Genomic DNA, 72,089 nt, shown 5'->3' with positions numbered 1-72,089 from the left:
CAGGGCATGGGCCAGCAAACAGGCCTCAGGGCGGATCCGAACTACTGAGTGTCGGACGATGTCCGATTGAATTTATATGCAGTGCACCGCAGCTTGTGTAACTTTGATGAGCTAATTAAAACGGTAAAAGCCCTACTAACAATTCATGACTGACAGTCGGAGCCGAAACGAAAATTAAAGTTACAGATTCCTTCCAAGGGCTTTATACTAGGCAGGCGCTATCAATGAAACCAATTTTTGGGAATGTGAATGCTATAGAAGGCAAAATTAGGGAGGACATTTTAATATCATATTACATATAAAGTTTAGGCAAAAATTAAATCCAAAACTGTTCCCAGTATTTATATTCTATCTAAGCTCTTTAAGACTCTTAAATATTAGAAATAAAGGTGGGAGCATAGTATATTTAAGGGAAGATATTGAAAAATTTATTGAAGCCAAGGAGGTACTGGGGTATGAAATGAATGGTTTATCTGAAGTTACGTGCACCTTAGAGGCGGAATATAGAAACTTGAGAGATATGTAGATACTACCCTTGTTTACAAATCGATCGGCCCGAAGAGATCGACGGAACATCAGTCGCAAGATGCTCTTTCCACACGTAGTCCTGTTTGACTCCGAACGACCTCTACGTTCGTCATCCGTCTCATGTCGTGGCGGTTCATCCCTGAATTTCTTTTTGGTTCCTTCGGTATTTCGACTTCGCCAGAAGCGACCCCCACTACGATATCCGTCCCTTTCACTCCCCTCCTCCCGCATTCCTGCCTCGCCATCCATCCCCTTCAGATTGAAATGCGCTCATCACTCTCCCTCCCACCTAACCCCTCCCGCCAACCCACGGTCTTTCTTGCTCCCTTCGACTCTTTTTTGCCTCTTTCCCCCGCGGACCACAGGGATACCTCCTTCAGACTCCTCTGCCCCCTCCTCGGTAAGAGTGTCAATCTCACTCCCCCCTTCGTACGCCTTGGGGCCACTCCGGAACTTCGTGGCTCCGAAAGTTAGGGATTGCACGTTCCCAGAATGCCAGAATGACGCGATCGATTCCGTGGAATCATGGTGAGGCGATCCTATCCGATCCTGGAAATGGCATTATGCTCTAGGAATGCATTTTGCGGCTTAAGGAAGGAGAATGTAACAATGATGATATTGCAAGAGCATACAGCGTACACAAAATAAACGATTGAATGTTTTCATGGGCTACACACCATTGCGATATTTTTTGAAGGGGCACTAAGCTGTCGTTACTGGTTTTTAGGTCGTAATAATATTCATGGGGAAGGCCAACAGAGTTTACATGGTGATACAACACCGAATGAATACGCCCTAGCGGAAAAATGATGCAAATTGTGATTATATTTTGAAGCATTAATCACATAAAAAGTTTTTGCTTGTGATTGGTTATTCTTCTCTTGTGCTGTATTGTCTGCGGGGACACGGCTAATTAAAGTTTTGATGCCATCCTTGTAGGATCGTCAACGCGTCTTTAGTAACCTAGCTTGACATTCGATCGCTTAGACCATCAAACCTTGATATCCGCCGAATTCTATTGCATCGCCTGCCCTTTTCCCCCGTTGTCCCTGTTCTCGTACTTTCCCACTTCTTCCCTCCCTAATGCCTTGTCATCTGCCCCCCCCCCAACTTTCCCTTTCCAACTCTCTCGACAGAAGCCTTCCACTCAATATTCATCCGCCCTCCTTCCCCACTCCCCTCCCCTCCACTTCCACACTCCCCGCCGCCCTTCATTTCTCCTCCTTACGCATCAATTTCCTCCTCGGTACTTTTCCCTTTTTTATCTCCCAACTCCTTCAATTCCAGTTCAATGTCTTCTCTCTGCGTCGATATTCGTCGTCTTTGCTCTCTCTCCCTTCCACTCCTGCCATTATAAAAATATGTCAGTGAACATTGGTACATTTATTCAGAAAATATAGGTATAAATCAGGAATATTTATGTTTATTCAGAAAAATTATCACAATAGTCCATATAAATATTGTCACAGGTATAACGATGGAGCAAGACCCAAAAATGTGTGGTTATACACATACATACTATGTACCTGTATGTACATACATACTATTATCTTTGGTATTCTATCGGTTAAGGAGGATAATGGATAAACACGTCAGGTAAAACTGTTCGGCAATATGATTTATATGTATATATATACTATATGTATACATATATGTGTATATATATGTATACATATATGTATATATATGTATATATATATATATATATATATATATATATATATATATATATATATATAAACACAGATGTAGATTTTTAGAATATAGAGACAGAAAGAAAGGACACTCACAATTTGTTATTTGACGTTTCGACAGCACGGCTGTCGTCTTCAGAATCAAATGCTTCTGAAGACGACAGCCGTGCTGTCGAAACGTCAAATAACATATTGTGAGTGTCCTTTCTTTGTGTCTCTATATTCTAAAAATCTACATCTGTGTTTTTATATATTTGTGCGTCGCCGAAGAGCGTTCCATTTCGAAGATATTTCTATATATATATCCGGCCGTCATCATCAGTTGGCGATTTCATCCGTGCCGTCGAAACGTTATAACTACATATGTGAGTGTCCTTTTTTTGTGTTTCTGTGTTTTAAAAATTTATGTAGGTGTTTTTATATATTTGTGCGTCGCCGAAGAGCGATACATATATATTTATATATACGTATATATATACACATATATACATGTATATATATTTATATATAATACATATTTAAAAATATCAGGGGATTAGGTAACGCATGAGAGAACGAACGCAAGGATAGCTGGGAAGGTGTAGAGAAGAGGAGTTCCAAGCAGAAAATAAGTTCCGGAACCGCGAATTGAACTTACGTGAGACCAAAGATTCGCCCATTCCAAATTACTCGACCACCTTTCTTCCCATTCCATCTTCTAAGGCCCCATTCATTCCATTTCCCACCTTATTTTTTGCCCTTTTTTCCGCCGTTATTATTTCCACATTTTGTGCGAGATCGTGTATCACTTCAACTGGCCTCTTCTACCGGAGCAACCCCCCCTCTCCCTTCCAGCTCCCCTCATTCCATTTTTGTTTTCGCCGGCTTTCTCTTTTTTCGTCTGTCAGCTGTTTGCTCAGCAGTGTTTGCTTTCCCTTTTTCCGTGTCTCTCGATAGAATAAGCCATTTCTCAAAGTGCGTATTTGACATGGACTATAGGCTAACTTCGCCTTAAACATTAAATTATGCCGTCAGAAAAATACAGGAAGCAGTTCGGGAACGTCCTCTTATGACTTGATTTTTTCTTGTTTTATTCCTTCAGGTAATAATTAATGACCAAAGATAAAGTCCTGCTTGTCTCTTGGGCAAATAGAAATGTTGGTAAATGATTCGATATATAACGCAATTTTGTTGCGGAATTATGAAACTATTGGTGTTGGACCAAAGTTGGTTTTGTGTATCAAACTCTTTGAACCGAACACGTAACTAACCCTTTGAGAGCATTTAAAATCACTTTAAATGTGATGCTGAAGTCAAAAAGATAGATCTCCTTTGTTCCTGAGAGGATTTGACCTTGTGTGACCTTGCTAAGATCAATTTTAGATGTTTTTCTCATGAAGTTTAAGTCAGATGTGATATAAAAATTCTCAGCTTGCTGTTAGTAATAGAGTAAAATGTCTTATGTAATTTTTATCTAGTCATGTTTCATGCATGCAAATCATCTCTGGGAAGTCATGACTTCCCAGAGATGATTTGCATGTATTAGCTAACCGTGATTACTTATGAGGTCACCCAAAGAAATTTTGAATTAATCGCAGTATTTAAATTTTTTATTTACATTTTATCTTAAGGGAATTTGACTGGAAAAAGTACCGTAGCCTTGTGCGTTTTGAGTATCAGTTAATTGAATTGTGATCTTTCTGTACGTCTGCTTGATTTTGGATGTTTCTTATTTTTAGATGAATAACTACTACTGTTATGTAAACTAAAATGGTTTTGTATTTAGTGTTCCAAACTTTCTCTCAATAACGAGTTTTTTTAAACATGAAAATAAGGTATCTTGAAATTATAAAGGGGATATTTATTTCCGTGAGACAAACAGAGTCTAGACTCTCAAACCTACAAGTCAATGAATAAAAAGGGCGCGAATCTTGATATAATACTTTGTAAACCACATTTCTTGTGATTTATATAAGATGAAGGTGTAATAACAGATTTGTTAATCCTAGAAGACTGTATATGTGAAAACTAAAACAACATACAAGGATCGGTAGCATTGACTAAAAGGGTTGAATTGAAAAAAGGGAAGGTGGATTGAACGATTTATGAGTGAATGCTCATTTCAATGAGTTTCTTCACAATTATCCTTTCATGATCACGTTGGAACGTAACGGCGATCTTTAAGTTTATTTTAAGCTTTCCTATTTGAGCACACAGATGAAATTTTCTATTGTCATGAAGGTTAAATTTGGTCCCAAGAAGTGGGCAGGAAGGAACGTGGACGTGAGCTGAAAAGCGGAGAGCTGTTCGATTACTTTTTTTTAGACCAGATATTTGAAAAGGAATTTCCTTTGAATGCTACCTTAGTAATGCCGTGACTCTTTTACCAAGGCAAATGTAAATGTATTGATGAGCATTTAATAATCATAGCTTCAATATGCATCATTTACTATGTTTCTATCCCAGTGAATCTGGTATTCGACTCATTCTCTAGTTTTATAAGCAGTGTTAACCTTCATGGAAATCCAGTATGCCGCAAAAAGTATCACAATTAATTTCTAGCTATCCAAGTTTTAAAGTCAACTCTCTCAGATTATCATCCCGGTGAAATTAATAATTTTATGCGGTCACTGTCACTTTGACATCTGCAATGATGAAAATAATTATTCATTCACATGACAAGCTAATTCTGAGTTAATTTAGTTAATTCTAATGTTAGTCCTTTGGCATTTCATCTCGTTCAGATGGTAAAACTAGGGTGCCGTTTACATGTATATTGCACTCTACTTGATATCTGGTTCAAACTAAAACAATATGAATCACCTTGTTTAGAATTATTACGTAATATTTAGTGAAAGATATTTTGAATCCTTTGCCAACTTCAAATATGGTTACATTCAATTTAACCTTGATAACATTCCCCGATGTTCTGAACCTAGACATTTTACAGCAAAATTTTGATGTGTATTCTCTTCACTTTCAGGTAAGTTCTGCTTGTTCTTACAGCGTGTTGCAGTCTATGACTGGTGTTATATTGTAACTGAGAGTTGGATCTCTAAACGAACGGTATGTGTTTAATCATAAATTAATAGAATTTAGTTAAACGACGAACACAAACTTAAGAATTCGAAAATTTATTGAAATACGGTTTCCTCTCTTTTGCATACTTTGTTGTTCCTCTGTGTTTGCTTTTGCTCACGACTGAATATTGTTTACATCAAACATCATTTTGACGTATAAGGTACATGCTTACTTCTGATTTTCTATAGGAGTGAACGGGTTTCATTGAAATTGGATTTATTTTAAAACACGAAAGATTGTTGAATATTTTTAAACTCGTGAATATTAAAGTCAGTACGCTATGTTTTGACTACGATTACTCTTGATTGGAGATGGCGTCGTTAAATCCTTTCCTTACATATCATTAAGTTTTGGCTACATTTCATTTCGCAGTTTTTCTCTTCAATTTGATTCAGCTGTTTAAAATTATTACTGGAATTGTTTTAACGACTTAAATTGACGTGTACAAGCTAAATATCAATCATAGAGCGGATGCATTATTATTTATAAACTCTTCACTTTCGCATCTATATTTTTCATTATATTTACACTAAATCACCATTTCCCTTTTTATACCCTCGTTCTTGCAGATATCTATTATTCACCCTTTCCTTGCATATTCATCCTGTTTCTCTTCTTCCCCTTCATGCTGGATTCCGGGACCCTTCTATTCCAAGGACCTTCCCAGCCTGCTCGCAGGTTTACACTCATGCATTAGATATGTCAACCGACTTCCACGGCGTATCGAGCCAGCCGCTCGTTCGATAGTGGCTACCACACATATGTGCCCGTACCTACGTGTTTGTATGCGCATGTATGAGTGTCGTGCAACTCCCGAGCAAGCGACAATGTGTCGCTTTCAAACGGATAACGTTGGATTTCAAAACGGATACCTTAGCGCACACAGCCCGTCAGAAGGAAAATATTTGCAACCAAGATCCATTCCTTCCACGCGTTCCCATCCTTGTGTCCCCTAGCGCTCGACCTGAAAATTATTATTAGAGCTTTACCCTTGAGGAAAACAGGGTGGAAGTTAATTATTATCTCCTCAGAACGAACACGTCTATTTTGCAAGTTTCATAACTGTAAGAGCACCTATTCTTGCGCCGTGCTTTCCTCCGAAAAAGGTCCCTTTTGCTTTCGTTGTCCTCCATTTTCTCTTTCCCCATTCAGCATTCGTCTTCCCGCCCATTATTTAGTTTTTGTATCTACTTGTTTATATATATATATATATATGCATATATACACACACACACAAACACACACACACACACACACACACACACACACACATATATATATATATATATATATATATATATATATATATATATATATATATATATATATATATATATATATATATATATGCATATATGCATTAATGCATACGCAAACATACATATCCATGCATATGTTACATTTATATTATATATATATATATATTTAAATACACCCAAAAGCATATATGTACCTCTCGTGACGAAAACTGCCCCATCTCCTCCCGTGCTTAACCGATTCCCAGATGATTTTTTCCCAGCACTCCTCCTGCTGGATCCCCTGTCTCTCCCTCTTCACTCCCCCGTGGTTCACAATTCCGGGTGTTTTTCTTTTTTCTCTACCTCCCTCATCTGCTTTTCTCCCTCGAGATCCCCTATTTTTCGTTCCACTTCGTCATCACCCTTCCCCGCTCGGGATAAGTTATTGTTTCGGGCTCTATTCTCGGGAGAATTGCGGCATTCGTTTTAAGCCCTCGTATTATTTGCGGTACGACCGTCCTTCCGACGAGTGGAATATATACACTTGCGTCTAAGTTAATTGATTTCTCGGAATACGAAGGTATCCATCCTTTTTAAAAATAAGATGTATTTCTGCACAAGAGACTATTTTATTTATTGCCTTGTATGAAATTTCTTAATTGCATGTTGTTAGGATAAATATATCTATTAAATGTTTAGTTTTATAAGCTGAAGTAAATATAGTATACAGAAAAATGAATCTGAATTTAGAGCAACGTTATTCCGTGAAGTTTTGTGCGAAACTCGGGAAGACGGCAACTGAGACCCTCGATATGATCAAGCCGGATTATGGGGACACTGCCTTAAGCCGTTCCACAGTATTTGAATGGCATAAGTTGTTTAAAGAGGGTAGGGAGCTCGTTGAAGACGACCATCGCTCCGGACGGCCGTCGACGGCAAGAACCGACACGAATGTGGACAGAGTGAGGACACTGCTGAACACAGACCGACGCTTAACCAGTGAAGAAATTGCAGACCAGTTGGGTCTGTCTGCATCCAACGTCCAACGCATTATTTCACAGGATTTGACCATGCGCAAGGTGTGCGCCAAGATGGTGCCGAAAATTCTGAGTGTCGACCGACAGCTCCTGGCCAAATACGGCGTTTCCACGTTGCCGCACCCGCCCTATTCTCCCGATCTGGCACCACCGGACTTCTTCTTCTTCCCCCTGATGAAAAGACAGCTCAAGGGACGACGTTTTGACTCGATAAAGGCCGTTCAAGAGGCTTCGACGAGGGTCATCAACGGCATCTCCAAAGAAAATTTCCAGCGGGCGTACGGGGAATGGGAGCAACGTTATACTAAGTGTGTAGCAGTTCAAGGAGTATACTTTGAAGATTATTGAGTCGATGTAAGTATATCGTCAATAAAATTCTTGTAAAAAAATCAGTGTTACCACTTTTTGGGTGCGACCCTGTATAAGCCTCAGTGGTTGTCCTATTTTTAGTAATTTTTTTATTTTATATTCCAGCGCTGCATTTGAAATGAAGGTAATAACAATAATGCGATTGTTTAACCTACGTACGTAGTAAATAATAATGTGGCCATTAAACGAATTCAATTTTCCTAGTCTTATTCTTGCTTTCAAATTTTTTGTTCTAGAGTGCCGAATTTACACCCAAATGAATTCATATATTAATAAAATTTAGCCACAGTTTCATTTCCTAATGGTTTTGATTCTTTCAGAAAAACATTTTTGCAGTGACAATTTATTGAGTTTCCTAAGTATGAATAGATATTATTTCACTGAACAAGATTATATGAATTAAAATTGCTAGAAAAATAAGTTTATATTATCATATACGTTTTTTCCCCTAAGTAGTTTCTTGGCTGGCAGATAGGCTTGGGGAATTGACCATTCCCGTTCTATCTAACATAGATGCCTGCGTCCGAGCGGCTTTCGTTTATGCATTAATATTTTCTATAGTGTGAAATATATGAAAATCTATTCATTTGGTAAAAATCATATGATTTTTAATGGTACCATTTCCCTTCACCGTGCAAAATGAAAGCTATAAAACTTTGCATTTTTTATTTTGTACTCGTTCGAATTCTGATTGTGAGAAAACTTGATATAATACTGGCTTATTTATTTTATATTTCCCAGAATATGTGCATAGATTTAATTCAATCCAATATTAATATAAAATCAATGAGATCGAAGGTTTTAAAATGAAGAGGCATAAAAACTTGCGTAATATGCCACTTGGCGATGGGTATATGTCGTCCGATTTAAAAAAAAATGTTTGATTAAGCATTTTATGGATGAGGGAAGTATTTCAGTTGGGAATAAAACGTCATATACTTTCCAATAAGAAGAAATGTTCAGTTTGAAAGCTTTTCCGAATCCCAAAATTAATGCTGGTGACGTCTCTAAAATAATCCTCCGATAAAGAGCCAGTCGTGCAGCGAAGACGGTTTAACAAAAGCGAGTCATGTCCCGTCGCTTATTAATTTTTTTCCGCTCCAATCCCCCATCCTCCGAGTTGCAAACCTTGTACTTTCCCTCTTATTAATTTTTCCGATTCTTCCCACACCCCATCCGACCCTCCTCCGAATTGTGTATTTTTTCCTCAATCATTTTTTGGAATGATTTTTAACGCTGGCCGCTCGGCATTCCTCCTACTCATCCTTTCACTCCAACTCCCCGACGTCCCTCGGAAGTTCTGCGTTTGCCATTTTTTTAAAGCGGGGTGGGGATGCAGCGGATTTTATTTCATATCATTTTCTCTCTCTCCTTTCTATCTGAATCCTTTTTCTCTATCTACGATCCACTTATTCATCCTTTCTTCCCCTCTTCTCCCCTATTTACCCTTTCTTCATTTCTCTTTCGTGAATCCATTTCCGCATGTCTCCGCGGCCTTCTCGAGTGCTTCTCCTCGTCTTCCATCTCCCTCTCTCCCTCCTATCCTCTTCCCTCTCCTGGGTTTCATTCCTCGAGTTCCTCGCTATTCTCTTCCTCCGCGTTCTCTCAACTCATTTCTCGTCCTCCTTTTCCCCATATTTCCCGCTCTCCTTGCGGATCTCCTAACTCCATTCCTTCTCGTTGGCGTCCCAAATCGCCTCTCTCTGTTATCCTCCCTCCCCCCGCATGCCATCCGTCCCGGACTTCCCCGAAAACCACTTTTCACATTTTTTCCCCTCTTCGTTCTGCCATTTCATGTCCTGTCTCTCCGTCTTTTCGTGGCCCTCCTATGCTATTTCACACCACAGATACGTATTCCCGTATCTCATCTCCATTTTCCAGTGGTTTTTCTTGCTTTAGGTTGTCCCCCTTTTGTCTTTACACCAGTTGCATTCGTTGTGAAAACCTGTATGGCTCCTTTCTTACTCCTTTTAGTTACCATCTTGTCTCGCCGTGTTTCCAACCTTGGTTTACTTATGACCTAACGGTCTACTCCTTTCCTCATAAGCTTCCCTGTCTTCACCTTTCCTCTCTCTTGAATTTACAAATATCAGTGACGAAAACCTATGAGTATTGGTAAAATATCTGAATAATGATATTTTCAGCTGAAATCTATTGTCATAATTGACTTTAAAAAGCCTTGCATTAATGCCATGAATAAAAATTAGAGCTGTTGCGTGCTATACAGTTTGAATTCATCCTCGATTAATTATCAGGCAACAAATTATTTGAGACGAGTCTTTCTTCAGACGCGTTCTATTTGTGCTATGAATATTGTTTATTTTTGCGTCGAAATTTCATCTAGAATAACAGTATATTTTCATGCATCATATGAATGCTGCCTTCTAAACAATATTTCTTTTTATATTTATCATTCCCAGGACTTTGGGACTTTTCCTTTGGATGAAAATTGAGCAAGTAACGTCTAACTGTTCAATTTGTTTGATATTTTGTTCTTGCTGTAAATATAACACATTAAGATTTCGAAAATGTTAGATGGAGAAATTCCGGTGCTGTTGTACAAATAGTGAGAAGTTACCTCTGCCCTCGTCACCATATAAATGTAAAATCTTATTTTGGTAAGTTTCATCATTAAAATTGTAAAAGTCACAGAAATGCCATTGGTCCTTGGTAATGAATTTTGCGTAGTTATCCCTGGGGGTACACATTTCCTCTTCGGTTCGAAGTATGGTATGACTGTACTCGAGTCATAAAAATAAAAAAAATGAAATAAATATTTATTCCTGTTTAAAATAATAATTTTCCCATAATAATAGAAGGATCAGCGTCCTCTTCTATAGAATTTTACTGTTTGGTTCAACGCATTTAACTGCGATATCCCTTTTTCAGCTATCTGAAAATGCTGTATCACTGTGAAACGCGAGATCTAAATAGTAAAATTCCCCGTGGAAAAGTACGCTTTTCCTTCTGTTATAATGAATGCCTACTACATCCAAAAAGGAAGTCAGAATCTATTAAGGTTAAACCCATTCACGTAGGAACATTAAAGGTTGAATTTATGAAGTTAAATTAGTGAAGGACTTCATGGTGCGAGACTCGTAATTAGGAGTTCCTCAGTTTCTATGCTTTTTGATGGAAATGCTTATTGTCCGTGAGGTAGTAGATACCACTCAAGGGTTTCAGCATTCCTTTGACAAAATTCATTGACTTTAATGCTATTAATGTGTCAAGTTTAATATTGAATACCTGAATAATCTCATTTTAATTCAAGCAGTCCAAATGTATGTTAGGATATGCAAACAGATACTATCTTTTGTATGCATAGTATAAATTAAGACTGTTGAAATTGATTTTCCTCAAACGCCTCTTTTATATGAAATTTCAATGAATATAGTATTTCCCGGAGTTCCAACTGTACTGCAGAGGATTAAAAGATCCAATCTGTTAGCCATTTTAGACATTCTGTAAGAGAAATATTCACAATATGTCTATCGGTGCCGAAGGGTTGATATTTGATTCATGGTGTGAAAGCAGAAGCCTCCGAAACTATGAATGAAAGCTCTCTTATTAAAATTTGAAGCACTTTGAGCTGTTACTCTGAAAAATAATCAAACGGAAACACTTTACACTACCTTCGAAATATTAAAATGATGATAATGCGGTCTTAATTCCACTTTTTCTATATCAATATCATTATTACAATACCTATTTGAAAATATAATAAATAGATAAAAATAATGATATTTTATGGTCGATTACCTTGAAAAAATAATTTGACAAAATTTTAATTAAAAAAAAGGATATAAAAGTTTGAACCCTGGTGTTGATGAACAGTTCCAATCGTTTCTACAAAATAGCGAACATTCATGAATTAGTGATTTTCAACCATAAAAATAGCCTCGAAAACTCATCGCATGAACTAAACGATTTTATTTGAGTTAAAGCGCAAATTGCAAAGAGTGTTGTTATGATATCAACATTTTACTGCCCGTGGTATTAGTAATTTGAATTAAAGTCCAGATATAGTATGGGTGCCTATTTTAAGTGCGAAAATATTCTTTAAACGGTCTGAATATATCAATTTCATTTTAATTAAATATATTAATTAATTAGTCGATAGATGTCTAATAGACTAGTATTATTTCATAAATTTTTGCAGAGTTATATCAAAAATTAGTTTAGATTCGCAATACTTTGCAATTAGTAAACAGTGATAAAGTGTATATCCGTGTGCTAGTATTTTTTCATTTGTACTTTCAAACGAGTTCTGTTTTTGCTTTCTATTATCTTTAATCTTCATTAATATACCGGTATATTTTTTAAAGAGCCAACCAAGCCAAGGTAAAAAGTACCTTTTCAGTTTCGAAATTAAAATTACTGGACTTATATTTTATTGGATAGTTTACTCGCTGGAAAATATCATATCTTATAGGTATAAAAAACATGTTGAATCATTATTGAGTTGCATATTTGATTCAATATGACCTGAACCGTCAGGATAACTTGAATTCAATGTTTCTCCTTTTACGCTGACGCCTCTTTTTTATTTAAGAACTAAAAGGAATGGAATGAAAGTGGTTAGGGCCGTTCGCGTCTAGTTCTCATCGCAAAATGATGGGCGACATGAGTAGATTCATCCACTCTTAACACGCGCCCACGTCCGTTCACTTTCCCTCTCCTTGTAAGTCACCCCTACCAACCACGCACCATTTTGTCACCACTACCTTCTTCTCCATTCACATACGTCACTCTTAGCAACTCTATTCTTCTCCTCTTTTGTCCTTCCGGCATTCACTATTTCCTTTCAGGCGCTCCACAGAACAATCCTCCCTCGCACCTCACTCTCCCATAACAATACCCTTGGAGCATTCCTCCCCTCCTCCTCACTCTCATGCTTCTTGTCGTTCATCGTTTCCTGTCAACTCTTTCTCTTGAAAATCTCATGCCATTCCTTCAACTCCCCCACCCTTGTCTTGTATTACTGCTGTTCCAAAAGACCCCGGAGCTTTTGACACACCTCTGGCTCGAAATCTTCCTCCAGGGTTCAAGAGACTTGAATGACTTTCTCCATAATCGGGGGGCAAATTATTTTCCAAAGTCGTGTATTTATGGTTCTTACCTCTACTTCAGAATTTCATATCCCAAGGCGAGTTATCGTGTACCTGCATTTAATGCGTGAGGGAGAGAATTTGGTATGACTGCATGAGATGGTTCAGTATATTTACGTCAGCCTCTAGCGGATTCAATTTTAATATTATACTTCTTAGTTATAAAAATCTTTTGCCAATAAGTTTTAATTAATTTAAATTGCATTAATACGTATATTAATTACCCATTAATATATTGATACCCATTAATAAATGTTGCATTTACATTGAACTCTTGAAAGTTAAATGAAAAAGAGCAAAAATTATGACAGAATTGTGTATATGTTCCAAGGAATATCAAGTAATGATTGAAAAATGTGCAGATAGTGCTTTAGTTTTGAACTTAAATTATGAATTTAAATACATATATTAATTGAGTGAGATTTTTTTTTAAATGAAAGCCAAATTTTTCACAAGCAGCTGTATTAAAAATGAGATATTTACTCTAAGATTAGGAATCTCTAATTAAAATATTTTTTTGCCCTAACTAAGGTCACTAAAATACATCTTTAGAATGACGCTCGACATAATGTTCGACTTCTACCTAATCATTGTTTTTAGCCCATAATAATATTTTCATTCAACTATTTATTTCCCTAAATCCCGATTTTATAATGTCTTCTTACTGAAGGTTAACTTTAATCTACGAGTTCAGCCTTGTTTAACCTTTTGACCAGTCTAGCTAGTTAAATCCAAGCCAAACTTCAACGTGTTCATTTCCTTATGCTTGCGGTTTACTAACGAGTGCTCTGAATTATTTATGAAGTCCTGTCGCTAATTTCCACATCTAGTTAATGTCCACGTTAACTAACGATTGGATTTAAGGAGACATAATACTTCTAGATCCACGTATCTTTTCGTCCTCGGAAATGAGAATTAAATATAGATTGTAAACCTAACTGCACACATTGATGTTGTATTTATAGACTATTATAATAGACGGAGTTCGAGGAACGTAAGCCTATCTTTTAGCCATTAAGCTGAGTATTTTAGGGAGAAGCCCGTGCACACTTGCTTCCCTCTCCATTAAATGTCTAATCGTGTCGCAGATGGGACATCTCTGGGTCTTTGCCACAGCTCCCTCCATAACTTTCCCTTGAATTATTCAGTACTTTTAATGTACTTTCACCACTTGGCCTCAAACAACCTTGCCCATTCATGCTGACCTCATCTTGCTCAGCACATAGTAGTAACCTTGATGTACCCTAGAATCTAGCACCCCTGGTTTTATTTCACATGCCTTAGATTCTCCTCTCAGTAGATGTTGAACCACTGCCTTAATTTTATCTTTCCATTGTGTCTATTTAGATGTTCTGTCCAGGCGCATTGCAACGTTTTACTTAGAGTGGAATAGAATTTCCCTTGGTTTATAAATATTCTCTTTCTGCTCCCGAAATATTCGGCTGAGTTTCGTCAAAAGAGATCTTGAGATCAGTGCATTTTCATAGCATAATACGTTTTCGTTAAATCTTTGGTGGGAGCACTCCAAAATGAAGTCATTCGAAGAAATTTTAAAATTACGGAGAGAAGAATTGAAATGAATCTGCAATTGCTTTCACGGTCAAACGGGATTTAGTGTGATGATCTGGAAAACTAACACCAGTCTATATTGATTTTTTCGAAATGAAATATTACTAATGACTTTTATTTTCTTTATTAAATTTATTTTTTATATTTTATGGGATAATATGCCGAGGTTTATCGGTTAAAATATTTCATCTACCTACTGCGTCTGATATTCCACTTGTAACTCAATCGCAGCATTATCATTGGCAATACGCATCTGTAATGCCGATACTCTTATACAATATACTCTGTTTCCATTATTAGATGATACATTATTTCTAGGAAACAAATTCGGAGAAGTTAGTTATTGCTTATGTAATTACTGGAGGATAATGATTGAAATGTCTTATATGGTGTAGGTATCGGCGAAGCGGAGAATGATGTTATGTTGATTGTTAGTTAAGCATATTGGCGTCGGGGTGGATGGAAAGAAATACTTCCTTTCTTTTCTGTCCATTTCTTACTTTACACTTTAGACCTTACAAGTATACCGGTACTCACTGACAATTATGAATGCGCCTCGTTTCACCGTCTCGACATTACCACAATTATACATATGTACGTTGACACCACACTTGAGGTCGCTGCGGCTTTGCACTCAAAACTTGTCAAATTAATAATTCACTTTTTTACTGTGTTTTTGCTCCCCCTTCCTCTACTTATTTGAATTTATCTATCTCTAATTTATTTATCTTATATATCTTATATCTATTTTAATATTACTTTCTCGCTAGGGTCGCAAATTTGTATAATTTCTTTGCTTTTTCCTTTAGCTTAGTATGTATATCAAGTATGATTTTCGCTGAATCGTGATTTACGATTTTGTATTCCTTCATTTGCATGCAACAATAAGTAATCCCTGTGATTTAAGTGACTAAATATCTGGGGGTAAATTTTCAAAAATCTGTTTATTCATATCCAATTGGACTTAAAGCGGTTATCCAGTTTTCCAGAAATGAGATTCAATAATATGCCCAGCGGTCAGTTTAGGGGAGAGAGATTTTATCTGAATGATAAAATTCGATATGATATATTTTCGGACGGGGTGATTAATTGTTAAATATTATTTGAAAATCCAATACTCAGATTTTGAGTCTTATAGGGCAAATATGTCGGCATAGATATAAATTATTGCTCTCAGTTTGGCGCTTAGATTGAAAACTATTTCAATGCTGTCGTCGATTTTACAGAAAATATTCAAGGAGGTAAAATTAGGGTTACCTCTCTTTCATAACGCTGATGACCGACATGTTTATCTTCATATATATTTTCCATGAATTATGGTTTTAATGGAATGTTTTGAGAAATGTGTGGATAGAAGATTTAATATTTCATGATTTAATCTTTTTAAATATTTTTGAGAATTTTATTTATTCAGTATTTTACTTTTGTTTTTAGTTTTATATATTCATATGGGTTGTTGCGATCAGTATGTACAATTGCGTTTGCAGTTGTATGATGATTGCAACTCAATACGTCTTTTTTTATTTGTTCTAATATTATTATTTGTATTCTGCTGTCTAAGTTACGTTTCGTTTGGATACAGACCAAACAATGATGAATTTCTTTGTCTCTTCTAACAAAAACACCAGCTATCCGTCTCTGTAATAAACCTTTCTGAAATACCGCATGCATCCTTTATCCTTTTATTCTATTCCTAGCCCTTCCTCGCTTGCCTAGTGTTCTTTCCTTTATCATAGTCTTCAATACTACATCGTCATTCCAAATGCTCTGCATCCGCATTTCCTGTTTCCATTGAATCTATTCAAACAATTCTTTCTCCTCCCTCACCATCCCTAGTATTTCTTAACTCTTTTTCCTTTCCATTCATTTTACCAATTCCATCCTTCTCCTCCCAAATTTCAAAAGACTCAAATCTGCGCATACCATCTTACTTCAACGTTTTAATTTAATTAATTACAAATAATCTAACAAAATAATGAACTTAATGTGGGAATTTTCTATGCTCGTGCTTTCTGTTTTTTTCTTTGATCTATAGATTTCTCACTTATCTCTTAAAACTTATTCTTATATTCCTTGTTATCTTGTGGTAACTATACGAAATAGACAGACGTATGGCATTACACTTAATCGTGTGCAAAGACTCCCAATGATATTTTTATTTTTTGCACGCATTTTGGGATACTTCAAAAGAATTTTCCAAAAGAATTAATTTATGCATATCACTGCATTTATAATATGAACAACATTCGAAATCATGTCAAATGAGGACGCCATAAGGCTGCTCAAATGGTAGTAGTTCTACCGAGTTAAGCATATAAGAACGTTTGCGAAAGAGTGTGAGGTCACATTGGTCTTGTTGAGTAATGTTATGGACTATGGACGTAGAATCCGGTGGTTACGTCCGGGATGCCCCTAACCATTTTTTTATTCACCAAATACCTACGTAATTTAAAACCAATGTGGTAAATATATTAGCAGAGAGGATTTCGAGAGTTTGAGTGAGTCAGTTATTTATACCAACTCATTAAGAATTTAGTTGTGTCCTCGTCATAAAAAATTAAAACATTTAAACTGTAATAATTAATTGATGATGGTAAAAGTTAGGCTCATTGCATTTTACTCTATACATATATTACTTAAGAAATACATGTAGTCTCTAATACTTTCATTCACTTGTATATAAAGTATATTCTAAATGAAATGTAGCCTCTAATGCGGAAAAAGGGATGGATTTTTCTTATATTTAATCATAAAAAGTGACTTCAAAGAATGCAGAAACTAATTATGTTTGTATGGATACTGAGGAAACACTGTTTCATACTTTTCAGGAAAAACAATATTCATTTTCATTTGGAATATTTTAGCATTCAATGCTCTAGGGAAACTACTTAGCTAAATTTAAAAGTGCATTATTTTCGTGTGGACATCCCTGGGAGCGTTTCCTCAAGTTTAAATATAATAAATGAAGTGTCCTTTATAGTGCAATACAATGGGTTTCACAGAACGGAAGATATCTCTCGTAATCATATGAATTATACGTTGCATCAGCATCGGCTCATCTAAGATTGAAGATGATAATCCAGAAATTTTAGTTATGACTATTTCTTGACTTGACTACGGCTACATGCTGTGATAAATATTCGCAAGCATTAATTCCTTTCAATTTAAAATTAGATTTTTAGTAGGGGTAGTGGAAAGTCGTTTGATAGGGTTTTAATTTATTTTATTCAAAGGCGCAAAATAACGACAAAAATGGAACGGGGTGTTCCAAATTGTTCTGCAATGATATTTCAGTTTACATTAAATTCCTGAATTATTCACAAGATTGCCTGTTATTTCTGCATCTGTTTCTTGTCTTGAAAGGGGTTGATTCTTATCGGAATCTGAAACTTATTCAGTTGGATTATGAGGAGCTTAAGAATGCTTACTTTCTCCTTCCTCGTTTTTGCCTAAGCAATACGGTATTAATTGACATTTGGGGTGGTGGGTATAGAGTAAAATGAAATATGTTAAGTGAATACCACAAAAATGAACGCTTCATACATGAAACCAATTATAACTTTTGAAAATCATCCTCTTTATGAGATGATTGAGGATATCACTACCTTCTTCGCTTAGTAGATCGTGTGTCAATACTTCAATGTTTACGTCACACTGTCTCCTGGAAAATAGTTTTAGGCTCTGTAACGGTGATTTTTGAAATGATATATTCCATCACGGTGGCCAAAAGATGTAGGCAGTTTAAGTCTTACTTTCGCTGAGGAAAAAAGTCGTTTTCTCTTCTACCACCGTTCCCTCCTATCCTAAACATCTTTTTCATCTTTCCTTCAACTCTATATCCCTCCCTCCGTGTCCACCGTATCTGCCTCCATTTCCACCCACTCTTTTGCGCTATTTCTCCCTTCCCCTCCTTGACATCCATTCGCAGTCCCCTTCTTTTCTCACTCCCCCTACCACCTCTCCCTCCTCTCCTTTACCACTTTCAACTTTCCCATTGTATATGACTCGGAGACTGCAGGAGAGGGAGGAAGGGAGGAAGAGAGAGAGTGGGGAGGGAGAGAGAAGGTCTGCGGGGGATCGATTTCTCCCTATCTCTCCACCTCCTCCCATTGCCTCCCGTCCGCCCTCCCTCCCTGCATACTTCCTCCAGACCGTCTCCCCTCACAGTCTCCCGTGTCTGTCTCATACTGATTTTTGGCCCCTTTGTCCTCCTCTTCCTCGTCCCCACTGTAAATAAAACGCCAGCTCTTTTCAGGCCTTCTTTTCCCCTTCTGCGGTCTTGCGACTTCCGCCTTCCTTTTTCACACAAATTCCTCCTCCGAAAACCAGAAGAGCTCCCCATTATAACGACTGCATGCCATTGAGATGATAAAAAAGGGGAGGAAGACAAGTTAAAGCGGTGAAATGGGAGGTGACGGGGTGGGTGCTGTAAGGGAGGGGAGAAAAACATGGGGAGTAGGTCGGATGGTGATGTTTTTTTTGGGGTGGTTGAGGGAAGGTGTGGGTGCTGGAGGACCAAGAGTGGGAATGTTGGGAGATTGCTGGTGGGGAAAAGATGAAAGCGTTTGAATAAAAATGAGGGAAATTAATGTTACAAGAGCGTTGTTGATGGACCGAGGAGGACCGTTGATGATAGATCTTTGGTGTGTCCTACCTCTCCCTGGCCTTATTAGATGCAGATGGGTGGCGGGCCCAGCAAGGGGATGGGAGGAGTGGCACGAAATATGCCGGAGAGCGAGGGTAGTAACTGAAAAAACGAGGAGACTGGAAAGATGTGGCGAGCGAGGCGTGGAGAGGAAGCGCAGGTCGATATATCGAATTAAGGAGGGGGTTGAAGGAAGGGAAGACGGAGGAGTGGAGAGCCGTGTAAGGGAAAGGTTGTGCGAGAAATATCGGCGGGAGAGGCGGGCAGCGGGGTTGAAGCAATAGGGGGCGAGAGAGGAGGGAGAGAGAGCCGAGGAAACCAAAACAGAGGAGAGCTTGGGGGTTGCCGAATTTAATCGCGCAGGATTAGGGGCTACCGATATATTATGTCACATCTCGGTAGTGGGAGGGAGGAGTGAGGAGGAAGGGAAGGTTATGGCAGAGTGGGGCTCCGTTTAAAAATTTGTGACAGCCTGTGATAAGGGAGATGCCAGAAGAGCCCAAAAAATGCGTGTTATAAAAAATGGACCGTTCCATTTACTCGGTGATATTTTTCTTAAAAAAAAAGAACTTTTTGTTTTTGACCAATATTTGCGTGAGAAAAAATTTACGAGTGTATTATTTGTCAGTGACGCAATGCACCGCTATGAAGACTGAAATAATTGACAATTCAACCCTAGAAGACTCATTAAAATCGATCTGAGAAGAAAAAATAATACATAGATATGTGTTCAATTTTTTGGATTAGCAATGTGGAAATTTTTCCGGATAAAGGAACTCTTTAAGCCGAAGAACCTATATAGCCCAGAAATGCAGAACATTATGGTTCTAGCCTAGATTTACGATCAGATTGTCAACAAATAGCTAAGGAAATGGTCGAAGAGCATAAATATATAACTTCATTTTTATATGTCAGTTTATTTGCGATGGAAAATGTTAGACAAATGTTTGTTTACCACAGTAAAAAATTGAATTCCACTTTTTTCCTATTATGGTTTATGTATGATAATCCTAGTTTGATCTGTGTTAGAGACAGTGGAACCTATAGTCATGTTTATGATGCTCGTCTGCTAGCACACCAAACTGAAAATTGAAAGTTGGAGGAGATATGTAGTGAAAATGATACAATCCCCTCTGTATTCATACTCGGGTGTACGAGTATGTACACATATCAACCACAGTTATCATACCGAAGGTTGGTGTGATCGATGAAGATGAGATCACTTAGTACTTATATATTCGACATTAGGTTTATTTTAGGTTTGGTTCCTATATTACGTTCTTCCCATACTTCTTTAACCATTAGCTCTACACATAAGCGCAGGTCTTAAGGAACAGCCCTGCCTTACTTCTCTCCCTAAAACTCCCCAATTGGGGTCTCCATTCGCCATTCGGACCTGAGAAGTCTGAGACATGCACAGGTTGACGTTAAATCTCTAGTGTCACTCCAATCTATCCTATTTATTAAAATGCATTCATAACTTCTTCCCAATTTACTCTGCCGAATGCTTTTAGAAATCTGCGAAACAGACAAATACAGCCTGACTGTGTTCATTTTTCCTCTATATTAGTGATATTATTACTTGAATGGCATCATGCGTGCCTCTCGCCTACTTGAATCCAAACTGATCATCCCCTAAGTGATCATTTTCCCTGCTCATTATCTCCCAAGAACCACATCAGCTGCGTGAGAATGGAGCTAATTTTTCTATGTATAGTCTTCGCATATTGCTCTATTTTATTATTTTATTTTATTAATCCACAAAAACTCTTTTTCCCATCTTTTACTAAAACTTTAAAAGTTTCGCGGGAAGGTTGTCTATCCCCACAACCTTAATTCTCTTCAATTTCTTAATGCCCTTTTTATCTCGCTATCGAATAAGCTAGAACCTAAGCCTCCTCCTAGAAATCCTCATCTACATCATAATCTCTATGTCTAATCTTACTGGTCTAATACCGTTACCATACTATTCTACTATGCGTATATTCCTTCCATATTTCTTGTATCCTCTCTAGTAAAACAGATATTTTTCTTGACTTATCTCTGATTGTTCTAATTAATTTTATACTGACTTACTACAGCGATCCGTATTTGAATGTGAAATGCATTATGTGTGATAATGTAAAAATGTCATTGATTTTTCTTGTCACCATCAACAGTGACCATCGCTTACTTCTACGCATGAAGCGTACGAAGTTGTGACGCAGCTCTGGGTTTAGTCATTGCAAGAAGAGAGAGAGGTTGGCGTGAGATATTTTTGTTTATATTTCTTCGAAGATAATCAGGATTGACTTCAATGATACCATAACGATTGGTTAACTTTCACTGAGCTGATCGTGTGCCATAAATTTGGATAGCCGTTGGGATACATGCAATTTAGCTCTTTTTGGCACTCCTGAACGATCAAAAGCGGGACTTTACTACTCCAATAAGTTTGTTTCAAGGTATTCATGCGTTGATTAAAATTTCATCTTTCTCCTTCCTGATTGGATGACGAAACTCCTGCAATGAATTAATATTCAAGTCTGTTAAAAACATATGTTCAGATTGTTTCTATGAGTATATTCCTTTCCATAATCCACCGCACAAGTATGGAAGTGCACGGATAATTTAAGTGCACCGAATAGGAATTTTAATACCGAATGGCTATTTCCTACGTTCATAAACGCTGTGTTCTCCAGCAATGTAAAAAACCATCATGCGACATTAATTTTATTCACGTGACGTAGAGAACACCGTCAAAGACACACATTTGAACACTTGTTTATTAGAGCGTCGGTAATAGAAGAGTTTATCTTTTACTAAGACTGCGAATATAATAGAACAAAGGGGTTTCATAGGTAGGATCACGCTAATTTACCGCTCGTTAACGCGCAGGATCGCACACTTTGCTGTAGAGATCACATATCTCGCGATGATTCGTGTTGGGAATATTCGCGTAACTTTGTGCTCTGCAGGGCTACTTATGAATAACGGCATTAGCGTTTTCGTTATACGGTACATTTTGTTAGCAATGGTGCCGATGCCGAGTCCGTGTAATGAAAATTGGAGATCGTACCTCAGTTTCATTCCTCGTGCTGCCTCTAATTTCCCAGAAATATCTCATCACCATGGAATTTCATCAACTCAGGCCTTCTTTGAAAGTCATTGCCTTATCCTCCTCCTCATTGCAACATTTCACCGGTTCCTGATTCTAACGCTACGTATCCATTTCCGCTTCATCCATCATGTTTTTTGAACTACCTCTATTAATTTTTCGATCTGGTTTCCTTACGGTTGGTCTCTTTGGTATTTAATTATTACTCATCCTCTACATACGTCCTACCCATCGCATTCCTGAAATGCTAATTAAAAAAAAATAATGAATGGTTGAAGAATATATTGTATTGTTCAAATTGATATTTTCTGAGTGTAAGACCTCCATTATATATTTTCCCGTAAGTTTACTCAAGACTTCTCCTTCTAATGTACTCAAACTTCGTTCATCAATCTTATTCATCACCCACGTCTCTGAAATAGTGAGCTGTAGATGATATTATTTCTGTTAATTATTCGCGATTTCAGCTAATTTTGATGGATTTTAGTAGGAATTATTTTCTTATATAATTTGCTTTAAATTTATACGTTACTATTATTCGCGTCATTTACAAGAAAACCGAAATGAATGTGTTTGTCTACTGTATTTACAGCACTATGCTATATGTAAGTACCTATTTCTCTTGCACTTCGTCTTTCTTGATTAATCAGTCCCACTTTTGAACTTGTTTACTCTACCATTTGCACTCAGAAAGACCTTGAACACAGTAAATCATAATCTGGGCGTAGCTGAAGTGCTATAAGTCTCTATCGTAGATTATACGAGGGTAGGCTAAAACATAATGCTCACATGCTTGTAGACCACAAACAAAATTATCTTCAGAAGCACTCCTGGTGGTATGGGGAAGTAACATTTCTCCTCAACATGCATGCGCATGTTTAAGGTCGTTTCAATTATCAAGTGTATTTTGAGAAGCGGAGGTATGGAGACGTGTTTTCTTGCTATGTCAACGCGACCTAAACAGCGTGCTGTTATAGAATTTCTAACTACTAAAAAATAACTCCTACTGAGATTCATCGTCGTTTAAAGGCTGTTCATGGTAACAACGCTGTTGATAGGTAAACTGTAAATCGATGGGTAGTAGAATTTCGTGCTTGCGAGCCTGGAATTGTTGATGGAACACGCAGCGGACGTTCGATCACTGCCACAGACGTAAAAAATCGCAAACTTGTCGAAGTTTTGATTCAAAATGTCCAGCGAATCACTCAAAAGCGTATCGCAAAACATACTGGAATATCCAAGGAAGAAGTTTGTCGTGTTAAAGGCAGCCTGGCGCCAATAATTTTGCAACATGTCAACGCTCTTCCACACACTTCGCGCGCAACTGGAGAGGCTCTGCGAAACCTGAAACTTGAACCGATTCTACACCCTCCTAATTCCCCCGATTTTTTCCTCAACTCAAGAGACACTTCAAGGGTAGTCATTACACCTCGCACGAGGAGGTGAATGCAACTGTGAAGTCCTGGATTGGAGAAAAGTCGGAAGAGCTTTTCAGTGACGAAATGAAAAACTTATTACATGTTGGGAGAAATGTGTTAGCCTTAACGGTGACTATGTTGAAAAATAAATATATGATTTTGAAACTTAAGAATTGTAATTTAATGTACTTTTTACCCAATCATGCTATTAGTTTTTGTTCGCGGTCTACAAGTATGTGTGCATTACTTTTCAGCCTATCGTCGTACCTAGAAATCGCCACCCAGTGAATGGCCGAACAATTTATCCGTTAGGTTACCAGACCGATTGATATGCCCTCCTCTGATTAGCTAACCCGTGAAATCCTCCTTGATGTAATGTAATGTTTGTCGAGTGAAATTGGCCATCCAATGCAATGTTATCCCGTCAGGTAAGGATGAGCTTATTGTTGACTTTTCAGGGACACGTCCCATCATTACCTTAAAAGCAAGCATGCATCGTAAGAGATTGATTCAGGCGCATCTTCGGCATTGGAGTTTTGAGCTTTGGCTCCAAAATTTTGTCTCAGTAATAGTCAAACCATATGGATATAGTAGATACATAAAAAGATTTGACACATAAATATATCTTAATTATCATTCTAGCAACGTTAATTAGGATTTATGTCAATAGGCCCGCGAGGAAAATTTCCAAACATTTGGTAATTATAGGTTGGAATATATGGCGCAGAATTATATATAAATTTCAATAAAATGCAGGGAGTTCGAGCGTTAATTTGGATAAACCTTAAGTTGACAAATTGAATGAAGTGACTCAACGTGGTTGATTACTTAGAAAATGTAGATAGACCTAATTGAGCAAAATGCTTTCGCCACACCAGGTAACATTAGTGTGACCAATGGTTTCCTCGTAAGTTTTCCGTCAGTCGATTCGATATTGACTTTTCCGATGCATTTGGTTGCAGTCCAGTAATTAGAGCTAATCACTACTTACTTGAGGGCCGTGGAATAATTCTGGGTGACTCCTCTGGCTTTCCATAGCACCTTGGGCTTAACACAAGCTGTGCAATTTTTCGGACACCATGTATTCCTGGGTAAGATTGAGCGAAACACTTGACCCCCTGAGCGACCGGGGCACTAGTTATCTCCCACATTCTAATGTGTAAAAATCACACACGCTGAGCTTAGCTTAAGGTGAGCTCTTCACTTACCCATTGAATTAATGTTTGAGTTGATTACTTGGGCTCATCTCAGTTCTTAAGAATATTATTGTAAGCAGCGAGTGTTGGAAAACGATTTCGCTATTGTTTGATTAATGTACTTGTATTATTTTCATGGTAAACTTAATGCCAAATGCGTTCTTAGTAGCCCTTCGTATATGCGGTGGTGCCAGATTTTCATTTTTGAACATAGAGCGATCGCAAAGGGTCGAGCGCCAGTGAATCCGTGTTTTGACGGCCATGGACACGTCAGAGTAGGGAAAGATCGCGACGGGGGCGTGCGGTGAGGCGGTGCAGGGCGTCACGGTCGAAGTCATGGAGGTAATCCCGTGTTGGCATTTTGCGGGAGGCATCCTCATGGAAAGTGCATTTCTGGCTTCGTCTACCCCCTCTTGGATGAGGGACGTCTGCGAGGCTGTCGAAGGCGGGGTACCGAGGATAATCAAGGTGGGCAGGGAGCGCGTGGGGCGAATGCAAGAGTTGTGCGAACAAAATTTTTATACCGCTCGTGGGAAAATCCATTTTCTTTTGCGTCGAGTTTTTTTTTCTTTCTCTCTCCCCCTCTTCCATTCCACCTCCCCCGCCTTCGACTCAATCAATATGGCTGTACGTTTGCGTGTGCACGTACGACCGTTTGGGGGAGAGGGCAGCGGAGGCTCTGCCGGTGTGGGTTGGTGTGGACGGGTGCAGACGTGTTCGTCTCTCTCACTGCACCGCACTCTCTCACACATCTCATTCAACTCACTCCGATCCACAGCACATTTGGTAGACAAAAAGCGAATCGAAGATTTTGTTTTAATACACGCTCCCGTGGGGCTCTTGGGTGGCTATTTATGAGCAAGCCACTCGTGGGTGGAGAGGCTATCGCGAGAAAACACAACGCCGTATTCATCGACGAAAACGACCTCTCCGCCCTGATTTATGCGTAAATAATCTCGTTTCCCGGCGGTATTAAGGGCTTTTTATTTTTTCCTTTTTCAGGAGAAGGGTTCCGATTTACTGATGATCGTCCACTAATACCTCGTCTATCGTTTTCGGAAATTTTATTTCCGCGAATAGGATCTCAGTTGGTCGTTTCTGAGTGTTGAATCATGCCATCCTATCGCCCTTCTAGAATTTTTTATGACCTTGAATTATCAATATAATAATGGAGATTTATTCATTATAGTTTAAATATTAAGGTCATTATTTCTCGTATGTAATTGGTTATATAATCACGGTCTGTAGTGATATATCCTACTTAGTCTCACTATGTTAAGTATAATTTAGATCACATTTTTTCATCTTATTGGTCGCAATATGTTATCCAAATCTTGGTGTTGGTTTTAAAAATCCACCATCAAAAATTACCTCCAGCCATCACAGTAGTTAATCCGAGACTGGTTTGATATGTGAGGGTATACCTCACCTGATACCAAATACAGTGGCGTGCAACATTCACACCCCAGGGCAGGAGAGGCAGTTCATTTGTGCTGCCCTGTGCCGCCTGTTTTACCAGGAAGATGTAGCAACCGAATAATCATGTAGCGTGAGTTGAAGTTGAGGGTGCCGGTCGTCACCCTAAAGCGAACTTGGCGCTCAAGTCAATAGCTCTGCATTCTAATCACTGGACTATCACGCTCCTATCTTTTTTCACATTTTTAAAAATATAGCCTTAAATTAAATAGCAAGTAACTTAGCTGATTTCATTCTGGAAAGACAAGGAATTTTAATGTAACAAAAAACTTTATTCATAACCTCAAGCTTTAGATTTTAAAATATGTAATTATTTGTATGTTTAATAATTCCGGCTGATACTTTTATGCATCCATTTAAAATTTGTAAATCATATTCCTTTAATATGAATTATTATTCCATTTAATGAATTTGTAAAACATATTTCTCTTTACATTTTATAAATTTAAAAGGACCTCCAATTCGACCAACACCGAGTCGTACATTTTAAATTGAAACATATGACACCGAGCACTGAGTGAGCTTACGTTAACATTTGCAGTGAGAGATCCAATGAAAATTTTGAATGCGGGAGATGCTTAAGGGCGATGCGGCTTTGGTTTGCTTTAGCTCTTCACTCAGTTCTGTTTTCAGACAGGGTTCGTTAATTGCTTCCTTACTTGCTGCATTCAGATATCTCGTTTTCTGCCTGATGTATAGATTTTTGTTCTGGTTCTGTAATTCCTCCGATCCAAACCTATTTTTATCAATTTCTTTAGGAGGACTAAAATCCTGTCCTTTTCTTAATTATATTTACCTTTTTTCAGTGTTTAATCATTATTTTGGTCTCATTACAATATTACATCTTCCAGTCCACTGATCTGTCATGCTCCAGTGGCCATGGCATACTGCTAACGAAATACATATTCCGGTTATGAAGCGTTTCCGTATGCTCCAACTTGAGTTGTTGGTAGACTACTTCTGAGTGTTATCAAAGGCTGTAAATTTTGTCAGGACAAGACATTAGACGATTGATGGTAATTGTCACAAACAGTTTGTGTCTACTGAAGATTAATGTAATTATTTTTGGCCACACACCTGATTCAAATTCATTCATGTCTTCCATAATTGATATCCTAACGTCCGAGGTAATAGCATTTGTCCACGTGGTCCAATGTTCGTTGCTATAGTGTTTGTCGTGTGATTTTATTGTAATCTTCAATGGGACTTAGTTGTAAAATGACCTCATTTAAGTTGCAATAAGTATTAACTTCTCAATAATCTATTCGGACGCTCTTTCTTCTTTGCCAAAATTTCTGTCGGCAGCAAAAATAGATATTAAATGTTTTTTCTTCTTCATTTAAGAACTTAATAATATACATGTAATTTTTTAGAATTTTTTTAGGGTGAAATTTATTTATTGACGAGTCGAGCATCCAGCAAATTTTTGACACCCTTGGCACATGTCCACATTTGCGGTTCATATGACAGTGACCGAAGGTCTGGAAATGCGTTAGGCCTGCGCGGAGCTTGTGCCGAAAGTGTTGCCACACGTCCTTTATCATTACCAACTTCCTGGTCCGGAGCACTACCCCGGTGGTCCCCCAGCCCCCTTACAGTTCCAACTTGGCGCCGTGTGACTATTTTTTGTTTCCCCGACAGAAGAGAGAGCTGAAAGAAAAGTATTGGGACACCGTGGAAAATATTTAATAGAATTTTACAACATTCCTGTGAGACATTCTCGTCGAAGAGTTCCACTTCATAATGGACCCTGTACAATATAGGAAAATTGGACACTGTAAAATTTGAGGAAAATTATCTAATGCTGTCTTTTAATTAGGAGATATTAATAGAAGGAAAAGTGCCATGTTTGAATGTAACACAAGGTAATAGTCCGGGAGACATAAGGTCACAATCGCTTTCAAATTTACTGTCATACAGGAAGTGTTCCTACCGTATACAGGACTTAAATCACAAAATAAGTACCTTCAGGTGGAGTTTAAAGACTCATTTATTTAATTATTCATGAATAATGTCAACCAATTGTAGAATGTTTTTGCAAAAGCCATTGATCTAAAATTAAAATTAGTGAATGCGAGAAAAAATATTTTGGCTATGTGTTGGTTTTCTCAGAGAAGAATCTTCAGGAAATCGTTATTACTGAATGCATACGTGGGGTGTGGAATCCGGGCTTATTGTTAATATAAATTCAGGTTTGAAGGTATTTTATGACTCTCTTCCTATTTAGGATATTTACTTTATCTTACACTAAAATAAATGTTGAAAAATGCATTATTTGGTTTAAACTTTCGTTCCGCTGTTTATGTTTTTACGGATAAAAATATTACAGATGGCTGTATGGATGAAGCAGGTGTTAGTATTTGATACATAAGTTCTCCATCCCGTTCACCAGCACCCCGAAGATAAAGTATTGGCTGTGAGCACAAAAGATTTTGACATGGCGCCTATGGCATCACGCGTGCCTTCCCGTTTTCTGAATAGATACCGATCATACCACTAGTAGTCATTTTCCCTCCTCTTTATACTCTTGTTTTTGACCCTCAGTACCACTTAAGCTGCGTGCAAAATAAAATTTATCGTTCTTTAGTCCTCATATATGGATGCCTATCCCTATATCCATCCTTCCTTTATGAACTGTTCATATCCTTGTACTACGTCTTCAACTACACTTACATATTTGCCCCTTTTACTTTCCCGCCTTATTTAAGTATTCAACTCTTTGTACCTTCTTCTACCTATCTCTGTATTTATATTCTTTCATTTACTTCTCTCGTCTATCTTTCATATCAACTCGTTTGTAATCTATAGTTGTCTTTTCCGTTTCTTGTTAACTGTTCCTATAGCTTCATTTGGTGATTTCTGCTATTGTACCCATCTCCCTTTCCCCATTCATGATATTCTCTAAAGCCTGTAAATACTCGTTTCGATTCGTCCCGATTGATGCTTCTATATTCAATTTCCTAAACCATCCACTCTTTTTAATTTTTCGAATCGGACGCCACACTTCATAAGTACAAAATTATTATCCGAGTCCGCATACGCTCCCTGGAAAATGCGAATCAATAAAAATGTTTCTAAATCCGTGCCTAACGTTGATACAATAAAACTGATATTTTCCGAATACTCGGGAATTTTTCATGTGTGCCCAGGCATTTTGCTATGTTTAAACCAAGTATTTGTCATGATTAAGCTCTATCTCCTGAAGAACTCTTTTGCTCTTTCCCCGTGGTCATTCCCAATCCCCTAAACCTAGTCCCGTACTTCACTGCTACTCTTCCATTCGCCTACCATCGCGTTCCAATTACCCATCATTATCAATTGCTCTTTCTAGAAACACTTCCAATTATATATTCTAACTGATCGAATGATCTGCCATCTTCTTCATCTCCATGATTGCTTCGTGGTATGTAGACGTAGACAATCACCTAGTTCATTGATTCAAGTTTTAATTCCATGAATGATATTCTATATCTCGCTTGCTATACTCTTACTGCGCCTCTTCCTACTTTTACGCTCAATATTATTTGCATCCCTCTCTCGGTCTCTTCCCCTCCGCCGTATATTCCTTTGTAAATATCGCTCCAATCTCTGCTAGCCTACCATCTCACCCGCCATAGCCCTAAAATTGTCTGTATTTCCTCTATCTCTCGCTTAAAATTTCTGAATACCCCATTCTCAGTATCGTTTAACATTCTAAGTCCCAATTCTAACTAGTTGGGCTCTCTTATTTTTCTTCTATACTACTGCTGTCTATTTCGCGTGGCAAAAATTTCGTGAGATGACGACCACGGAAACCTTGTCTCTGCCTCTGCAGAGCATGACCCAAGGCCACACAGGCCGAATTCCGTAGTAGCCAGTATTCATGCTCTAATTTATGCCCATCATATTAACGTGGAATTTTTAATTGAGGTGATTTCCCGCTGCCTTATTCAATGCTGTTTTTAACTTGACACCATCACTTAAATGGCCATCTCACTGATCAACAGATGCTGAAGAACAGAGTACTCTTTGCCCAGATCCTACCATGCGGCTTAACTGGCATGGGTGAAACTACAAGATTAAATTATCATTGCTCCCGCTAGTGCAGTTATATGGGTCATTAAAATACACAGACCCTTTCACCAGGTCAAGGTTGCGGTTTATGGGGAGGGTACAATCTATATGGGCATCAAAGAGTTTAATTCTTCGTAATGTTTTAAGGGCGCATATTTTGCTCAAAAACGTTTATTTACTGAGAATTGAATGAAACCTTTGCTCGAGAACGATTGGAAGCTTGTAAAAATTACGCTAATATATTATTGAAAATACTATCTTTCACAGATTTTCGCTAACTATATTTCGAACTTTTATTTCTCTGTAGTGCAGCAATATTGTACCATTTTATATTAGCCAAATCTATTTACTTTGACTTATTACATCATGTAAATTAATATAGATTGAATTTAGTATTTTAATATTCATTGACATGGGGTAAAAATTTCCTTGTTTTCTTTCAAACAAATGGTTGAGAGTTTTTCAACTCTTGCTTGTTGCGATTCCTTTCGAGGGCGAACGTCACCAACAGCGGAGTTCTGAATGTACTCGCTCGAGGTTCAATAAAAGGGACTCGGCATACTGTTTCTGCGGACTAAACGTTGAATCGTAGCGGGAGAGCACTCTCCTCTGCAGATTTCCTCGCATCACCTTGTTGTCGAGGACCAGAATTCGCACAGCACGTCTATTTCTCCGCTGATTCTCAGACCTCAAAAATTAGGACTAATCGTGAAGAAAACAGGGTCAGGGACGTGTTAGGATTAATGATTTTTTTATGCTTCTCCTCTCAGCTACCGATTCCCTAAATTATTTTCACCAGCAGTGGAAGTTTTTATTCATTTGGGAAACGGGCTTGGGGGAGGGAACTGTGGGGAGGGGGGTTGGTTTTGAAAATTGGCAGGGCACACTATCGTCGCGAAAATGCATTGGCAAATAGAGACGCTGGCCAAAGTGCAGACAAAAGAAAGAATATAGTATGACGAGGATGAAAAAATCGATGGCGGCAATGCAACGGCGAGGGAATTTTATAGCACTTTGCTGCATGGGTTCGAGCCATCCACTGCGTTCCGGAGCTTCCACCCCCCCCCCATCTCAGCCCCTCTTTCTGCTTCCTCTTCTCTCCCGTCGCGTCGTCTGTGTGAGGGAGTGATTCTGGGCCCCGTGGACGTGGAAGCGTCTCTTTAATTGTGGAGAGTGGTCCCTTGCCTTTCAATGGCTCCTCCTCCCATCTCGCGGTGACCCCTTGGCCTTGCGTGAAAATATCCGCTCATTTTTGTGACAAAATCACGGGAACATACCTCCGAAATTGATGAGTTGGTGGTGCTCTAGAATGCGGGCTTAAAAATGAACGGAATTTCTATTACACTGAGCTTTTACTCAGACATGAGTGTAATGTAACTCACAGAGCAGTGTTTCCAAGCTGGAAAACCAACTACAGTTATCGGAAAGTTAGAATCAACCCCATGTGTAACATTATAATTCTGCTACTTCGACTTTAACGGTAATAATCTAATATCTTCTTAGGTGGAGTACTTTATTCATGGATCAGCTGAATAAATGCATTTGAATTGTAGATCTTACGAAAGTGGGGACTTAAGCATTCCGTGTGAAAATTTTTAAGTTGTTCTTAACGGTTTGTTATAACTAATTCGCAAGGTGAACTTACACATGAGCTTACAATATTGCAGGTATCTGTCAAATTTAATTAATTTTATTATTTCAAGCGCCATCAAAAGGAATTTTCTTAACCAAATATATCTTGGTGGAATGCACAGTTTCCCAAGAATTTAACTGAAAGAGTTTATTCAGCATAATTCATTTCCTTTCGATTAGCAGCCACTGAAAAAAATATTATATATAATATATTATAATCCGCATGATATAGCATAAAATTTATTGCAATATGACTTTGGTGGGTCCTCGTAGGATTAATTTGAATTTTATCGTTTCATAGATCAGGCTTGAGGAGACAGAGGATTTGACGGTATCTTATTTGTTGCAATTGCAGCCGAAATGGCTACGAATAACGTAATGAATGAATTATTTTGTAACTATAATTTGTGATGAAAAGTCGACTAATTTCAACGAGATACTAAATTGATGAGTTTTAAGTGATTGAATCTGCTTATCTCTCCATGGTCTCTTTAATTAACTCCTCTTTTAGATATGACATTAAAATTGTTAGAACGGAAAAGAAAGTTTCCAATAAAAATACTTTATTTGATCAGGGAACCGTTCAACGGCTACACCAGGTCTTTGATATCTTAACATAGAGACATTGTTGGGAAGGAAAAGTGGGAAAATACTTTGCAAGCACCATCCAATTGTTAGGTTTTTCAGCTCATAAGTAAATTACGTGTATTTCTTATAATTGATTCATCTTTCTATGTAATTTTGTATGTGACTTCTTCTTAATTTAATGCATAGAATGAAGAGAGGATTAAAGCAGAATACCTTACCTATCCTGTTCACGGTCCAATTAAATTTGATGTTCTTTCGCTCTCAAGGCGAATGGGAACTACGAGGCGGACTCGTACTTCCGGCATGGTGATTGACCTTCGTTATATTTCATATTTAAGAAAAGAACTGATGGCGGTCTATCAAATTCATTACTACGACCTACACGATTTTCAGAATTATGGAAAATGAATACACGTTCAATTTAATTTCTAGGGAAAACCAATCTAAATATGCAGATTTAATACTACGACCTGCACTATTGGCATAAATGTGGAAAAAGAATATAAGTCTGATTTAAAACGGACACCACTGTATAAATATGAATGCTTATCTTTTATGTAACTGTGCAATAAAAATAGCAAACTCTTACTGAATCACCTGGGGCTGTGTAGCTTGTTTTTCAAATTAACCACCAGTCAGGAGCTTCTAAATTACGGGGATGTATTCATTCAATTTCTTTTTTTTATTTTATTTCATTTCTCCACCACATACTGCACAAACATTGATGTTTATCGAGGATTTTATTTATTTTATGTCTTTTGTCTTATCTTTGAAAGTTCATAAATTTCTCAGTAAAACGGTTAAAAGTAAACTCCCTGATATTTGGACGCTGTAAATATTTGTGCAAATGTTAACTGGTAGCTCTGAGCACTATAGCTACGGGTCGATTTCACGACTACCTGATGGTCTGCCATAATAAATCGCGAAAATTGCATGTACTAATCTATCCTTGCAAAAAACAAATAACCTCAAAAATGAAATTTCTCTACTTTGCACTCACAAATTTGCCGCACTTTTTGTGATCAAGGAGCCATGAAATCTGCCAGTACTTCCTCGTCAGTTAGATACATACTAAAGTATCAAGGCAGACTGAATCAAACTGTATGCAGTATGATCTAACGCTTTCCCGTAGAAATGTTGTGGAAAAGGCTATTCCGGTCTTCCACCGGGTACGTTTCTCCATCGATTACGCCAGCTTTTCAAAAAACAAGCCGTTTCTCATCATTATCCCTGAGAACGGAAAACGACTCGTTTTCCGAAACACCGGCGTCATCGATGGAGGTACATACCCGGTGAAAGACCCGAGTAGCCTTTGCTATAAATTGTATGCATCCTCCATTTCATGCTCCTGCCTCCAAAAACTGATTAATTAAGGATGGGTGCCACATTGGAAATCACGACCGTGAGTATGAATTTATTATCGATTTTGCTTGATCCAGGTTTATGCTTGCACTCAATATTCGTCATGCCGTATGCAGTTTGCGTCAGTTTGCTGGTGAGAATAAGTGTCTCTAGTTTCTGCATCTCCGTGGGAGGGGAGAAAGCATTGTGTCGTTCCAACTGAACTGAGGATGGGTCACAACGATATCGTTGAAACCTTGTAAATCCCTGGACCCGTCGAATTGCTCCCCTGCGAGCGATCTCACATTTGATACTAACATTCTGTTTCTGGTCGTCCATTGGGAGCTTGTGGCCATGTTTGGAGGCGCGACGAGGACATGTAACTTTAATGACATAGGAAGGAGGGAGGTTTTTACTACGTAAAATGTGATGTACTTTATACAAATATACATATACATATATACATGTATATATATACATGTATATATATATACATGTATATATATATACCTGTATATATGTATATATATACATGTATATACACATATATATATATATATATATATATATATATATATGTATATGTATTTATAAATGTATGAAGTACAGGAATATTTGGAGGGTTATTCCAGCACAGATATTGGCGTCGTTGGTGGCGGGTGCGAATTTACCTCTATTGAGAGGCTATTTATACCCCCACCTAGCTCATGTCTCTCATCTTTTAATGTCCCTTTTTATATACTTCCCAATTATGCACCCGAGACCCATTATTCTGACGACAATCCATTCCCGCCAGAAGGCAGAGCCCACTTAGAGATGTTCCCATCCTCCTTGTTCCACCAGTACCTCCTCCATTTACCTAAATGCAGCTTTTGTGGGGCATAGTACTGCATGCAGGCGAACAATTGGGCCTTAATATTCCTTCCCATCTCTTAAAACTTGGATCTTCAAAAGCAGCAGAATACACCCATGGATATACTTTACCTTGAAAGGCAACCATGTGGATAAGTATAAATTCGTGCAAGGATAGGTACAATAGCTATTCTAGTGAAAATGTGAATCATATGAACATCATAATTGATTATTCGAAATAGCCTCGTGGGTTAAGCTACTAAATGAAGGAATTTCAGGTTCAAATCCAGGTAATGGACTCTGGTTCTCCCTGCTAAACTCGATACATGTTCTGGGTATCATAATTGTGTGCAAAAATCAAGCCTGGAAAGGAAAAGGGGCCGACTTCTTTACCCTGGAATACTGTTTTTAAATCTAATAGGATTAAATAATATCGATATTATTCTGTTATTACGTACTCAGATTTTTATTTGATATTTACATAATCGGGTATGTATCGATTTTTGCCGAGTTGAGGCTTAAGTGATGGGATGCAACTATTGCTTCTGAAAGGGCGGGAGTTTTAATCATTTGAAATGCTTGTTGAGTTCACACTTTTAATTTCACAATATTGGTGTCCATACTAATAAAATCAAGTTAATTTATAATTTATTTAAAAATTTACCCCCTGCTCCTGTTTCTGCGTATTTTTCGATGCTCAATTTATTTATATGTATGTAAATTTAATTTTTCTGACTAAAGAGCGATCTTAGATAGTTTTTTGAAAATGAAAGAGGTAACTCTGCAATTCCACATCTGCTTCTGTGGAATTACAAATTTTCTTCTTTCCTTTTAAGTATGTTGTATAAATTCCATCAAGTTACGCCTAAGAAAATAACTTTGATCTTTGGTAGCTTTCTACAGAATAATTTCAGAATAAAATATTTATTAAAGCACTATTTTAGCTTAGAAGAAAGGATGTTCTAATGTAGTTTCAATATTTCCAAGAATACTCTTGTGCGGTGCTCATCGTATCCCTTTACAAATTCTACTGGGTACATAGCACATTCGTAGGCCATTTAGACGAATGTGAATCTCTTTCATCACGAAGTATTACATTAAAAAATTTCAGCTCGCAATAATTTGAGGGCTATTCAATAAAAGTTCGTAAAAGCATTTCATGCAAGGTAAGTAGTAATTTATATTTTAGCCTTTCTATTTTCAAACGTGAAACAGTATTAGAAATTATGTTCACAGCAGGTGTCACTAACGTGGATGTGTAATTTAAAAATTAACCATCTTTAATATCATTCGAATTAATTTCATGTATTAAATGATTCTTAAGTATAATTTATTTATTAAAAAAATAGAAATACTCCTTTTGTGCAAGTGTGGGAAAACTGATGAATGACGCCAAAGTTGTAGTGCAATGGAGAAAAGACAGGAGCTATTGTGACAATAAAATTACATTTTTACTACAGACCAGCCGGATAACGTCTTTGCGCGTGGATAAAATCTCTGCGTACTTGTTAAGATGCTGGTAAATTTGCATATCAGGAAGAATGGAATGAAGGAGATATAAGGGTGGTCAATGGGGTGATGGGTCGTGGCGTTCGTTTCTCATTCCTGATTCGCCAGGTTGATGATGCTCCACAGTCTGAAACGGCTGCGGAATAATTGAAAAGAGGGTCGTGTGGAGGGCAATAGGAAAAGGAATTTGATTGCATTGGCTCGACGAGGAGAGAAGTCCTTTGGCATGCTATCGATCATGGATTCTCTAATTAAGGGTCGTTCCATAATCGGATACCCTTTGCTCTGTCTCGGGAGAAGCATTCATTTAAACTGAATCGATGATAAGTGTGCACAAAATATCTAATTCTTCACATAATCCTTGGCAAAATAAATAAAATTCCCTATGTTTAAATGTTATTCGTTTAAATTTATTTTTCTTTCTTTAAAAGATAGTAGGGACATCCTTATAATAGCGGTTCTTCAACTTGTTCATGGAATGTGCAAAAAGTCATTCAATGGATGGGGTGTATCCCAGAGTAATAGGACTCGAAAAGGGTTTAGTTTTTGCTCCTACAATGATTGTTTGAATAAAAATAATTTAAAGCCAATTTGTTGTTGCTATATCGCAGCTGTGAGGCCTGTATTCGCACTATGTATCCTAATGCTCATTTTCCCGCAAGATTGTTAACCAATGAAAAAATCAGCATGCGAAAAATGTCGTTTTAGGTGCTGTTGAAAATATATTTCATCGTGAATTTGGGCTGAAATAATATATTGATTCTTCCTATGAGTGTTACTCAATCTGATAATTGGTTATTATCTTATCATAGCAGTATGATTCTCTCAGATGTCTATTCATGTATTCATTACTCGTATATTGTAGCAGTTAGCCGATGGTAAAATAGTTGCTTTACCTCACGCCTGAATCAATGATGTAGCTGGTAGCTGGACATAATTTACATAAGTGGATTATTCCATCCTCAAGTAAATATATCCTGGAGAATTATTTCCGAATTCTGTTGCTGTGGATTTAGTTAATTCTATTTTTTATTCATAACCTGGATTCCTAATACACTTTTTTTATCCAAGTTTTCGGTAATTGGGAGACACATTAATATAGTAGATTTATTGTTTTTACTCTTCTCTTTGATGGCTCTTGACATTAAAAACAAATCATTTGAAATTTCCAAGTTTACTCAATTTAAAATATATATATATATATATATATATATATATATATATATATATATATATGTATATAAATCACACATTAAGGACGAACACAGGAGAGGTGGGGAAGGTGGAATCAAGCAGATCGCGAGAGTAAAAATATAAATACATAAATATACATATATATATATATATATATATATATATATATATATATATATATATATATATATATATAATATCAGGCTTTCAAGCTGAAAGCTCGATCGCTACTGGCAACTTTACGTTCTTGAATTGGAGGCACTCAGTGGCTCAGTAGTTAACCTAGGACTTAGTTTACTGATACTAAAATTTACATTTCAAAACAATACGTTTCTTTGCAGAGTATTTCCGTCCAATAATTTTGAATGGCCGCATGGCTGACACTTCCGTGCGCTGAAATGATATTTCTTAACCGCTTCAAAACAATACTAACCTTACTGCTGACGCAAATATTCCTTGAATACAACTTCAGCTGTTTCCGTCCCTTCCTCTGCGTACACAGGCAAGATTTGTTGGGTAAACATTGCTGATAGGTCAAAGAGCTTATTGCTCGTCCTTATGGTAACCAGTTGATAATAGTGTTACCTATCTCAACATCTCCCTATTGCCTCTGCCATCCCTTTATCCTCTCCTGCCTTTCTCCCCGACTAAATCCCTTGAGCACATACACGTATTCCCTTTATCCCTCCCCGCGTCTCCTTACTCCCCTATACTCTTCTCACCTCCGCTGTTTGTTTTAAGGGTTTCTTAAGGATTCGAGGGCAAGAGGAACGTTTCGGGAGTTCACTTTAAGGGACCACGCAGACGCTGGATATTGATTGAGGAGGAAATAGAGAGGGGACCTTTGTGTTCCCTCCCTGTGGATTCCGCTAAATGCGAATGGTGTGTATTCTTGACGGTCCTGCATCCGTCGATTGGGCTGGATTGTCTCGGTGATAATTGGTCGCACACTAATAATGCGGATGTACTCGAAGTCTTGTTCGGTCGCTCGTGTGTGTCTTCAGCAGCTGTGCATTGATTTGGACAACGGCCCTCGGAACTTGAATTTCTCCATTAGGCCTTGAATGTAGTGACAATTCCTTGATCTTGGTGCGCGAGATAAGATACAATAACTGGGTTCCCACTGCGTGCATGTGAGTCGAATCACTTCACCATGCGCCAGTGGGTTATTTCACAAGCGCCAGTTTGACTTCATGGCGATTGTTTGAAATTGGGTTATAGCTTGAAGAGATCAGAGTAATAGGGGCATTCTCCGTGATTAGGTCAGGTCGTGTTTTCACCTCGGGAGACTGGTGCGAATAGTGTGATACCATAAGTGTCAAATTGTCAAATGAACTGTATCGTTACCGCGTGAAATTCTAGGACTATGCTGTAAGTTGACGAGTAATATCGCTCCGTTCTCAATTCTGAAAACCACGCCAGACACTGCAATAAAGCCGTCGGGGGAGATAATACTTTTCATGGAATCATTGCTCTTTCTGATGCCCGTGCAACGTCGAATTAGCGAAGTTTCAAACTCTTCGACAACTTTTGCGGTTCTTCCCCAAAAAAAAAGGGAAGGAAATTCGTCAGTTTTCACGGCCTTAAATTTCCAAATTTTCTGAACTTCTTCCCGATCATTTGGGGAAATCCTTACATGTGGCAGGCACGAAAGAGCTCAAGGGGGGGAAATTCCTTTTTTTATTCCTCTTTTACTCCTTTAACTCCCAAATCGCTTTAGCGTCAAAGAAGGGATTACGTGGTCCCGTAACACGGGTCATGTTGGCGAAATTCAGGAAGGGGGCAGGGAAAAGGAAAAAAAGCACACCCTCACCGTCCAAACGGGGGGGAGGGAAAGGAGAACATTTTATTTTTCATCCACTACCCCACCCGCTCGCGTAGGTGTATGCGCGCAGGGCTTTGCAGAAGAAGCGCTTCGGTCAACTCCGGCGAGAAGGGGTCTAGATAGACACCGGGTGCGGCCTAGAACATCCTCTTTAAGTCCTTGAGCTCGTAGAAGCTCCTCTTTACTCTTTTATCTTTTCCCAACCCCACGTCTTTCTCTTCCCCCTCTCTCTCTCTCACACCCCCTATCCCTACCTCGTATACTATTCCTCCTCATCTCACCCGCTTCCAATCGCCCCCCTCCTTCACACACTCTCTATCTCTCTTTCTCCTCCTTCAAAACCTCCATTTTCCCTACCAACCAAGCCTTCTACCCTTTCCTTTCTCCTTCCCATCCCCCTACCTTCCCCCCTCAATCCTTTAACCGCCTCGAAGGTCTTACAAGCCCAACCTCTTTTCCCTTCCTACCCCCCTGAAAACTATCCTTTCCTTCCCTCCTCCTCTTCGATCCCCCCTACCAAGAACCCTCTATGGCAGTAGATGACCAAAACCTTGCTCTCTCTCCTATTGTGGATGGTGCGTTGTGAGGTTACTCTCTCCCTCCATTGCCAGCGCGCTCTTCCTCATTGCCATGCCTGCGTTCCGTATATCTCTCTCTCCGTCCCTCCTCCCAAGAGCCCTCCAAGTATCCGTCCGTTCCGTCTCCCCTCTTCTCGCGCCGCCTCTTCGTCTCCTCGTACGTATCTTCGTGCTCATGCATACTTCTTTCCTCTCCTAGCTCTCAAACTTACGCCTCCTCTTCGAGGTTCTTCGGTCTCCGCTCCCTCATCTCACCACTCGGTAGGAGGGGTCTCTCTCGCCTTCCGTTCCTCCTCATCTTCAGGGCTTCATTCACCTTCCCCGTCGTCTTGCTCTCCTCTCCCTTAATTAATCCCCACTCCAATCGCGTCCCGTAGTTTTTTCTTTCCAATTATCCCTCCCTCTGCCTTCCATATCCGCTTGTTTTTCACATCTCATTTGTGCTGCTTCCGAGACTTTGGAATGCCCCTAACAGTGATGCTAATGCTTCACTGAAAGATTTGATTTCCAAGTGACACTTAAAGTGGCGAGAGCTCCGAAATTATACTTTCCTTTAGAATCCCTTGAAGACAGTCATGTGGTTGTCAAAAATCTTCCCCATTGATTTCCTATCCGCGTTACCTTTTAGGGTCTCAGGGTCTATTGGTGCACTCACTATTGCACTGTGGATACTGGGACGTAGGAAACGTGCCTTCCGCGGTAATGTATATTGTTATAAAAAACTTTGATGAAAAAAATTCAGGTGGTTGTCATCTTAAATTATAGTATTGCTGTCATTTCAAAAATACTTTTTTATGGTGAATATGTGACTGTATCATTTCAAAATTAAAAAAAAATTATTGCTTCTCCTTAAACATTTGACTCATCATTCATGTTATGATTTTTTAAATTACGCTTTGAGCCTGTTTTTCCTTTGCCCTACCTTCAGACTTTCCGTTGTTAGCGATGAACGGAATTAAATTTTTCATATATACGTATATAATATAAAACTACAGGTTTCGACGAACAGGCGTCATATTCATAATAGGCATTAAATAAACGACTGCCAAAACTCAATGCGATTAGCCCATAAAAACACCAAATGCTATTTCACATAATCATACGACAGTACTTGCGATTTCAGCCCATAGGCCTCATCACCAATCATAATTGTCAGAATCTAGGCTTTCATTAGAATTGTCTTCGGATTTATTTGAAATTGCGCATGGTTGTGGCCAGCACGTCGTTAACGGTACCCCTATAAAATCATGGAAAGCATCGTCGTACATTTTAATTAAATAATCATAGAGAGTTCTGTTGATCATTTATTTTATTTCTATTGTTACACCCTGTTCCCAATTAGTTGAATATTAGTCAGGAAAGTGAAGTGCATTTTGGACATGCCCTTTATTATATTTTGCAGAGAAAAAAACGACTATTTTGTATTACATCATCTCTTTTGTCAGTGACAGATAGTTTAAATCTGTACTCATCCAGTGCATTTGCACCCCGATGCGCATTTTGAGCATTTCCGGACCAAATCGGTCTACACTTTCTCCACCTTTTCGCTTAGAATATCGAGTTGCTAATACTAATATCTTCCTAAATTAGTACATGTAAACTCTAGAGGAGATTTAATAAACTGGCTCTACTGAAATGAACATAAATTTATGAAATGTGATAAACTTATCAATGAATATGATATATAAATACCCATATTCCTTACTAAATTGCACTAAGGAAGACGATTATTGATAATTGAAAACGGCTTATTTTTTAGTTGACCAATTGTAACTATTCCATATTTAGTTAATTACTTATTAGAACGAAATCGCTGACATTCAGGCTGAGTTTTTAATATCCTAATATTGGCTTAACTTAACCTATAGTTAACTTAGGGTCGCAGTAGTCCAGTGGGTAGAGTGTTAGACTGTTCACCGGAGGGTCCCGAGTTCGATTCCTGGGCAAGGCACTCTGGTCACCTGCAGCTCACCCAAGCTAAAGTGATTATTCGGGTACCAGGTCTTCCTGGGAAACCATAACCGGCACAGGGAAAGGAACTGGCCCCCCTACCCTGATGTGTGAATTTTCACACGCCGTATAGGGCTTAGTACTGGGTGAACACTACCATCACCTACTAAACCGACCTTCGGGTTGATTACTGTGTTTATGGTTTTTTATAGTTAACTTATACAAGTGTAGTAGTAATATCAGCTCTTGGTTGGTTGCATTGGTTGTAGTAGTGATATCAGCTCTTGTAAGTTGCGCTGCTTTCATTTTAGGACCTCTTTTTTTCATCACACTTGCATTAATAACTTAATTAAAGGTTTTATTTTTGTATCCCATTTACCTCAGTCTCTTATTGCCAATATGACTCCTAATCCACGCAATTACATGCACTGTCATTCATAGGTGAACGCATAAAAGTTAAATTGCACGAGGTGGACATGCTTCTTGAAATAATTTATTGTAGTCTCGGTTTCGTATGCTATCTTTCAGTCACATACTAATTAAGCGGCGATCTGTTCAAAATTCGTGTCTCTAATGTAATGAATACTTGGGTAACATGTTCTAACCTGCATACCCATTACAGTTTTGCTCTTAGATTTTATCATGCGGAAGGTGTAATTATATATATTGACGTAGAGATTTAGGCATGAACCCAAAAATTTTATAGTGTGAACATTTTGTTAAGCCCAGGGAATTTTTATTGAGTTTATAAAATGTACCACAATTAAAGATTAGTTATAATTACCTTTATTTATTACTTATATGTGATTTCTTTGTGCAACTTTCTCGGCCATAATGTGAAACCATTTATATACCTTAATGTTCTCTACTGCAATCAAACCGTACAGTCAACTGTTATTAATAGCCTTGTAAGCATGGCCTAATTCATGGAAAAATGTGGTACTACTATACGTATTCTTCTTATGCTTTTTGAATGAGCGCAGTAATGCCATCTATCTTTTCCAGTCTTAAACTTCGGTCTACTCCCCTCCATTCCACATTCAGGAAATTTATTTCTTCTTCAATCGATTTTTCTTTTTCCCTCTTCAATCTTCCAGTCAAAGATCTCGCAATGTCCGCTACCTACTGCTGCTCCTTATCAAACATTCCATTCATAGCATTTCCTTTCTTGAATTCTAATAGGCATCTTCCAGTAGTTCCTAAATGAAAAATATATTTTCGCGACGGAGGAAGCCGAGGAAAAGCTCATCAAAAGTCTTCCCATCATTTAAAGAGTAAAACTGCAGGCTTGATAACATTAAAAAATGATTCCTCTTTAAATGATTTTCAAACCATTTGCTATTGGTAGTAGTTTCTATGGGAAGTAACTTACACCTGATATTGCTTGCGCCATTAGATTAGTACAGGGGTTTTAAGTAGGTGGACATTTTGATAGGGGTAAGACTTTCAGCAAACGGGAAGGAATAGGGAGAAACCCGGTGTCTACATAAGTCTAACTTTAACCATAGATGCCAAGATACAGTTTGTCCCATCGAATGGACGGCTTACTCCACTTGAAGTCTCTCTTCATGGGACCAAAGTATGGATAATGTTGAAACATGCTGCCATCACCTCGTTTCGAACCCGACAACCAGTTCCCTAGCCACCGCACTTATAGATCCCCGTAAAACTTGTAGTCAAGTTGGATAGCTTACCTGTATTTATTCGCATTTTCTGGCCTTGTAAACGGTAGTGCAGTTTTTGTATCTCGTCAAATTTTAATTTATCTTTAAAGAATAATCGAATTTTCTTCATTCGATTATTTACAAAAAATGCCATTTTTTTTGTTAATTTCTCTCCCATTGATTTTAGTTTATTACACTTAAATACCACCAGAGCAAAGCATCAAAATCAGAATGCCGCGCCTATCCTGAGTTTCGTTATTGGATGCACTCGCTGGCGTTGAAATCTGTAAGGTTGGTACTTTCTTCCATGACGCAATGCCATCCACGAAATGGTGGCCAGAGTGAGCTAGCTCCCCCTTACTTTCCCCTGCCCTCTCCTCCATGTCTCGCCCCCCCCCCCCATCGAAAAGTTCAACCCTATCCTCACTCATATTCTCGTGCCATACATACTTCCCCCACCCTCCGCTTTCATCCCTGTTTCCTCCTCCCCCTTCCATCTCCTCCTCCTCCCTCTGTCGTCTCCCAGTACTTCTCATCCGCCATCCCTACCTTCCTCTCTAATCGACTATCGGGGGCGTCCCCACCACGTTCGCCCCAACTGCGCATGTGCGGTAATTCATCTCACGTGGTAGCCTCCCCTTTTTCCCCTTCTCTCTCTCCTTTATTTCTCCCCTCTCTTCTTTCTCCCTTCGTTCTCCCCCTCCCTTCTTCTCCGTTATTTCCCTCCCAACTCCATTCGCAGCTCCCCTCTTTCGCCCATATCCTTTCTTTGCCTTATCTCTCCGACTCATCTCACTTCCCATTCCTCAACGCCGTAGAATTCGTCACAATGATTCCCTTTCTACGTGCAAACCCCCTCGCGTTGTATAAGTGAGATTGTTCCCCTCGCAGCATGCCCACGCAGCAGCCGCCGCTTCGAGATAGCCTTTGTAATAACTCGTCACTCCGTGTATTTTTCATGCACTTCTAGCGTCGTTGTGGCGTTATTTTCGGGCGGGCACCGCGAGGCTCATCTCCATGTTTTTCGTACATTACCGCGCGAATAAGGGCGCGTTTTCTGTTTTAACCTCTTCAAGAGAAAGGGGAGAGAAAGGGAGAGATTCCTTTGTGCTTTTGAATTAACCTGATTACTATTTAAGTTTGCGCATTCCCGTTTTACTCGGCAGTTTGGCCTTCAGAGTGGTGTCTGTAATGTTAATGCCTACCTAAATGGAATTTTTTTGCACGCAATAGGAATGAAAGTATAACATATGTACATGACTATGCTAAATGAAACAGTTTCTGGCGTCACTTGGTGGAAATTCTTCATATTGAAATTAAATTTAAAATACTTCGCCTTTCCACATAAACCACTTTTATTACGACCTAGGTTTCGTTATGGTATAACACTGATAATGTTATACCATAACGAAACCTAGGTCGTAATAAAAGTGGTTTATTTGGAAAGGCGAAGTATTTTAAATTTAATTTCAATATGACTACGCTATATGCTGCTTGCGTAAAGAAATGTACTTCGCCATATTCTTGTGTATATTTAATTTATGTGTAATTGTTCATGTATAAAAAATATTTTCAAGTTTTATATTTGAACAATATAAATAATGCTTTACGTAAATCAATTAGCAAATAATATGCAATAAATAATAGTATGTAATCATTCAATGTAATACAAAATAATGTATAAAGAAGAGTGAAGGGAATTTGACCTTAAGTACACTTTATTAAGCTAAATTCATAAAATAGGATCTTCACATGACTTTTTTAAGCAAAAATTGGCATAAAAATCTAAGGCTTTAAATATACCACCAGAAAATTTGCAAATTTATTGTGCAGATATTTGGGGTGCTGTTTCAAAAAACAGATATCATGGGCGCATTTATATGAGAGTTGTGATAGTGGTTACATAACAGCCTCTACCCTGATTCGTTTAAATATTAATAATTAATTTGTCGGAAAAACTGGCAAAATAAGTTTTAAAATGCGTTTAAAAAAATTAATAAGAGGTTAAAATTATATACATATATTTACATCATATCTGTTTACCAAAAACGAATGAATGATTGTTGCATTAATTTTCTTCCCTCTTGATTATACGAAAACAAAGATTACACATTTATCCGTGCATTCATGGATAATTTATGGCAAAATATTGCAATACTCACGTCTGTTAAAAAGTATTTCTCACTGCTTTCTCCTCTTTTAGGAGATATGCAAGAATAATCGTTAAATCACTAAATTATGATATTTTAATCTCAAATTCATTTTAATTTGACTTTTTTCTTAAATAGGTGAAAATCTCTTTCCTCCAGGCTAGAAGTATGTTTTTGGCATTTTCTGTATAAAGGAGAATGAGTCGGCTGCAAAAATGAAATTTATATGGTGACAAACATCCCATGGGGCTAATGGAGAATTATTAGTCGGCATATGAACGGCGTTATAATATGTTTTCTCACGATATATTAAAAATAATGAACATATTGAAGAAATAAATCCCTTATGCGTTTAATGGCTCAAGTATTACGACAGCCAGTCGATTATTTCGTATTATGAATAGAGAAAAAATGGTGCTTCACTGAAATTATGTTTCCATAAAGACATAAGTTTACTCTGTTCTATTTCTGGCGAAAAAGGACTCTCTTGAAGGGTGGATTTTGGCTGAATTATAATTGATATTATTCCAAATATATATTTCGAATGTTAATGATCATGTTACCAGTTTATCATTAACTTTTAATGCACGAGTGTAAGCTATATACAGAGTTATCAAAGCATTTTTCTGGAAAACATTCCATTTTCTGGAATAATTCTCCCCTGTTACGATGCTTCAACATTTTTTTTTGGGCTGGATGTAATGTAAACAGGTCAGAAATTCTGAGTGAAGATTTTACAAATGACTATTAAGTGGTCTTGGCTGAAATTTTGTTAATGCTGCTTAGATAGTCCAATCAAAAAAAGTAATTTCGTTTTCCAAGCCTCGTAGAATGCAAATGTAATTGTATTTGAGACAGTTTTTTTGCTTTGGTGAAACGAAAGCAAATGGAGTTTTTGATGCATCAATTGATGGAGTTGATGGTATACGACTAACCTAGTTTTCAAAAGAATGCGCTGAGTGCCAGTTTAATGGGATAACTCCATGAAATGCTTTCTGGGAAGCTTTCAAAATGGATCCTATACCCTGATTCTCCATAATTCACTTGCATTCCATCCAACTGCTGCTGCCCAATCCTTACAGACGTATGTATGAATATGGGGTCGTTTTTCTGATGCTGAGATACTGGTTCCAGCTGGCATATTCATCGGGGAACTTTTCCGGGTATCTCGATGCGATTATGTATTTATGTGAAGATGTCCTTAAAAGTAATAGTATTTGAATGCCTTCGAACAGATAAAACATTGATGAGCTGGTAGGATAAAGTCCACTCAAAAACATATCTTCGGTCGGATTAATAAATTCATGCTCGAGGAGAAAGGTAGATACAAAGAGAGGAAGGCTGTATTTACTAAAATAAAATTAAGGATAATAATCCAGATTAAATTGCTATTGAAATTTGAATTATTACACGTACTTTTTCTAAAATTACAATAAATCCTAAATAAAAATTTACCATTTTATACCGGTTTATTTGTAGAAAAAATATAACTATTTCAACCGATAATATATGAGTGCAGTATTTTATCAGGACACTATTGACTTCCCTCCCAGTTATAATTTTCAAAATCCTTAGATAGAGCCCTCAATATTCCCCTTGGGGTGAACACAGCAATAATATTTTCCAGGAGAATGGCCAATGGATTTGATGGATTGTTTTATTCGAGAAATTTTTCATAAAAAAGTATCAGTTTTAGTGACTTGAGGTAAGGAATTGGTTCTTCACTAAAAGTTGTGCTTTTAAATGCGAGGTGCTTTTATACGAGGTGCTTTCAAGTTCTAAATTACCCAATTTTTTTAGGTGGACTGGGAGCGTATTAAAAGAATTGGAGTATAAATGCAGCTGAGTTTCAAAGAAACGGGCTCTATTTATGAATACATTTCATGACTACATCGTCTAGTATTTGGTCTGCACATCTCTCGCTAGAGTGAGAAGCGTTTGAAATAATTAAACTGGCGTTTAGTATAGAAGTACTGCTTGGAATTATTTTCCCCCGCTTGGATGTTTAGCACCCATCGTAATTCGTCATTACCTGAATGAGATATGCAGTGATGGTGTTAGGGATGTAAAAAAATGTGCGTTGGTGAGTGCAATAATTCAAAGTAGGTCGATCTTTATCTTATGACAACGTACTCAAGAAGCCTAGGCCATCGACGATCTAATTTTTTCAGAAGGCAAAAGGAACACATGTCCGTAGCCATGGAATAATTGCATTGGCACTTTAAACATGTACACGACTAAAGTAAAACCATATTGAGAAGAAGTAGAACTTTTAACCCTTCAGTTTAAACAGTTCGTTCGAAAAATTAGGAGACAGAATTAGAGCTTGAACATACCTTGTATTATTACATATTATCTTCTTTTGAGGGTGTGAAAATATATCTCACAGCTGGTCGGTACACTTATTCCTCGCTGTAAGGAGCTTTCGAGGTATTCAAGGAACTGAACTTACTAGATTCCATTACCTTCAGCTTAATGTTTTAGGAATGACGGTCGTATCTTGAATATGAGCAAAACTACATACTGTAAAATGAAAAAGTAGGCAGTAGAAGTAAATAAATTTATTGATTGTATTCCCTACTATATTGCTTTCCTAACTATTATAATCTCAACCTAAAGAGAGCGACAAGATAAACCAACCTTAGTTATAACCGGAAGCTTGGTTTCATGGTTGAGGGTGTGTAATTAACAACTGAGGGTGGGAAGGAGGGGAAGTTTTTTCGTTTATACTGCACTAAGTTTTCCAAGGAGATACAGATAGTAGCCTAAAAAAAACACAGCGTATTGAAACCAATTTTATCAATAATTTGGCTTGGTTTAGTTTATTTCAATCTTCCTTTCTATTACAAGCGACATTCCTTTAGTTTGTATCTTACCGTTATTCGGTGTTACCCACCTCGTTACCTAGTGTAAAAATATATATTTATATGTTCACCTTTCTGTTGTTCCTGTTTTCCATCCGTTAGAAACAAATTTGTTTGATTTCTGCCTCTATTTAATATTTATTCCATTTTTCTTCTGCAACCATCTTACCCTTTCAGTTAAAGAGAGGAAAAGAAAACATTACTGCTAAATATAAGAAGGCGAAACCCTCGTGTGTGTGTGTATATATAGTATATACGCACACACGAGGGTTTCGCGGTGTGTGCATATATGTATATATATATATATATATATATATATATATATATATATATATATATATATGTATGTATATATATGTAGATCTGTTATTATAAATTATTGCTCATGATTATTAATTTCAATTTGTATTTTATGTTATATTTTAATTTGAAACACTTTATAAATTTGTAAAGCTACCATACATGCGCGCAATTTGTTAAAGCAGTTTTGTTACATAGATAAAATAAATATTCCATATTATACATGGCTAGATACTTGGGAAAAACATACCTAATCTCGCTGAATTGGTCAGCATTTAACTACACATTTCACATTTGAAATTTAAAAGTTCTTAATAATTTTATCATGCACGTATATATAGGTTGTTATATTTAAAAATGTTATACATATTTAGTATTTTTCTTTTTCGGGTCCTGTGTAGTTAAAGTAGTTTAATTCAATTTTAATTTCTGATGGGTTATGATTTTCAATAATACGAATGGATGTTAAGTTGTGTATCCGTTATGTTCTAAATCTTCAAACATTTCTATTTTCACTACCGCTTGTTTATCCCCTGTAATTTAAGATATCGAAACCAACATTCCCGCTTTAAGAAGTTCATTACCCCAAAAACATAGAGTTTTCGGAAGGATATCTATTTTGATATCTTCTTGGCTAATTATTGTTTTAATTTTAACATTCTTAAGGTGTCAATATTTTAAGAAAATAATCTTCATAAAAATGCATAAAAATATTACAAAGGTATTTTCTTTTTGATTCAATAAAAATGGAATCATCCTTAAAATTTATTGTCTCCAGCGTAACTTTATGGAATATGCGTAACATATTGAAATGAAATGATTGAATTACTAATTCCACACACTTTATTTAAAAATATGACCCAGGTTCTGACGTTGAACGTCATCATAAGGTCAAGGGGGAAACATCCCTCTTAAATACTTATTGAAAACAGTCCTGGCGGAAATTCGTCAATATAGGCTTAGTAATATCATGATTAATTTGCTCATTTGTTAAAATACCCGGCAAGTACCCGCCAGAGTGTGTGGCAAGGGGTTAATACATACTATAATAATTTTACCCTACAGCGGCCGAACAATGCTATTATGATCCCCTATCGTTCGTGAAATAAATTACATCTTAAATCTATCTGTTCTCCACATAATCTTTATAATTACATTAGAGTGATCTCTCCTGCCATCGTTAAATGGAGGTAATAATACATTTTCAACATCACTGATACGGAGACCTCCTTCCAATTAATGCAAGAGCTTCAAACCTTTAATTTAACCTTCCCTCCGTGAGTCATTCCTAGACTAACTACTCTAAATTTGTTAATGGCAATGAACACTTTACGGCTAAAGGAAATATTATTCAATATAGTTGGCCTAAAAAGAAGCAAGCAAGTAAGACTCTCAATTTATCCTTTCCAATTTTCAGAGTGTTTTATAAAAGTTCTGTAAAAGTAGGAGTCACTTACTATATATTGTTGTAATTAATTCAAGTCAAAGTAATTGTCACGATTAAATTTGCCAATAAATTTAGCCATTCCTTTTTTTACTACAGATTTAATTAAAAAATTTTATTGCTGATTGTATAAATTGATAATAGTAATAATGCATTATTTATTCCCTAATCCTTTTGAGATTTTGATTTTTTCGTTTATCGATTTTGTGAATTACGGTACATCAATACCAACTTATTCAAATTTGCCAATTCGTATTTACATTTAAAATGACGTAGGAACTTAGCTGGAATGTGGGTCGGAATCGAAGCCTGAGCCAAGATTATTTTCAATTTTTCCGTCCATCCATCCGGAGTAATCGTCCTGCAGTTTGGTTTTGATAGGTGAGGGTAGAACCCACTCGGGTATGCGAGCCCGGTAGGTAAGCCCTAAGGCGCGTGAAATTCACACATACAGGGTAGGAGGGCCGGTTTCCTGTGCCACCATCCGATTTCCCATGAAGTTCTAGTTACCGATAAATTGGACAATTTGGATTGCAAATAGGGTTGTCCTGAGGGATGACCCGGAATTAGAATCCGGGGTCGTCCGGACAGTCGACGAACTCTCTACTCCATAGGCTACAACACCGCAAATAATGCATATGCGGAGACTATAATAACGCAGCTGGAAACTTGTGAATAGAAATTATTTGTGTAAATACGGAGGAGCTATTTATCTCCACCATGATGAATTCCTTTATTGTCAAAATTTGGGCTGCGGATTTGGCATGAACTTTGCGATGACGTCAGAAGTCGTAGTACTCATTTCATTTTTGATGTTTTGCTCTCCATTTTCCCGTGTACGCTTTTGCGGGGAAACTTTCCTTTCTCTGCTGCGAGTTTTGTACCCGTATTATCTGATGAATCAGTTGAACACGATGTTTAATGATCGGTTTACATACAAACATAACCATTCCAAGAGCATCATCAGCACCACCACCACTCGAGCGATGAGAGGAGGATGGATTTCATTATCTCCGGCCTGAAACCCTTAGATTATTACAAACTGGCTGTGGAAAATACTCGATCTTTCGTCGGCATCACCTCTCATCATGGCGTTCGTCTTAAATGACTGTCAACACAATGGTGGACGAGGACCGAGACCGCTATACCTTCAATTTCCCTCCACCGCGTCTCCTGCCTGCCCTACCGCCCGAAATCCCCTCCATTCTCATTTCCTTCGCTCGCTTTCCTTGGCAGGACCACCTCTCGCAGCGAAACGTGGAATCTCCCTAACCGCAGATTGTTGATGCGTGGGAATGGCATATTGGTTTCCCATAAACGATCCCATTACACGGACTTGCGGTCGGATGGCCTCGCTCGGAATGGGCTTGAAGGGGGTTCAGTTTGGAATGGGTGCCCCCTTCCACGCCGTCTCCCTCTCACACTCCCGCCCTTCTCGAGGATCACCTCCATCTCTATCTCTCCCTATCTCCCTCTGACTTTCTGTTGCTCCCCGCCGTCCGTCCCGGCCCGCCACTTCTGCCGACGCGATCGGCTGACATCATTGTGCCTTTTTGTACTGTTTTCGTCCGACGTCAGAATTTTAGTATTTACTGAAAATAATGAAAAAAATATCTGGGATGTATTTATCGTGGATTTTTGCCACCGGCCGCTCTACTGTTTGGTGAGAATATTTTTTCATCGTTTTATTACAGTCATGAGGAAATGATTGTCGATGGAGAGAAAATATTCGCAGCATTCGTGGAGTTTATCGCTGGAATTCGGTTGGAGGCTTCGTCTTTGCAGGGATAGTTTTTGATTATCGGCTCACCGTGGCCGCTTCTCGACAAACGCAATCAAACTCTCCGGAAAGAAAGAAAATCTTGATCTGGCATAACGGTAATGAATGTTGGGAGAATAAATATTGGTGCTCTGAGTTACTTCAAATTTACCTTTCCTTTACCCGATGATTTTCTTAGCCGCACATAATTTGCTTTGCTAAGTTCAAGGAATTTACGAGTCAGGGAAGCTTTCATGTTAATAAGGTTCAACCGACTGGATAGTCTTTCAGGTAGAGAGACTCATTGAGAAAACAAAGTCAAACTGTGCATCTTTGAGGTATGAATGAGTTCATTCGATGATATGAAATGAATATTTATCTTTAATGTTTCGGTTAAGGTGTAATGAAAGGAAGGGTAAAAGTTAATCGTTATTTCAGACCCATTAAAAAATTTTATTTCGTCGCCGTGTTCGTTGTATTGTAATATTACTGTCGGCATAAGAATCGTTCAGTCTTTTTAGCTACTTTTGTCCAAGATGTTAAACTGTATATATAAAAAATTATGTGTAAAAAAATTTAATTTTATCATATGTCTAGAAAAATATAATATTTCCATGACAAAATTTTAAATAAATTATTCTCTTTCAAGTGCTGATAATGCTTTTGCTAGCAGAAATCCCCACTTGGAATAATTATCATTTTATCATCAATTTCTGCATCAGGTTTACCGTACCATCATTGTTTTCATTGTATAAATGTAAATAAAATGAGGTTAACTTAATTTACCAGCTTAATGCGGTGGAAGTTAATTTTTTATTGGGCCATTTAAGGTATCTTACATTTATAAATTTCCTTCCAACCTTAGATATGAATACGATAACTGAAAATTTAAGTTTTATCGTGACATACAACAATTGAGAAACTGCATTCTTGGAATGAACATCAGAAGACTGGTAATTAGGATTTATTGAGGAGTAATATATCAAAATTGTTAGAGTGGTAGTAGTTTACTCTAGCACTAGTATATCGTTCGCTTTTTGAGCTGTCGGGATAGAATTATTCGCGTCCTAATCTTTCCAAAGAAAGAGTTTTAAAGGTTCTTTGCGTTTTGCAAGCCAATGATTTTCTCAACACATGGATTATGGGTCCTGTAACATGAAGGCATTATACTTAGTAAAGACGTAAGTTCTGGTTCACACTCCAGTTAAATTACTGTCAAATCTGCTCAATACCCATTCAAGTAATATTGATTAAAATAGCTATTCTTAAAAAATATATTCTTTCTAGATTAAGGGCTATAGCTCTTAATCTAGAAAGTATATGTTTTTAGTCTGAATAATATATTTAATAGTCTTAGCCCCTAATACCATTTTGTTCCTTAAAGTGGCGTTTTTAAACACCTCATGGAGGAAATACATAGTATATTTTATTTTTTTCGTAAACATAGCGGAACATTTTGACTACATGATTTACATGCCATCAAAAAGTAAAATCTCACCTTCGAAGCTTTGAGGTTTTCATAAGATTTTTATTTTGTCAAAGTGGTTGAAGAAACCGGTATTTGATTTTCCGTTCAAAGTTAATCAAGGTGAATTACTTCTGGCTTACTTGCAACCAATATAAATGATAAAATTTGAAATAGAGCCACCCCCAAGTGTTCTAAATATTACTTTTCCCAAGGTTTTCTGGTATTCAAATTTGTGCTCTTAACACATGGTTACCTAGTGTCTAGAGCGTTTGGCTACTGACGTAACTAAGGATATAGATTCAAATTCCTTTAAATACCTTCCATCTGTGCCATTTATGTGCTATTACATTTATACCGTAGATCACCGAACGGTGTTGAATTTACTATAGACGATTCTCGATATGGAGATCATTTGGAGAAATATTTGTTAACTTGTAGGAAGTTGAAAGAAAGAATGTTTGAGCTGTTGGCTGTGAATGTAGTTAAGTAGATTCCAATAGCCAATAATAAGAAAACTTTTGAAAGCTCCTATAGCGTTATTTCGGTCAGCCGGTGACCATCAACTGGGAGAAGTAAGGGCTTGACAGCGAGAAGACGTCAGTACCAAAGCACTGCTCGATGTCAAGTGAGTACTGAATTACTGACTTGACATCGAACAGTGCTTCGGGAGTGAGGTTTTCTCGCTGTCAAGCCCTTACCTCTCCCCGTTGATGTTCACCGGCTGACCGTAAGAACGTTATTGGAGCTTTCTCAAGTTTCCATATTATTGGCTAGAAGAATTTCCTTAACTTCACATGAAGGATGCTGTTCGCAGTCAGATATTCGGTGAAACTTGCTTATATTTCAGTTAATATGCATGGAATTTTTAAAATATATTATTTTGTTTTTAAAATAATTTATAATATAAGTTTAATTTTTTATAACTTTACTCATGTTTTCCATTTTTATTTTGACTTCACTTAAGTCTCTATGAAATTATATAAGTTGCTATTCTTTCGCCCTTCTATCGGTTTCTTTAAAACCTTAAATTTTTAACACTTTTATTATCTCCTTAAATCCAGAGAAATTTCGGTCTAGTCTTTAGAGTCATTTTCTAACTGCTCGCTTACATCCATCTTAATTTTTAAGATTCACATTGGAGTATTGTTAACGTGAATGTGCCATCCATTATGCACTGTTGCGGAGTCTAGTATGATATATTGCCTGTTGCAATTGAGCCTTGCGAGGTTGAAGAAAACTGGTATATACCTAGATCCCCCATGTCTTCCCATTAGATTTCCTTCTCTCTTCATACCGCCAGTGACGAAATTTAATCTCTCCTTCAACCTCCCCCAATATTTCTCGGTTCACCGTGCTCTTGACTCACATACGGATTAGGGCCGTCTCGTTGAGAGAAACGAGAGACCATCCCCCCACCCCTTCCCTCCTTCGCCCCCTACTCACATACTCATTCTCCCATCCTCCACTAAATCCACGAATCGAATCGCTCATTAGTGGAACGCGACGCGAAAAAAAGGTTTTCTTCAATTGAAAGGGATACATTCTATAGACCGCTGCGGCCGCGTGAGTTTTTAATTGGACGGGTTGGTTGGGATCCAAGTCTTGCGTGCGTGTTTTTTTATCTCCGCTTAATTCACGTTCGGGCGCACTCGCCGCTTGCTCACGGAGTGGGAGGTGTTTTTCTTTTTTATATGGTAGGATTTTCGCTTCTGTGTGCGTGAGTGTGTGTATGAAGACGAATGGGTCGCAGGGTGGTAGGGCGCTGAGGAGGAAAAAAAGGGAACGGGAGTGGGGGCCAAGCGTTTACGGAACACACATTGGTTTTAACATGGTTATTAAAGCGTCTGTCGACCACATGGTGGTCGTCGTTTATGAGCATATTCTTCAGGTTTTTCTCGGGGCATTTCCGTCGTCGACTGCCCAATTCTGGTCCTCGGAACGAGGTGACGACAGCGGAGTAGGAGGATACATGCATTCTCGTATCGTGAGTGAACGTAATTGAATCATCTATGTAGAAACAAGTGGCCCGAATAAGTGTTATATTTCCAATTAAGTGTTATTATGATGTTGTTTATCACGGAAATCCACCAAATAGCAACGCACTGAGGTAATTATGTTTTATTGCTGAGTTAGCTCTTCCTTTGTGGCGTGCATTATTTTTTAGTATTATCAGATTTCTATCACAAAAAGGTAGGTAGTGAAGGGTCCCTAAAAACTGATGAAAAACCTCGTGGTTTTAAGAAATTCTTTAGCGACACACGGACACTTTTTTCATTGCATTGTGTTCTTCTTAAGCTTCTTATCCTACTCCATCCTCCTTTTATGCCATCCAAAATCTCCTATGTTTTCCTTACTGGAGTCCGGTGACACAACTCAGTCTAAAGTATTCCATTTCCGCTCTATACCCCATCCATCCTCTTTTTCTGATTCCACTGATTTCTCCTGTCTTCCTTTCTTCCTCCACTCACATTTCCTTTCCTTTTTTTTTCGTCCAATTAATTTTCCTCATCTTATCCCGATTCTTGTTCTCAAAAGCCTCAGATATGCGTCCATTTACTATACATTAATTGGATTTCCGAATATTGCAAGGTTAAGCTAGATACCAGTGTCTTCTTAATTAATATTTAATTTTTGTATTAGAATCTTTGTTAGCATGTACGACATTATTAATTAGTTCCACTTCTTTAATCAATTTATATTTGAAAATATTCTCGTTCAAAATACAACCATATTCTTTCTTTTTTTTAATTATTGCATGGCAATTTAGCTTTGTCTTTCTATTTTTTAAGGTTTTTCTTAACTTAGTTTCCTCATGATTCACCTTTCTTTGTTCACAGCAAACGTTAGGCTGTCAGGGGCTCTATTCCTATTCGGTCATGTGCTAATTAAAAGTCTGGCTCATTAGATTAGGACCTTGCGAACAATTGGCAGATACTAACGATTGCTAAGAAAGTATTTGATGTGATCCATAAAATAAATATTTACAGCAGCAGAAATGAGCATAATATAGTACACTTAGATAGATAGGAAATATAATAAAAACTAAATTGACGGCAGAACGTTCAACTTTTAGTTGCCATCTTTCCTTGACATTTTTGCTTTGGCCATTTTATGTGGCAAATCAGTGAAAAAGACAGCACGCAATACCTTATGCACGGACAGGGGTGTTTATGGTGGGGTAGACTGGGAAATACTGAGAGTGACTTACTTATACACCTTTATATAGTATATACCTTTTCCGTTGGTGGGCGTAACCTGGGGCATGTAGATGGACCTCAGCGGTCGGAGAGCAAGGAAGAGAGGTGAGAAAAATGGGAAGGATGGTACTGGAGTCCGTGACGGGTGGAAAGCGGTAGGAAAGGAGAGAGAGAGAGGCAGGGAAGGAGTGGGAGGTTGCGGGGTTTCGTTGCGAGGGCAAAGGGATGGCCAGCGTGGCAGACTTCGGGGTAGGAGAATGGGAGCAACCCACGTCTCTCCCGACTGCACGTGTGGGTCGGTTCGGGGGTTCCGATGCGAGAAGTTGCCCACCAGTCATGAGAGAGGGAAGCCAGGAGAGGAGTTGGGAATGGAACATAGGGATGTGGAGAGGGTTGAGGTGGATAGTGGGGGCGGGGAAGATCGGTGGAAAGATTGAGAAGCGTTGCGTGTGTGGAGAGGGGCAGCGGCGCCTCTCCACTCCAATGCCCTCTCTTCCTCCACCGTCTTTTGTTTCGCGGAGAATTCGGTTACCCATAACGCCGTCACGCACCCACGCCTATATTCCCGCCCAGCTTGGCTCTCCCTCACTTTTCAACCACGTCCGAAACGCCCACGCAGGGAAATAGGACGGATAAAAACGGAGAGGAGAATAAAAAAAAACCTCCCGTTGGTTGGAGAAAATGATGGGAAAAAACTGAAAACTTCACCACGTTAGGGAGGAGGGATAGAGGTTGGGGGTAAATGCAAGATTGAGAAAAAATTATGCGAAAGAGCTCGGGGTGATAAAAATATAATAAAAACTGTCGAAGGAGCTAGATATCGGGATGGATGGGAAGAAAATATGGTGGTGTGGTCGCGGTGAAGGTATCGTACGGTGGGGGCGAGGGTGAGGTGTTAGGTTGGCGCATCCACTCCATCCTCCTTCAAACCTTTCACTCTTACCCCTCTCACCCTCTTATCTCACTCCCCTCTTTGTGATGTGAGAGATGGGCATGTGATTGTGTGTGTGTGTGTGTATATATATATATATATATATATATATATATATATGTATATATATATATATTTGTATATATATATGTATATATATATGTATATATATATATATATATTTACATATAAGTATATATATTTACGTTGATGGGCTTGGCGAAGACGAGGAAGCGTGCAGCACGGAGAGAGAGAGAAGTCGAACGATTTTTAGGGTTGCGACGAGTGGTTGAAAAACCTGAATATTTTTATCCCTTACCCTGTGGGTTTGAAGGGAGAAGGAGGTTGAAAAAATAAAAAAAGAAACCTTTATTATTTATGAGCTTTCTCCGCTTCGCAAACAAAATATAGTACGTTCCTTCACTACGCCACACCCAATACTTTTTCATCCTGCCTATCCTCTGAGCCCTTGTATGCATCCGTAAGCCTTTTCCGTTTCCTACTCACTTTCCCTCCTGCCTCTATCCCAAATCTCTCCCCTGCAAACTCCTCTCCTCGCACTTCATCCTCACCTCCTCTCGTCCCTTCATCCTCTATCTTACAAAACTCACCTTTTCTCCGCTCGTTTTCTGCAATCTATTCACGTTCAGAATGTCATATTTTGCCTTTTTCCCTGGATTAGCAATTTTACGCATTGCCTCATTATGCTTTTTGTCTTCGATATCTAGCTTAGAGTGTGTAGAACATGTAATTGCAGCATCTATTGAATTTAAATTCAAGGGACATCGTTGCACATAGATGATTAAACATGACTTAATAAAATGCTATCATGTGAGTTTATCATGCGATGGAAGTAATACATTGCGCACAAGTTTGAATATATTATATTCGTACACTCTAACCAAAATATGTCCTGCTCAAAAGAGGAACGCCTTTGCTGCTTTTATGTTTTATTCTATTAATTAAGTTTAAAGAGTAAAGTCTGAAATGAATTTATTGGATTAAAAGTTTTAATATTTGATTACTCTTCTGTTCTTTGGTTTAATGATGCTAATATTTATTAATTAATGATGCTAATATTTATTAATAGTTTTTTTGATTTTTGAAGATCATGGGGAAACATTAGCTTTTCTCACTTGCTATCTTATCCCCTCGCAAATTTCTTTTGAATTTTCCCATTTATTCCAACCGTATCATTTTCTATAGTTCTGAAATTATTCGTGAGCCTTAAAAAGTTAAATGATTCACCAATTCTTCTTCCCTCGTCCACGCGTTCCTAATCTCACTTCATTGTTTCTAACGTTTCAGCAATGTGGTTATTGTGTTTCAAGTAGCAAATCAGTCATTTGCATTGTCTTTCTCAATAAAATCTTGTCCTGATAATAAGCATATCTGAAGCAGTGCTACTCTTTCCGAAATTATTTTACTAAAAATATTTTTCCGGATGCACGATACTCTAAATTGCTCACGTGCTTCGCATTTTGTATTACGTTTACCATTCCAAATATATACTCTACACCCTTACCTCATAATGTTTGAATGATGTTTCTCACGTACTCAAATCAACAATAAGAATTATGTTCAGCAATTTATGAAAAAGGTTTATGACGACTTACGCGTAATATAATGTTGAACATGGACATTGATGGCAAACATGACTACAATCCGTGATGGAAACATTATTACAAAGAAATACATAACTAATTGGAGATGCATTTTTTGACTTCGTGAATCGAGAGTATATATTAAGTAAGGTATGAACAGAGAGAAAGCAGCTGGGAGCCCTTTAAATAAGTTAAATTTCGGTTCATCAGATTTTAGTTGGCTCTCGAACCAAGGGAGGGCTTTGCAGAAATAGTTAGGGAATTGTTTAATCCTCTAGGAGAGGTTAAGGTAAGTGAAACGTAATAATGTGATATTAGAAAGCAGGGGAAAAGTTCACATAAACGTATAATATTTGAGTTAGGGAGGGTAGATAAGCATTTTTAGGAGTGGTGAAAGACTTTCATAAACAAAAGAAGAAGTTGAAAATTTATGGGAACCGATCTCTGTGACTCTGGACAATGAAAAGACAAGACAATGAAAAATATCAAAGGCATTTATTATCAGGATTTTATGGTTCTTGATCCTGATTTTTGAGGCAATAATTAGCGTATATAGGCGATAAAATTAGCTTTGAGCAAAACGGATTAAATAAGTTGGAAAGGGATGGAGACTAACGGAAGATTTTTAAGACTTTAATATAATGATTCATATTTGATAGGTGGGAAAATGGTACTACATGAACATAAAGGTAGTAAACAATATTAGATAAAAATAGTAATAGAATAAGTGAAGTTTAGTAGGAGGAAAAAATGGAATAATACACTGCAGAAACGGTGAAAAATACCGTAGCACGATGTAATACTTTTCAATAACCTTTCAAAAACTACGTGATTGGTAGAATCAATCTTGTGTATCATTTTTTCACCTTAACTTTCCGTTGAAAATTTTCTATAGGAACCGTGACATTGTCGTGTAACTGAATTTAGAATTAAACTTAAAACAGTGCGCAGTCATAGATTATTGGAACAAGAGCAATTCCCACCCGAACGCCTACTGCATTGGGAACATCGAAATGGAATGTGTAGACTCAATGAAATACCTAGGAGTTACCCTCACTCACGATGTCTCCTGGGTGAAATGAATACAGGTAATATGTGGACGAGCTAACGATACATTAGGATTTATTAGAGGAGTACTTGGTAAATTTGATGAAAGGGCTAAAGAGAAATGTTTTCTGCCGCTTATTAGGCCTCTTTTAGAACATGCTGCAACTTTATTATAGGCAAATATATGCGGAAAATATATTATAAATATAGGATGGCGTGCATCGTAGAGGAGCTAGATTTGTAAAACGTTGTTATGATAAACTTAGTGGCGTATCCTAAGTTTTAGAGCAGCTATGCTGGGAACCACTCACGGAGCGAACGTTAAATTACAGATTTAAAGATCTTGCATAAATTGGAAGGAGGCTTCTTTAGCAGTGATGTTGAAAATGTATTATTGCCCCCATCATACGACGGCAGGAGAGATCATGCTAGTAAAATTAACGAGATTAAGTGTAGAACAGATAGATTTAAGATTTCATTTTTCAACGATTGACAGAGGATCATGATACCATTGTTCGACCGCGGTAGGGTCATATTCGAGTAAAATTATTCTGGTGTGTAGTCACCCCCTGCCACATACCCTGGTGGTGGTGGCTTGCAGGGTGTGTGTGTGTATATATATATATATATATATATATATATATATATATATAATGAAACAACTAGTAGAAAATGGGCTTGTAGTCTAGTTGTTTCATGGGCTTCTTACAATTTGAATAATTGATCGAAGCACTTTTCCACTTGATGTCAAGTGGAAAAACGCTTCGACCAGTAATTCATTATGTTCGAATCCCACCACATCACGCCTGAAGCTACTCAATTTTTTCCTACAATTTGGTTAACGGGTTTAAACGTGGACGTGCATCCACAAATGATGGACATCGTTCGGGGCGTCCAGTGGGAATGATTTCCTCTCCATAAACATTGTGAAAACCACGATATGACTTTGAGTGATCGATAAATAAAAGTTTGAGAAATATTTGAGGCAACAGGCGTATGGGGAAACCATAGTCAGTACAGGGAAAGGAACTGGCCCCCCTACCCTGATGCGTGAATTACACACGCCATCAGGCGGGTTGTAGTTAGTACTGGGTGAAATCTACCTTCACCTACCAAACTGAACTGCGGGTTGATTGCTGTGTTTATGGTTCATATATATATATATATATATATATATATGTATTTATATATATATATATATATATATATATATATATATATATATATAAAAATATTTATATACGTAAATATATACATATATATATGTATATATATACGTATATTTATACATATATATATGTATATATATATATATATATATATATATATATATATATATATATATATATATATATATATATATATATATATATATATATATACGCATATATTGGTACTATCCAAGTGTAGTGGAATGCACTCTAAGCAGTATATGCACAACTAATGCTCAAGGCACTGAGATACTCGGACTAGGGAAAATAGAGGGTGGACAAAAGAAGGGAATAAGGGGAGATATGTGCAAGTGATCAGCAGAAGAGTTTTTTCCTTGGTAGTAAAAGTGACCAACGAAGGGAAAAGACCGGAGAATGTTGCAAGTATAAGGCGGGATTTACTAGAAGATAAATGTGCCAGAGTAACATCAAAGTCGTTTAGTTAGAAAGAAATTTAGAAAGACATATGTATATATATATATATATATATATATATATATATATATATATATATATATATATATATTATCTATTCCACTGAACCTTCGCGGGACATAAGCTTGGTAAACTGCAAAGATAAGAAATAATGAATTAATGGATTTGTGAGGTTTGAGGAAAATGTTGATCGAATGAATGATAAGAATGTGAATTAAAGAAGTTCTTCGAATTCGAGCAATCATAAAAAAAATGAAAAACGAATAAATTTTAAGAGTTCATTGGGCCCGAGTACATGACTAATTTGAAATAAAGCATTAGTGAGTCATCGATTGGCATGAATGTTGTATGTAATGTTGCCCTGTTTCAAAGAAAGTTTTTTTGAAAGTGCGCATGATCTGTATGAAATACCGCGGCAAAATAAGAGCTGTTTCTTCATCTGACTTACTATTCCCCTTGAAAAGTTAAAAAGTACTTTATTTTTTAATAATGGTTACTATTGTTATTAGTTCATCTGAGAATTTTTACTTATAAATATATGCTACATCTAAGTCCTAATTATCGCGTACTATCTTTTCATGGTTAATTGCAATAGATGCTCAGAGTAGATTAAATTATGGCCGAGGAATTAATCAATCACCTAGATAAAGTTAATCGTGGAACAGCAATAAACTATTGTTTTCTTTAAAAGATCGTAGCGTATTAAAAGTTTGAGAAGCAGCTTTCAGCTAAACGTGACGCTTGTATAGAAATTTACAAGGAGAGCATCACAAAAGTAGCTGTATTTTTTAACTAATATATTGATATTCTTGGGCTGAAACTCTGGTTCAAGTGAAATTTTGTCATAAATATTTGTTTTCGTTTTCAATAACTCCTATGATGAAAGAGAACTACTTTCAAAATAACATGATACGAGGGGAAATTATTTCTCAAACACGCCAATGTCTCAACGTCCTCGGTGTTAATTAATGCCTTAACTTACTTTTATCATTTGCGTAATGCTTTCGTGAGAAGAATTTTTTCTTAAATTACGGTTTTTGTTTCCTGTCACAGGATTTGGGGTCTAAACTTCTAAAAACTCTCGAGTTCCACATCCGTTCCAGGAATAAAAGAAGTTCCTCGTGCCTCCAAGTCATTTTTGCCCACGCTAATTTCCCAAACTATCGTCATTGTTAAGTGGATAAGTTGGCCAAGAACCGTCCTTCGATTATATAGCACAGTTATCCGTGACCACCTTCTTAAAGCACCTGGCGCCATATTCCTCTCTCGTGCTTCCGGACATAGATTGTGTGCTTCCGGACATCGATCCTTGGAAAGTTTTCTTTCACAACTTTACGAGTCACACGCGTAGAGAGTGGATACCCGTAGCCATCTTCACCCCTTCCATGCTTCCTGCGCCCCCGAAAACGTCCTCAACCAGCCTCTCCTCGTCGTCCGTCTTCACTCCCTTCTCTCATTTCTCTCCTGCCCCACCCCACTTCTCACACATCCTTTCTTTTCCTCACTCTTAGCATGGTCCTTTCTCATCCTTATTTTACGACCACGTTAAGAAAAATCCGTGCAGTTCCCCCATCGATTTTCCTCTTTCTTGAGCCTCCCCACTGTTTCACGTCGCCGTTGATATATCTTCATCGTTTTCTCTTCTTCCCAATTCTGGCGCACGGGGACACACCACAATTTTGACCTCCATTCATGGCACGCGCGCTCTCTCTTCAACACGCAAGGGCTATTTTGGAGGAGAGACGCTGTCGGTCCGAGTCGGGAAATATTTCCTTTGCCGTGATTTTAGCCGGGATTCTACTGGCGGGATGTTGACCATAATGGGCATTTACGCATTTGGTTAACGTGAATGTCCACTCACTTAAATTTTAGTGGGGTGATTAAAATGCTGCTCAGTACTGTTTTTGGCGACACAGTATATTTTTCTGTCAGGATTTACACGAGCAACACTCAGACCGGAATTAGGCATCCGAATGACACCAGATAACGGGTCTCGACGCCATTTGAAGTATCTAAACATCTCCAGTTTAATATCAAGCCTTAAAAAAGTAAACAATTATGAGTTGGCGTGCCCATTGGCTTGGTTAACCGGGGTCATGGACCGATATAGACGGTCGTAGTAAATTTTGTGAAAGAATATTATTCCATTTTCATCACTTTTTACTGCATCAACATTGGTATTTTTTGATTTAATTTGTATTTGTATGAATATTCATCTGTTTTATACATCATAAGCGAAATGCTCTTCATTTATAATTTACAAAGATCAACTCTTACGATGGTCTCCTTAATAATCCTAGAGGACAAGAAATACTCTACTTGTGCTACAATGATTAAACTATATTCGTGCAATTTCATTTGTCATTTTCATTTATAAAAACACACAAAATCTTCTTCTATTACTTGCTGAATTATGCTATACATTTAATGTCATGTGTATCACACCCACTATGTAAAGATCTAGAGGAGCGGCAAGAGAATGTAATGTTCTCAATCTAATTATGGATATTGAGAATAATTCCAGCTACAGTTTGTATGAAATGAATAAACACCTCTTAAAGGAATTACAAAAAGTCATGTAAAATATAGCTATTGACTTCTTGTGCTGTAATTTTCAAATAGCGCAGCGTCTTCGATGCATATGTGGGTAATGCGTATTTTATCATGGACCAATAGTAGAAATCTCTTTTGTCAATTCATGTGGTTCAGCTCTCGGCAAACGTTCAGGTAAAGTAGAAAATCTGTACCAGTGGAGGTCTATAGAATAGTAAAAGCTTCAAATGCGAATCATATAGAGATCGCAGACTACACCCCTATTTTTATTATTGCTTTTATTATTATTTCCTTGATTTTACGGCACACTTGATGCCTGAAAGAATATAATTCAATGTACGGAAAAAGTCTGGGAATGAATAGTACCCAATGCTATTTAATGATTATTATTTCTACCCATACCCATTCCTGCTATGGCTCAGTATTCCGTAACTTTCCATTGTAACTCTTATTTTTCGTTAATATTTTGTAAATGGCCATCACTATTCGGAAAAATTTTAGTATTTGGAAGTGCTCAAGTTTGGCACCTATTTTGTAATCGAGTTACTATATTCAGTGCAATAATTATTCAATTGTGTTTGACATGACTTTGGTATCGGCGTCGTCGAACGTTTTTCTTAACACGGTAATGGAATATTCTAAAACTGACTCCATTACCCCAGTCTTATTTTTAAAATTCCTTTTATATAATTTCAGTTGCTTCCTTAAGATATCATTATTCTATTTCGATGATGCTTGTAAATTTAATCATGAAATGTGCCTTTACTCGTCACAACCTTATGCTCTCGTATTTGGTTAAATTTCTCTTTCCTTTATTATTTAAAAGAGAGGTAGGTCCTTCTCTTCAAAGTGATGATTGTCAACTTTCTATACCTTAAGGAGTACATTGACCTTTGAAATAGGCTATGAAGGTAAGGGTTTCCATAAAGAGTTTGTTGAATGTCTACGTAATCATCCGTTTTTATGTTGTGTAAATGGGGTGTGCACATAATGTCCCATTAGCATTCCGCCCGATTACACAGTACAATTTGCTACGCACTACCCGTTCTTCCAAACAAATCCTTTTGTGATTCTACCACATTTATTTTACACTTCAAATAATTTAAGATAAGAAGATTTTAAGAAAACACAAGTTCTCAGAAGTTACGTTTTTAAATATTTGCATTAAAATTACGAGCATGAGATTTTAGATACTTTGAACCGGCAACTTTATTTTATTTAGATAACTGAACACTTTATCTTCACGATTCAATGATTTGTTTTGAAGTGGCGATTTAGCAGCCCAAGCGGTAAGGAGCGTGAAGTTAAAGGCGGTGCGCTTAGTTTCTGCGGTACAAAACTTTAAGATATGTGTGTCGGATTAATGATAGTAAGTACTGGCCTCGTAGCTATTAAGATAAGGCTTTTTTAAACTGCTGCTGGACGTCTCAATCCCCATAAAATAATCTGATTGATATTGGGAGTTAAACAGAATGGACACCCACCGTGCGGTCTTAAGTGAATTATTGATAACGCTGCGCCCTGGAAATGGTGATATTGTCGCGTTTTCCAGGCTCTCTTTTACCAAACATGAAAGTCCTACAGAATGTTTATTATGTTCACTTTAGCTTGAGGTTGTAAAATGATTACTTAGATAATAATGATGGCTGTTTTTTACATTTTCGTCTAAAACTTAGAGCTAAAGAGAAAACATGGAGTGGTATTTTAAGCGAACATATCATGTTATGCATACTGAAGTTGATTAAATAGCATCAATGTATAACGTTAATTCTAAGATTAATATGAATATTTTCCTTTTGTTTGACATCAAGGTTGGATTTTTTATATCGGCAAACTTGTGTCAGCGGGCGATTGGGCTGAAAACGGAATTATTTTTTATCGCTATTCCAAAACAATTGTAAAAATGCATAAAAATTCATTTAACATTTATCTAACACAAAATGAAATCATATACAGGTTTATGTCGTGCGTGAAAGTCTCTTTTCTTTGTTAAATATTGATTAAAACGAAGAAAAATCTGCAACATTGATTCTGCGTAATCTCTACCTCAAGCATTCAAAATAAAGAACACATCAAAATGTAGCCTGACCCGAACATTTTGATGCTTTATTTCGTTTTTCAAACTTCACATATAATTTCTCCATTATATAAAAATTTTCAGTGTGATTGCCTTCTTACACATTTCCAAAATTCCTCTCATAAGACAAGAGGTCAAATCAATGCAACAATTTCAGAGCGTAAAAATCATTCGCCTTGACTGGGACTCGAACCCAGATCCCTCAATATCCGGTCGAGTGCTTTAGCCACTTAAGCTACCGAGGCGTCCTCTTAAACTCTGAAATTTTGGGGCTTTTAAAGGAACTAGATGTTATGACGTAATACCGTACATACAATGTCACATGTATTCGTAGTCGTGCGCGAGGCGCCACTGTCCACGAGGTTAAAGCCAACTTTAAACACGTATGGTGTTTTCCCTTTGACAAATTCCAAAGAAACTGCGGGAGATGCCGCAACAGTAACTTTTAACGGAGTCATCCGCTAATGTGCATTTCAATGCAACAATTTCAGAGCGTAAAAATCATTCGCCTTGACTGGGACTCGAACCCAGATCCCTCAATATCCGGTCGAGTGCTTTAGCCACTTAAGCTACCGAGGCGTCCTCTTAAACTCTGAAATTTTGGGGCTTTTAAAGGAACTAGATGTTATGACGTAATACCGTACATACAATGTCACATGTATTCGTAGTCGTGCGCGAGGCGCCACTGTCCACGAGGTTAAAGCCAACTTTAAACACGTATGGTGTTTTCCCTTTGACAAATTCCAAAGAAACTGCGGGAGATGCCGCAACAGTAACTTTTAACGGAGTCATCCGCTAATGTGCATTTCAATGCAACAATTTCAGAGCGTAAAAATCATTCGCCTTGACTGGGACTCGAACCCAGATCCCTCAATATCCGGTCGAGTGCTTTAGCCACTTAAGCTACCGAGGCGTCCTCTTAAACTCTGAAATTTTGGGGCTTTTAAAGGAACTAGATGTTATGACGTAATACCGTACATACAATGTCACATGTATTCGTAGTCGTGCGCGAGGCGCCACTGTCCACGAGGTTAAAGCCAACTTTAAACACGTATGGTGTTTTCCCTTTGACAAATTCCAAAGAAACTGCGGGAGATGCCGCAACAGTAACTTTTAACGGAGTCATCCGCTAATGTGCATTTCAATGCAACAATTTCAGAGCGTAAAAATCATTCGCCTTGACTGGGACTCGAACCCAGATCCCTCAATATCCGGTCGAGTGCTTTAGCCACTTAAGCTACCGAGGCGTCCTCTTAAACTCTGAAATTTTGGGGCTTTTAAAGGAACTAGATGTTATGACGTAATACCGTACATACAATGTCACATGTATTCGTAGTCGTGCGCGAGGCGCCACTGTCCACGAGGTTAAAGCCAACTTTAAACACGTATGGTGTTTTCCCTTTGACAAATTCCAAAGAAACTGCGGGAGATGCCGCAACAGTAACTTTTAACGGAGTCATCCGCTAATGTGCATTTCAATGCAACAATTTCAGAGCGTAAAAATCATTCGCCTTGACTGGGACTCGAACCCAGATCCCTCAATATCCGGTCGAGTGCTTTAGCCACTTAAGCTACCGAGGCGTCCTCTTAAACTCTGAAATTTTGGGGCTTTTAAAGGAACTAGATGTTATGACGTAATACCGTACATACAATGTCACATGTATTCGTAGTCGTGCGCGAGGCGCCACTGTCCACGAGGTTAAAGCCAACTTTAAACACGTATGGTGTTTTCCCTTTGACAAATTCCAAAGAAACTGCGGGAGATGCCGCAACAGTAACTTTTAACGGAGTCATCCGCTAATGTGCATTTCAATGCAACAATTTCAGAGCGTAAAAATCATTCGCCTTGACTGGGACTCGAACCCAGATCCCTCAATATCCGGTCGAGTGCTTTAGCCACTTAAGCTACCGAGGCGTCCTCTTAAACTCTGAAATTTTGGGGCTTTTAAAGGAACTAGATGTTATGACGTAATACCGTACATACAATGTCACATGTATTCGTAGTCGTGCGCGAGGCGCCACTGTCCACGAGGTTAAAGCCAACTTTAAACACGTATGGTGTTTTCCCTTTGACAAATTCCAAAGAAACTGCGGGAGATGCCGCAACAGTAACTTTTAACGGAGTCATCCGCTAATGTGCATTTCAATGCAACAATTTCAGAGCGTAAAAATCATTCGCCTTGACTGGGACTCGAACCCAGATCCCTCAATATCCGGTCGAGTGCTTTAGCCACTTAAGCTACCGAGGCGTCCTCTTAAACTCTGAAATTTTGGGGCTTTTAAAGGAACTAGATGTTATGACGTAATACCGTACATACAATGTCACATGTATTCGTAGTCGTGCGCGAGGCGCCACTGTCCACGAGGTTAAAGCCAACTTTAAACACGTATGGTGTTTTCCCTTTGACAAATTCCAAAGAAACTGCGGGAGATGCCGCAACAGTAACTTTTAACGGAGTCATCCGCTAATGTGCATTTCAATGCAACAATTTCAGAGCGTAAAAATCATTCGCCTTGACTGGGACTCGAACCCAGATCCCTCAATATCCGGTCGAGTGCTTTAGCCACTTAAGCTACCGAGGCGTCCTCTTAAACTCTGAAATTTTGGGGCTTTTAAAGGAACTAGATGTTATGACGTAATACCGTACATACAATGTCACATGTATTCGTAGTCGTTTCCGTTAAAAGTTACTGTTGCGGCATCTCCCGCAGTTTCTTTGGAATTTGTCAAAGGGAAAACACCATACGTGTTTAAAGTTGGCTTTAACCTCGTGGACAGTGGCGCCTCGCGCACGACTACGAATACATGTGACATTGTATGTACGGTATTACGTCATAACATCTAGTTCCTTTAAAAGCCCCAAAATTTCAGAGTTTAAGAGGACGCCTCGGTAGCTTAAGTGGCTAAAGCACTCGACCGGATATTGAGGGATCTGGGTTCGAGTCCCAGTCAAGGCGAATGATTTTTACGCTCTGAAATTGTTGCATTGAAATGCACATTAGCGGATGACTCCGTTAAAAGTTACTGTTGCGGCATCTCCCGCAGTTTCTTTGGAATTTGTCAAAGGGAAAACACCATACGTGTTTAAAGTTGGCTTTAACCTCGTGGACAGTGGCGCCTCGCGCACGACTACGAATACATGTGACATTGTATGTACGGTATTACGTCATAACATCTAGTTCCTTTAAAAGCCCCAAAATTTCAGAGTTTAAGAGGACGCCTCGGTAGCTTAAGTGGCTAAAGCACTCGACCGGATATTGAGGGATCTGGGTTCGAGTCCCAGTCAAGGCGAATGATTTTTACGCTCTGAAATTGTTGCATTGAAATGCACATTAGCGGATGACTCCGTTAAAAGTTACTGTTGCGGCATCTCCCGCAGTTTCTTTGGAATTTGTCAAAGGGAAAACACCATACGTGTTTAAAGTTGGCTTTAACCTCGTGGACAGTGGCGCCTCGCGCACGACTACGAATACATGTGACATTGTATGTACGGTATTACGTCATAACATCTAGTTCCTTTAAAAGCCCCAAAATTTCAGAGTTTAAGAGGACGCCTCGGTAGCTTAAGTGGCTAAAGCACTCGACCGGATATTGAGGGATCTGGGTTCGAGTCCCAGTCAAGGCGAATGATTTTTACGCTCTGAAATTGTTGCATTGAAATGCACATTAGCGGATGACTCCGTTAAAAGTTACTGTTGCGGCATCTCCCGCAGTTTCTTTGGAATTTGAAGAGGTCAAATATTTGGACTCTTATAGAACCTTAAACCGTCTTGAAAGAATCGAGTCTTTTAGATGAATAAACTACGTGTGACTTAAAATTTGAGTAAGGTGCATTCCGAAAGAAGAATATTGCTTGCATAAAAGTGTATCTCACTTTCGACATCAAATTATTATACAAGAATTTGTTGTCTTAGGCGTAACTTTATGGAATTTGCATAACATATTGAAATGTAATGAAATAATTGACTTTGTAATTCCACACACTTTATTTTAAAAAATACACGACCCAGGTTTCGACATTGAACGTCATCATCAGGTCTGACCTGTTCAATATCAAATTATTATATTTAATATTGTGGTTTAAGAATTGATGGTTTATGGCGTAACTTTATGGAACCGATTCATGGAACCTGATGATTAAGTTTTACTTCGAAACCCGGGTCGTGTGAATAAATCGTTCGTGTGGAACTACAAAGTTAGTCCTTTCATTTATTTATAATGGTTTAAGAATGTTGGCGGAAAAAGAAATAATACGCTTCTATTTCTTTAGTGTCTCATAATTGCCCATTTCTTTTTGTTAAGAGAAGAAAGTTGAATTTATGAACGAATTAATTTGATAAAACCTGAAGCCTGAACAAATTTTTTTTATTTTGGTAAGGAAGTCTAATTTTAGTGCCTAATTACGGCTCACTAGAAAGGAAAATAATGCCTAGGGATAGTAACTCTTTGTTTGAAATCTTTTTTGGTAATATATATACGAGGGTCGTCCGGAAAGTAGTACCCGTTCGTGCCGCATGAAGTGCTGACGACGCGAGTAGCCGCTGGACGAGGTCAGATAGCTTCAGTGGCTTGTCTGCCTTCTCTGAGCCAAGTTGCGTGACGCTAGCATTGCCTGTGTTGTTTCTGTGATTGTTTACAATGTTTAAAAAAATTGAGAACGCCGCCAGTTGTGAAGTGAGGGCAGTGATTAAATTCCTCAAAGCAAGAAACGTTCGCCCATGTGATATTCATCGCCAATTAAAGGAGGTGTATGGAGACAATGTAATGGACGAGTCGTCTGTTCGGCGGTGGTGTCGCAACTTCAACATGGGGAGGGGGAACACACACGACGATGAGCGTTCGGAGAGACCGTCTGTCATTACAGACCAACTGGTGAGCTCAGTTGACGAATTCGTGAGGAACGATCGGCGCGTCACAATTGATGACATCTGTGAGCATTTTCCCAATGTTTCTCGAACAATTGTTCATGAAATTGTTAAACACCATCTGCATTATGCAAAAATTTGTGCAAGATGGGTCCCTCGCAAGCTTACAGATGAGCACAAAACCAAGCGTATGGCTGCAGCACTGACGTTTTTGGGACGTCATTCTGATGAAGGAGACTCTTTCTTGACTCGCATAATTACTGGTGACGAAACATGGGTTTGTTATGCATCACCTGAGAGTAAACGACAGTCAATGGAGTGGCATCATGCTCATTCACCAAACAAACCAAAAAAATTCAAGACAGTTCTGTCTACCAGGAAACTCATGGCAACCATTTTCTGGGATCGACGAGGTGTATTGCTTATTGATTTTATGGCCCGTGGAGACACTATTAATGCCAATGCGTATTGTGAAACATTAAAGAAATTACGGCGGGCAATACAAAATCGGCGGCGAGGTCTATTGTCTACTGGTGTCATTCTCGTTCATGACAATGCCAGG

Source organism: Hetaerina americana, unplaced genomic scaffold, assembly GCF_022747635.1.
Source record: "Hetaerina americana unplaced genomic scaffold, ioHetAmer1.1.p SCAF_2, whole genome shotgun sequence".
NCBI classification, from domain to species: domain Eukaryota; kingdom Metazoa; phylum Arthropoda; class Insecta; order Odonata; family Calopterygidae; genus Hetaerina; species Hetaerina americana.
This window is presented reverse-complemented; position numbering follows the sequence as displayed.